The 59,874-nt window shown below is 39.2% G+C and overlaps 8 protein-coding genes across 9 annotated transcripts in view; 5 read left to right on the top strand and 3 right to left on the bottom strand.

Annotated features, from left to right (window-relative positions):
• Positions 1 to 290: 290 nt before the first annotated feature.
• Positions 291 to 10,217, top strand: nadkb (NAD kinase b). Its single transcript, XM_063885414.1, has 12 exons — positions 291 to 513; positions 1,804 to 2,067; positions 2,171 to 2,254; positions 2,787 to 2,916; positions 3,600 to 3,708; positions 4,323 to 4,408; positions 4,517 to 4,619; positions 4,861 to 5,036; positions 8,512 to 8,611; positions 8,721 to 8,878; positions 9,141 to 9,223; positions 9,316 to 10,217. The coding sequence occupies exons 2-12, from the start codon at positions 1,805 to 1,807 to the stop codon at positions 9,473 to 9,475; spliced, it is 1,452 nt and encodes a 483-aa protein (XP_063741484.1). The 5' UTR covers positions 291 to 513; position 1,804; the 3' UTR covers positions 9,476 to 10,217.
• Positions 10,218 to 10,577: 360 nt separating this feature from the next.
• Positions 10,578 to 22,148, bottom strand: sec62 (SEC62 homolog, preprotein translocation factor). The gene is made up of 8 exons (XM_063885415.1): positions 22,063 to 22,148; positions 19,046 to 19,154; positions 18,166 to 18,271; positions 17,441 to 17,672; positions 16,607 to 16,702; positions 14,622 to 14,682; positions 14,425 to 14,544; positions 10,578 to 13,689 (listed from the first exon to the last, which is right to left on the bottom strand). The coding sequence occupies exons 1-8, from the start codon at positions 22,096 to 22,098 to the stop codon at positions 13,148 to 13,150; spliced, it is 1,302 nt and encodes a 433-aa protein (XP_063741485.1). The 5' UTR covers positions 22,099 to 22,148; the 3' UTR covers positions 10,578 to 13,147.
• A 267-nt stretch (positions 22,149 to 22,415) lies between these two features.
• samd7 (sterile alpha motif domain containing 7) lies at positions 22,416 to 30,921 on the bottom strand. The gene is made up of 9 exons (XM_063886448.1): positions 30,622 to 30,921; positions 27,029 to 27,143; positions 26,565 to 26,688; positions 25,692 to 25,816; positions 25,500 to 25,581; positions 24,295 to 24,968; positions 23,761 to 23,876; positions 23,564 to 23,674; positions 22,416 to 23,116 (listed from the first exon to the last, which is right to left on the bottom strand). The coding sequence occupies exons 2-9, from the start codon at positions 27,129 to 27,131 to the stop codon at positions 22,880 to 22,882; spliced, it is 1,572 nt and encodes a 523-aa protein (XP_063742518.1). The 5' UTR covers positions 27,132 to 27,143; positions 30,622 to 30,921; the 3' UTR covers positions 22,416 to 22,879.
• Positions 30,922 to 36,034: 5,113 nt separating this feature from the next.
• On the top strand, positions 36,035 to 37,635 carry LOC134866462 (apolipoprotein D-like). Its single transcript, XM_063886666.1, has 4 exons — positions 36,035 to 36,188; positions 36,391 to 36,512; positions 37,111 to 37,199; positions 37,319 to 37,635. Exons 1-4 carry the CDS (start codon positions 36,069 to 36,071, stop codon positions 37,558 to 37,560), a joined length of 573 nt encoding a protein of 190 aa, XP_063742736.1. The 5' UTR covers positions 36,035 to 36,068; the 3' UTR covers positions 37,561 to 37,635.
• Positions 37,636 to 38,752: 1,117 nt separating this feature from the next.
• LOC134866415 (apolipoprotein D-like) lies at positions 38,753 to 41,000 on the bottom strand. Of its 2 annotated transcripts, none has more exons than XM_063886570.1 (6): positions 40,858 to 41,000; positions 40,173 to 40,314; positions 39,928 to 40,061; positions 39,673 to 39,794; positions 39,338 to 39,423; positions 38,753 to 39,113 (listed from the first exon to the last, which is right to left on the bottom strand). In XM_063886570.1, the coding sequence occupies exons 3-6, from the start codon at positions 40,045 to 40,047 to the stop codon at positions 38,872 to 38,874; spliced, it is 570 nt and encodes a 189-aa protein (XP_063742640.1). In that variant the 5' UTR covers positions 40,048 to 40,061; positions 40,173 to 40,314; positions 40,858 to 41,000; the 3' UTR covers positions 38,753 to 38,871. The 2 variants fall into 2 exon arrangements, with proteins under 2 accessions (XP_063742640.1, XP_063742641.1); XM_063886571.1 differs by having other exon boundaries at positions 40,173 to 40,293.
• A 5,990-nt stretch (positions 41,001 to 46,990) lies between these two features.
• Positions 46,991 to 49,222, top strand: apoda.1 (apolipoprotein Da, duplicate 1). Its single transcript, XM_063885306.1, has 5 exons — positions 46,991 to 47,129; positions 47,379 to 47,517; positions 48,036 to 48,157; positions 48,273 to 48,353; positions 48,625 to 49,222. Exons 2-5 carry the CDS (start codon positions 47,401 to 47,403, stop codon positions 48,881 to 48,883), a joined length of 579 nt encoding a protein of 192 aa, XP_063741376.1. The 5' UTR covers positions 46,991 to 47,129; positions 47,379 to 47,400; the 3' UTR covers positions 48,884 to 49,222.
• Positions 49,223 to 49,757: 535 nt separating this feature from the next.
• LOC134865452 (COP9 signalosome complex subunit 9) lies at positions 49,758 to 54,945 on the top strand. Its single transcript, XM_063884975.1, has 3 exons — positions 49,758 to 49,992; positions 50,844 to 50,916; positions 54,328 to 54,945. The coding sequence occupies exons 1-3, from the start codon at positions 49,894 to 49,896 to the stop codon at positions 54,363 to 54,365; spliced, it is 210 nt and encodes a 69-aa protein (XP_063741045.1). The 5' UTR covers positions 49,758 to 49,893; the 3' UTR covers positions 54,366 to 54,945.
• Positions 54,946 to 58,082: 3,137 nt separating this feature from the next.
• Positions 58,083 to 59,874, top strand: part of and2 (actinodin2) — a 5,969-nt gene continuing 4,177 nt past the window's right edge. Inside the window, 2 exon segments of the mRNA XM_063885928.1 lie at positions 58,083 to 58,105; positions 59,079 to 59,185. Coding sequence (XP_063741998.1) covers positions 58,083 to 58,105; positions 59,079 to 59,185 — 130 coding nt within the window.

The following is a 59,874-nucleotide window of genomic DNA, read 5'->3' as shown; positions in this document are numbered from 1 at the left end:
ACCACGGGTCGGGAATCGAACCCGGGTCGCCGGCGTACGGTGCAGGTGCCCCAGCCAGTTGCTCCACGGCCAGGGCTTGCTGCTTGAAGTTTTAGAGCTATATTCTGGCATACAGCATCTCTTCTCTCTTGAAGATTAATGTATTTTTATGCATGGTCGTTGTTCAATAAAGACATATTTGTCTATCATAGAACAACCCTATATAGACTCTATATAGGGTTGTTCCCCATCATGGGACAGTTCCACCGCACACGTCGCTGTTTCTTTAAGGGAGAGCGGGTTCTGCGCAGAGCACAGCCCGCAGTGATGACTCTCCTGAACCGGTCTAAAGCATCTCTGCACCCCTCAGGTTTTACTCTGTGTTGTAGTATTTTAGCCTTTAAACCTTGATGGCAATGTCTGTCTTTAAAGACGGCAATGTCTGTCTTTAAAGACTTGGTTTGTAGCGTCTAAAAACACTCGGCTCTTGATGAAGTAGAAGCGATATAAGAATGTTTTCTTCTTTCTGAAAAAGTAAGGCTCCGTTTCCTTCACAGGTATAGCTAGTTTGGCTTTTTGCTAGGTAGCGTCTGCTGTCAAGAAATAACGGTTATTTCTGTATCTGTAACTGACAGCCGTTACTGCTCACTTCTGACGGTTAGTGAGTGTTATTTACGGTTGTTGTGAAAAGACGGAAACAAGGTCAAATTGTTTATCATAAATTGGGAAAAAACACGTTTGTATTTTTATTGTACTTACATTGTGCATAATGTTAATCCTGAAATGTAATGCGTACGATTTAAATTCATTTTTCCATGCAAAAATGGCAGAAAGTACTGCAAACATCTCTCTCAAAAAGATGTTAGGCCGTATTATTCAGAAAAATAATAATCTGCAAATAATTCAATACCGACACTAATCATTTGTTGCAGCCCTAGTTAGTAAGGTCGCTGTTTCGATTCATTTTAGTCGATAGTTCAAGTTATGTTCGACTGTTTTCCATACACTGTATAAGCAGATCAATAGTCTGTTTGCTGTAGCACTGCAAACTATCAGCTTTAGTGATTAATACATCGACTTTTCCTGCAGGATAAACATCAACCCTATTGAACCCCAAGGAGACAAACACAACTCATCCAGTATAAACCACCATGAAACAATGTTACCCTATCAATAATGCATCTTAAACTAGGTTATGTATTGGTCTATATAACTAGAGGGAAGCAAATTATTGTAAAGTGAATAGTCAGTTAACCTGCTGATCTATTTTTTAAATGTATATACTGATCATTCAGTATATCAAATGTCAGAAAAAACTGAGAATGCCCAAGGTGATGTCTTCAAAGCGGTTATTTTATCTGTCCAGCAGTCACTGTTCAAAAAATATTCCTCTGACTAACTATATAATACAATATTTGTGTCTGCTCTCCTTAAAGGGATTGTAGTGCGTTATCTACAGTAGATGACGGTCAGCATGCCCCCACTCGCAGAAACGGACAGGAGTACCAGCACGGGAGCAATACAGTTTACTGCTGTGGACGCTCTATTACGCACATCTTTTACTGCTTTACTTTATGTTAGTAGTTTCTTTCATCAACGGGTAATTGAGTGTGTTATCTATGCTCCGTCCAAAGACAGCCGACTCATTTTAGTCGTGGGGGCGACCAGCATCTTTTCTATACACTGTCAATGCAGTACCTTTGACACCCCCACTCTGAAAAAATGGATTTGCGATCAAAAGTCTTTATGTAATAATCTCAGTTTTTTTTTTCTCAAGTTGTCGAAACATCTTATAACAAAGGATTCTGTGTTGCTTCCCTGCAGCATGGAGAACTCAGAGTCCGGTCCATCATCTGTGCCGGACAGAGGCATGGAACGACCCTCAGCATCCCACAATCAGCCCTCCAAGCACCGAGAGCACCCGTCCAAGTCACCAAGGAGACGGCGTAAGGGGACGAGGTCGCAACGACGGGGGGGTGGTCATGAACAGCTGCTGTGGGAGAGCGAGCGACTGAGGTTGCCGGGCCAACTCGAGCACCTGGAGCCCTCTGGTTCGGCGAGCGACACAGCGGAAAGCTCTCCTAAGAGGTTTGCACTGCAGGTTGCCAGCTGGTCGGCCGTGCCTCTGCCACAACTCTGTTGCCCAGGACGTGAGGAGTTGACCTGTCCTTATTTTTTTCCCTCCTCACAGGAGAGCCCACTTTCTACATGGACCGTACCCAGCCACTCATTTCGGACCCAAAGCCTGTATTCTTCCCAACCCAACTTCAGTCATGTAAGCATGAGGGTCGAACTTTGTATAGTGTTTACACAGACCAGCTTGTGTAACTGCGAGAGATAACAGGAAATGAGCTTGCTTTGATTGGATGGCTAATAGAACAGGTGACGGATGCTAGTATTCACCTGTTTTAACAACTGTTTACGTGGACTTGATTTGAAATCAGGCATACGAAATTATTTACACAATTCCTGTGACCAGACATGCAGAGGAGAGAAACAAACGGTAAAGAGCAGAAAAAAAGGAACAATTATATCGTATGATGTTTGGAGTTTGGACCTCACTCCTCCTAAACTGTTAGAACTGTTAATGAATGACTGTCGGCGTAGATTCATCTCTAACTTTACTCAGAAGATGATGTAAGACATAGTGGCATTTGACTTGATTTGAAAATCATCAGGGTCCAGCAAACTACCTTAAAGTAGCAAGACAATGTAACCGTCTACGTTGTTGTCTGTGTCTGTGTCTAACATATTGACACTGATACTGTGTGTTTGTGTACTCATGTGTGTGTGTTTTCTTGTCTCAGGCACATCCAGGACCCGGCCAGCCAGCGGCTCACCTGGAACAAACCTCCTGTCAACGTTCTTGTCATCAGGAAAATCAGAGATGAGAGCCTCGTCGAGCCTTTCAAAGAGCTCTGCAGGTTTCTAGTTGAGGTACTGGATTACCAAATATTTCCTAGTATGTTTTACAAGATTATGTTTTATGACATTAACGTATTATTGCAGAGGCGAACTTTGGGATCTTAAACTGAAGTCAAAACTCATTTTGAGACTGAAACATGAACTGAGACCCTTTCACTTTGAGGCAATTTAAAACCAATTTTTTTAAAATACCACTAAACTCAAACTGTAATTACTGTAAAAACAGCACATATTTGATCTACCAAAGCCTCAACGAATATTGTGATGGTGACAAAAAGGTGAATTAACCTTTCTAAGACATCTGCAGAGTTATCGTAGCTTGTAGCTTATATTGCACACTGGCCTTTTCCCCGATGTCGCAAACTCCAGTATCCCTAGAATACTGTTTCCATGCACACTGAAAAATGTTCCAACTCTAAGACACAGGAAATGAACCAGACATGGCGGCAAAATGTACAGTCTGGTCCGATGAGTTACGCCAGCCTTTAACCAGATGTTTCCAGAACAAGCTGCTCTCTGTGTAACGAGACTGTCAGAGCGAGCTCAAGTATTTTCATTCCATACAAGCGGCGTCACATTAAAGCACACATGTTTGCCCTGTGCTTGACTTCATCACAGAAACTGCTTTTAGGGGGAGGGGGGGGGGGCTGTGTGTGTTTTGGCTGCTGTCACTAACGCGTGTCTGTGTGTTTCAGGAGAAACAGATGATGGTGTACGTGGAGCGCAGAGTAGCAGACGACGCTACGCTGTCAAAGGACGAGGCGTTCGGCTCCATCCGCAATCAGCTCTGCACCTTCAGAGAGGGTGAGGCCCCACAGTAAAGACACAACCATTACATAGTGGGGATTTATATAAATATTATATCTTACATTTTCTATGAATACATAGTCGAAATTTGATTACAATAAAACTATATGTGATTTATAAATAATAGCACTTTTTAAATCATGTACAGTTTGTTATTTAATTGCATTTATTTAGATGTTCAATTATTATTAGTTTAGTATTTTATTTTATTCTTGCCACCTTCATAAATGTGTTTAATCAAAGAAATGAAAGAAGTAAAAAAGATGTAATACATAAATAAATAAATTGATCGATAATTACTGATAATTATAGTAAATCCCCAAAAAACATTTTTAATAAGTAAAGATAATTAGTTTATTTCTACTAAAAACTATAGAAGAGACTCAACTACGGTCTTCAGTTGTCTTGTGTTGTTGCTAGACTCTTAGATGAAATGAAATGGATTATGCATAACTGGCAACACAAATATGGAAGTTGGCTTCTGAAACAAGAACTTTGACATTCAATCTTTCCTTTTTATTTTAAAACACAGATCTTATTTTGTGCAAACTATCATGATGGTGAATTGAAAATGGTTTGTTGATTATATCAGTGTTTTTTCCTGGCTGCAGGTTACGATGATATCTCTGACTGCATCGACCTGATCATCTGTCTGGGTGGAGACGGGACTCTGCTCTACGCCTCCTCTCTCTTCCAGGTAATCGCACTTTCATTCAAGAACACATTATTTCTTCTATAAAGACAGGAAATGACAACTGTATGACGGATCCGATTTTTATGTCTGGACTGATACTCTGTTCTGCAGGGCAGCGTGCCTCCGGTCATGGCCTTTCACCTCGGCTCTCTGGGTTTCCTGACGCCCTTCAAATTCGAGTCATACAAAACTGAAGTGGCCAAAGTGTTTGAAGGTAGAGAAGAGTTTTTTATGAAACATTAATCTAACCTATGTGGATGTAAACGTGCCTTTTCCTGGATGTAAACGCGCCTTTTCCTGAAAGCTCAAACCTAGATGTAAATCCTGCTCATGACACAAATCAGACAATATTAGGTTTAACCTCATTTTCTTTCATCTCTACAGACAGTAAATGGAGTGTATTTGAATGCCATGTGAGTGCTTATGGTTTCAGTATGTCTGTATTTGGACTTCAGGCAATGCAGCCATCACTCTGCGCAGCCGCCTGAAGGTGAAGGTGGTGAAGGACATGCTTCAGAGGACGGGCCAGCAGCCCAACAGCAGAGAGACGCAGCAGCAGCAGGAACACAACGGACTCCTTCCTCATGGACACACCAACAGCGAGGCCGGCAAGGTCACCCTGCAGCTCCAGGTGAGGACTCTGAGGCACAGGTATAAAGTAGAGGGGACCCGGAGCTTACTGAGCTGAAAAGTACACAGGCAGGATGAAGAAGTCTCCTCTTCACTGCAGGGACTCTTCCAGGGCAACCATTTCAGGTCCTCTCAACTGCAGGACTTGATTTAGTTTATTTTCCAGGTGCTAGAAGAGTCCCTGCCCTGGTCCACAAACTATAAGTATGGAGTTTGCAGTGCTTGATAGTCAAACAATAAATACTGTAAGCTTCTACAACTTGTTCCAGCTGAATTCACTCACTGGATGAGACTAGAGTCAATATTAGAACAACACTCTGGCTTTTCTGCTAAAGCTAAGTGACCTTAAAAATAAAGTTGCCAGCTGAAGAGAAAGTGAAATGGTGAGAGAGAGAGAGGGTACAAGGACAAGCTGAGAGAAACAAAGAAATCATTGACATATAATTGCGTAATGTTAATGGTTATCAGATGCAGGGGAAATGCAAACATGGATATGTAAACCAGGGTTGGGCTGCTGTAAGGAAAAAAAAGAACCTGTGATATTAAATACCTGATCGGTATATGGAATGTTATATACGGAATCACCCCAAAGACACTTTCAATTTAACAAACCCAAAGTGCGCTGCGTGACCTCCCCCCCTCCTGTTTGATCTCCTTCATGTAGCCCGCCTCAGCTTGGCAGACCCAAGCAGCTCTACTAGACCGTTTATAGAAAAATACTTTACTTTAGTCACGTTGTCATATTACTTACTAATACTGCAATACAAGTTGGATGTTGAGGTAGTTGTGGTAGACTTGTGCCTCTACTGTCACATGTCTCCACGCTTTAAGGTTCAAAAAGCTCTTTATGTTTCTCATACTGCCTGTGCTGCAGCACCTCATTTCACCCTTCGTCTGAAACCAGAGTCCAGTCTGCTCTGATTGGTTAACTCTGTTGTGATTGGTCAACTGCTTAGAGATGTCCCGCTCCTTAGCCCATCATGTACAATGTGTGTTGCAAAGTGACATCACTATGTCACTGAGGTAAACAAAGGAGTCAATGGAGATGTTTCAGGCAGGGAACTTTGGGAATTGAGTCTTTGCCTACCATTTGTGTGTGTATGTGTGTGTGTGTCCGTGTCCCTTGTTTTCCTGTTTCATCCTGGGTACTTTTGCATGAATCATAAATGTGTAGCGAGCCGTGTTGCCATGGCGACAGTCATAATAAAGCTGCTGGCTGCAGCTGTGTACTGAAGTTCTGTTGAGCCAGTTGCCATGAAGACCAGCGTCCGTCTGACACACACTCACTATCTAAACAACATGCCTCACTGCTGCGAGACACACGCTCACACACTCTGTAACTAAACATTGTATTTCACTGCAGCAGACAGACACACACACACACACACACACACACACAAACACACACACACACACACACACACACACACAGTAACTAAACAACATGCCTCACTGCTGCGAGACAAACGCTCACACACTCTGTAACTAAACATTGTATTTCACTGCAGCAGACAGACACACACACACACACACACACACACACACACACACACACACACACACACACACACACACACACACACACACACACACACACACACACACACACACACACACACAGTAACTAAACAACATGCCTCACTGCTGCGAGACAAACGCTCACACACTCTGTAACTAAACATTGTATTTCACTGCAGCAGACAGACACACACACACACACACACACACACACACACACACACACACACACACACACACACACACACACACACACAGGTGCATACTGTAAACACACACTCGTCAGTGTCGGGTGTTTCTGGTCCCTGGGCGCAGCTTGCTCTCCTGACGTCAGGTCTGCTGCTGCAGGATGTTATCTCGCTGCTCGGCTGTCGTTAGGCGGACGTCACGCTCAACTGCAGAGCTCTGAGCGGAGAGCAGGGAGAACATGCCCCGTCGGCAGCTTGTCGGCACGACAACATGTTTGACCTGCTTTTAGTTTCCTCCTGTAATGCTGGGGTGTAATGCCCTGTTAGTCTGCGTCTGCAGCTGCCTGAGTTACTGTTGTTATTGATTACATCTCATATTTACTTTCTGTTGAAGGAAAAGGATGACATTCAAATTTCAAAGGATGTTTGGCTGAACTCCTGGAAAGCACTTCTAACAACCACAAAATGAGTCGAATGTGGAGTAGAAGCCAACACTCATATACAGCCGCGGAAAAAATTAAGAGACCACTTCAGCATCATCAGTGTTTTATTATTTATAGGTATGTGTTTGAGTGAAAGGTTTTATTGTATTCTATAAACTGCTGACAACATTTCTAGTTGTTGGAATTCAACAGACACCGGAATGGCTGCCATACATGTAGAGATTGATATTTAACAAACATTTGGAGTGGTCTCTGTATATTTTAGTATTGCTATAGAATATCAAAATACACATACACGGTATAAATTCTGCAAAAGCCACTAGGATAACATATATTTATGAGCTACTTTATCTGTAATTGAAATGTTCCTGTAGAAAATGTGAGAATAAGTTGAGACTAAATATTGTTGATAGCTTGTGAAGCCGCTTCAACGAAGGAAACGGGGTACAGTGGATCTCCTGCCGGGAACAAGGAGCGGAGACAGTGGAGGAAATCTACATAATTGTAAATCTGAGTCATCCTCTGAGATTACAGGATGCACGGAGAGAAGAAAAGACGGAGATTTAGACATTATCAAGGACGATAAAAAGAGACTAGGGCTAGAAGACTGCGTCATCGTTTTCTTCTACAGCAGTGCAGATACAGTATTTTATCTTTGTCACTTCCACCAGAGAGCTTGTTTCAAAGTTGTGTGCTTGTTTCTTAAACATTTTGAACATATATTAATGATGTTGTTGTGCACACCGGTGTGTTTTTGTGGAAATGTATGGAGCACTGTACATTAGAAAACCTTCAGTTGAGTCACAGTCCTTTCCTACATTACATCTTCTTCTTTAGAACTTCTCTCTCATCACTTTTGATCCAATTTTAACCATATTTGGTCAAGATCCAAGACCCGACGCTCCTCTGAATACAACGTTTTATGGCATTTCTGCATGAAAAAGTCCTTAATAGTAATTTTAACGAATCAGCGGTTATCTTTTCTGTCAATCAGTTAATTGATGAACACGTTATCATGGTAGTTCTGCTCTGTAAAGGTTCATTTGTTTTTGTAATGATAGACCATTCTTTTATTGGATGCCAAATTCACTTCCTGTATATTCTGTGTATAAGCTGTATTTGTCCATGCAGATGTAAAAAAAAAAGGGGAAAACATTTCTAGCATTTGGCCTATAGATGGCACTACAGTAATGCAACACTTGAAATGAAACCAAGTCTGATTTTGCCTTTACAAATATCTAAATGTAACTTATGATTTGAACAGGGACATATGTCACCATATCTGCCATTAAGAGTCAAATTAAAGGATTGTGCCGCCCTCTTCTAGGTGTTGAATGAGGTGGTGGTGGACCGAGGCCCGTCCTCCTACCTGTCTAATGTGGACTTGTACCTGGATGGTCGACTCATCACCTCGGTGCAGGGAGACGGTGAGAGCAGTCGTGACTTTTTGTCTCGACGTGTAGACATGGTGAATAGATAATGATATGAATGAATAATACAGTACATGTCCCCCCCCCCACTCTCTGTGTCCTCCAGGTGTGATAGTGTCCACGCCTACAGGCAGCACAGCGTATGCAGCCGCAGCAGGAGCCTCCATGATCCACCCCAATGTCCCCGCCATCATGGTCACCCCCATCTGCCCCCACTCGCTCTCCTTCAGGCCCATCGTCGTCCCTGCGGGGGTCGAGCTCATGGTGAGAATCAGAGTCTGAGCTCTTTGTGTAGTGTTTAAGGAAAGGTACAAATAAAACCATCAACCAACAAGTGTCTTGGAAAGGTTTTGGGTCAACATCATTTTTCCAAATTAAAGTAAAGCAACAAAAATAAATAAGTCTTACTCGAAGACTAAACGCCGGGGTCTTATTTAAGCATTTTAAATATTTACTCTGGCACTTTTTAGCCATGCCAGCAACTTGTTATATATTAAAACGGACCTTCTGTGCTTCTCTCCATTAGATCACCTTGTCTCCTGATGCGAGGAACACCGCCTGGGTGTCGTTCGACGGCAGGAAGAGACAGGAGATCCAGCACGGAGACTGGTAAGGCTCATTATCAGTTTCCTGTTTCATCATACAGATTTATTATTCCTCACTTTTGGAATCATTTTCTTCTACCCTTTTTCTCCGAACAGCATCAAGATCACTACGTCCTGTTACCCCGTACCCTCTATCTGCTGCCATGACCTGGTGTACGACTGGTTCGAGAGCCTCGCTCAGTGTTTGCACTGGAACGTACGCAAGAGGCAGGAGCGACTGGCAGACGTCTCCGACTCCTCAGACACAGAAAACTGAAGCAGAGGGTTGATTTAGTTGTTGTCATTTGTTAAACTCTGCGCTCTCCAGCACCACACAGGTCTTTTAGGTGAGAGCAAGTGTGTCTAAATACCAAATCAGTGTTAAACAGTCCTATGAATAGCATGGTTAATGTGTGTATTCAGTATTTTATACATTTGGGAAAGCATCTCATGACATTCCAGTACAAAAACTATCTGCAATTGCATCTGTAGCTTACTGGAAGAAAGCATGTTACTCACCTAGAAATGGGAAAGCAATGCAATCACTGAAAATGTTTGATGATGATTGTTCTGGTCTTTTGGACATGGAGCATTTCATATTGAATGTAATGGTTAGTATCTAAAATCCAGGCTTTACTGGCATAATCTTGGGGGATTATGGGTATAAAACACAGATAGCTGAGAAAAATGACTGCAAATGTTAATGTGTACATACAAGATAAAAGCATAAATGTATTTAAAGTCATATTTATTTGATATTTATACAGATTGGTGCTTAAAAAGACAGTCAGCCTAAGACTACAATCAGTTTATGGCAACTTCTGTTCATCGTAACAGCAGCTGTCAAGCAAGTTTCATTTATATACTGTAAATGTTATGCTCTCTTATATTTTTGGCCCAAGTTGAAATTCTACAAGTTAGATTGCATGTTGTAGAAAAATACTAAATATAACGAGGTGAAGAAACTTCCCCATTATCATTATCTGACACTGTGAAGGGAAATAAAGTTTGAACTCGAACTTGACCGTCTGCTCTTTGTGTAAACCTGTACTTACTAAAACTGCTGTAATTCTTATTAGAACATGAAAATAAAATGTACTAAATGGTTCCAAATGAAACCAGTAGAAGAGGAGAAGGCGACTGATTCCTTTGAGAAGGACGATTTTCCACTCCCAATATCTTGTAACCAGAACATATGTTTTTAGTTATTTTTTTAGGACATACTATACTGTTTTTCTTCAGTATACTTTATGTCTTTTATGACATTTCTAGGACATCAGTTCTTTTTCCAACATCTTACGGGACCTTTTGATTAAATACTTTACTATGACCATTTTCAAACCAACCAAGTTTCCGTATGAAAATAAATGAGACAATACTTGTGTGCTTTCTATATTTTTATTGCAATGATAAGATACAGATATATTTCCAGACATCCAGTTTTATTAAAGTTTACTCCAATATTGCATGAGACAGTCTTCAGAATGAAATAGATCAGAATGAAGACAACTAGGTGATCAAAAGACAGGTTTTTGACCATAGATGAAACATGATGTTTTACAATTTCACTTTTTTATTTCCCCCAGAAATGTGCGATTAGAAGAAGCAGCAGCATAGTGTAATAATACTACAATATACAACAGACCGATACTGTGCAACAGTCAGGAACACTTGGGAGAATCGTTTTTTCTTCCTCTTTTGTGAAATGGTTATGCCAATATTTAGAGTACAGCAACTGGCAACTCAGGACACAGAGATGCACTTTGCCCGTCTTGGGAAGAAAACAAATATAATCAAAAAGAAAAAACATGAGAAAGATGAAGAGCTACAAACCTCAGTGGGATTACAGGAGACAGAAGTACTAAACACAGTCTACGCGAGTTCACTTTCAGGGGAAACAGAAACTGTACAGAGCTGTGTGGAATATATTAACATGTTTGACGACGAGAGATTTTGCCACTGGCTTTTTAAACTCGGGTTAATAACTGACCATGTTAGTGAAACAAATCCACGTGGAACAATCAATGTTACGGTGGAAAATAATAAAAACCATGTATGTAATAAATTCCCACTGTTACTCTAATCCCAGATGTTTCCTTTAAATAATGAGTTTGCTCTTTATGATCGTATAAAAAACTAAAAAGCATTACAAATAAAAATGATACCTCCTCCTAATACAAAACGAAAGGAAAGTTTTATAGTTTATTATGTTTATATTTGATATATCCATAGAATCCATATATAAATGATACCATTTATTATACTTAAATATAATGCTCGCTAAGACTAACGAGAGCATCTTCGTCTTCTAGGCAGAAAGTGATGCGAGAGGTCCGACTGGACCGCGGCTGCCCCTGACTCGGCTTTGACTGGACATTAAACTGCAGTCTGGATTTTCACATGACGGCCTTTGAGAGACAGAAATGGTTTACGATGGGCGTCTAAACGGTTTCATTGAGACCAAAAATCTTTCTTTAGCTACACTCACAACTCTGTGCTGCGCTTTTCATCATTTTATTTGTTCAAAGACGTTTAAGGAGTTTGACACGGCGGTTACAAAATCAACAAATCAACCGAAACGTACCTTCGCCCTCACAATCCACACTGTACGAGCCTGCATCACACCATTAGTCGCGTTTGGCACTAGAGTTTATATCTGGTTCGGTTTGCGATAAACAGTTAGAGAATTAAACCTCTTCTAGCTTTAGCTTTACGACAACTGAAAACAAAGCAGCCAGCTGTGTCCCAGGTGATCACATTAAGATGAGTCCCACAATGTTAAACACGACCTGCTCGCACTGTCATCAACATTTGTCCTTGCTGAAAATGTACCTCAGCTAGCTGTACTACTCTAACAACACTCCATCCAGCCACAACATGGTCGACTTTAGCTTTCTTCGAGTAAACTTCAGGGTTTGGTCCATCTGGCTGGGTGTGGGTTTCAAAGCAGACATGCTGGTCAGTTAGATTTGAAGGGAAAGTTCTCCCCAAAAATCAAAGATAGATATTTTTCCTCTTGCCTGTTTAGCATTGTTATCAATCTAGCTTGTGTTTGTCTTTGTGAGTTGCCCATTGTTGGAGATATCAGCAGTAGGATGGCTCACTTCTCTTGTAAATATTATGGAACTACATGGCACTCGTCTTATAATACTAAAAGTACCAAAAAAGTCGAATTGAGAACCTTAACACCACTTTCCTTTTCTACAAATCATGACTGGGTTTCTCAGGATGATCCACAGACCTTCTCTTTCTACCCAACTATCCCCGCCAACCGTTACCGAGCAGCTCTTGCTAGTGGCAGAGTGAGATGTAAACATTAATGGAGTCCTCCTCATCAAAACAATCTAGATTGCTAATTGTACAACAGGTTAGAGGAAGATGCATGTCTTTGATTCTGGGTGAATTGCTCCTTTAAGCGCTGCCCGAGAAAGCTTTCAGGCCGCTGGCGTTCAACAGGATGCGGAGCGTTCTCCTGTCACATCCCCAAAAGAAAGAAAGAACGAGGGCTTTGTGGCTAACGTGATTGTACTAACAACATGGAGCTCGAAGACAACAGGGGGGGGGGGGGGGGGGGGGGGGCTCGGACACTGACTTTTAAAGAAAGGAGACATAAATAAAAACAATTTGAGAGGAAACGACACCAAAACAAAGTCGACGTGAGAAAAAAAGGACAATCTTCCTCAGGAGAACAAGTTGGTGGCAGTTTTCGTTTTGACATAAATAACATGTGGGTGGGAGGACTCAGATCCACCGTAAGGCTTCTTTTAAATGATTCATCCCCCATTGTCGTAGCCATGATTTCTTTCCCCTGGTGTGTCCTGCCCCGGAACTGTTTAGTGGAAGATCTCAACACGGAGAGATGGAGCCGCTCCTCTGCCTCGGCAGGAGGAAGGGAGGGAGGGGAGGGCAGAGAAAGAGAGAGAGAAAGTGTGATGGGATTGTGAGAAGTTTATGTTTCAGCAGTCTGGGGACTTGTCTCATTCTCCCCCTCTTCTTTCCTCTCTTTCGTTTCCTCCTCCACTTCCTCTTCCTCCTCCTCCTCCTCCTCCTCCGTGTGCTGCTCCAGCTCCTCCCTGGTGATCATCTCAAAGTCGTTTCCGTTGCTGTGCTGCGAGCCCTCGTCCTCCCGCCGGTCGCTGTCTGTGTCTGAATGGCGCTCCGCCCCCGTTCCCTCCCCCTCCGCCTCTTTACTCTCCTCCACCTCCTTGCTCTCCTCCTCTTCCTCTTCCTCCTCCTCCTCATCGCCGTCCTTTTTCTCGCTGTCGGACTTCTCGTCGCTGTCTGATTTCTGAGCCTTGTTGCCGCCTTCCTCCTTCTCGTCCGTCTTGTCGGAGCCCTTCTTGCTGCCTGCGCGCGGTCCCTTGTACTCGTGAGTGTAGAGCGGCCGGAACGAGTCGATGAAGCCGACGTCTGCCGTTAGGTTGGGGAGGAACCAGAAGTGGTGGCGGCCGCCCGTCACCACCCAGATGATCAGGAAGAGGATGCAGCGGGCTGAAGGAAGACGACAACGACACGTGAGATCAACTTTAAACTACAGCTCATTAAAGATATCAAAATATACATAAAAAGTCAAATCTGGAATAGAACCGCCTGTGAGTGAATATCTTTTACCACTTCTCCATTTTAATGTGCATTGTTATTAACTTTACTAATGACCTTTTTTATTTACCTTTCTATCTCATTTTTCTTTGGTTTGTATACATTTCTGTTTATTTGAGTTTTGTTTTCCTATTTTATCTTAATTATATTTTTATTCATTTTCAAATTCCACACATTTATGAATTACCTTTGAATTTCCCCACCTATGTATCCATGAAAATAGGAAATTATACACCGATAATCAATATTTGTTACATTTGTTTAATCAATTATTCAACTAATCATGTATTGATTATTTTTAACTAGAAACTAACTGTGAAATATTCATCAGTAATGAAGTTAAATTGAAGTCCATGACTTTGATAAATGCCATTCATTTTTAATAGCATCCCTATGGCATTCAGGAGCTTCAATCACTCGGTCATGTTGCTTCTATAAATACCTAAACAAGAAAAACTTCAGCAAAATTAAACAAGCTGAACCTTATTCGTGTTTTTTGAGCATGAAAACTCACATCTGCAAATCTCCTAGTATAAGATTAATATTTGTATACAAATATATAAATATATTTGGCATTTAAGTTCATGCATGAGACCAGCATGTTTTTAATAAACTTCCTGTACTCACCGACAGCAAGGAGCAATATGCTGGCCACAAAGCAGCCTGCGGCTACACTCAGATAGTACACTCCAACACGCATCTCTGCCGGCCACAGTGGGAACAGCGTGGCTGCTATCACTGCAATGACTGTGAGAGAACACACATACACACAGATGGTGAGTGCAAGAAAGTAAAAAAAGCTGCAATCATAACCTCAGACTCACCGAGTATCAGTCCCATGGCAAACGTCTTGAAATGAACAGGATCGTAAATCCAAACAAACACCTGAAGAGAAGAGACACATTTTGGGGTTTGAGGTCTTTCAGAATCACAATTCCATCAGGTTGTGCATCGTATGCAAGGGTCTTTATGGTTTACTCTTTTGCATATTACTGAGCCCAAATGATTAGGGAAATTTGCCAAATATTCATGTTTGGTTTTTTTGGTTTTTATTATAAACCTTGTTTATTGATTTTCTTACACAAAGTAAACAGGAATGACAGAGCGGCTGTGTCACATTAGAGTTGTGCAGATCACATAACACATGACAACAACAAGACAAACAGTCGGCTTGGTCACAAAACAAAATACAAACAAACACATACCCTCATTCTCTTGAGGTAAGAATACAAATTAATACAAATGTTTTAACTAAACTTATCTAAATGACTAAAGTACACAAATGTTAAAAATATATATATATATACATATATATATATATATGTATGAACAAATTTATGAACAAAACAGGATTTCCCCCTAATTTTAGCTTGTGCGGCTAATATTCAGGTGCGCCTTGTAGTCTGGAAAATACGGTATATATATATATATCGTCGCTGTCCGATGAAAACCTCGTATGTCCATTTTTGCCGATTTTGAGATTTTACGATGGATACAATGTCCAGGTTCATTTCCGTATACAGTATGCGTCATGTACCTAAGTGACCAATGAAAAGTTGTGAAATCATGTCATCTGATTTTCAAGTATATCCATTTGGTGTCAAAGCTGTCAATCACGCCGCGTATCTCCCGCTCTGTGGAGCCATCTCAGCTGTCTTGTGTCATCTCATTAGCGTCTCTGGAAGCGCATCATCGGGTAGCTGAATAACACTTTGAAGGTAAGGTATTTCGTTTTTTTGTCAACTGTACTCAAGTTTAATCTAGTTGCAATATATTCACAACTGTTATTTACCGGTAGGCCTAAATTATCTAGATTAAGTAATTGTCATCTAATTAAGTAATTGTCATCTAATATTTTTATTGTGAACCTGGCTGACGAACGTAAGATAATAACTAAGCTCTCCACAGTTGCTATTTTATAATTCCACCTGTAGTAGCAGTAGTGAGCCTAATTAGTCGTGCTTGAATCACCTGAAGAAGAAAGGGGAATAAACAGGAACGGGCTAACTGGAGTTTAGTGAAATGGCAGCTTCATTTTTCATTTTCTTTTCTGCAATACAGTGCCAAATAAATTTCATTTTGATGATAGCCTGGTGAGACAATAGCTTTCCTTTACAGTAGGCCTAACTTTATCGCTAGAAAAAGTTTTCCCCTTGTCGCCTGAGACGTAGGTCTAGGAGTGGAGGAGTGACGTTAGACCTACCGTAATTCGTTTTTTTGGCACGGTAGGTCTCGTTACAACCTCTGTCTAGCTTGTTAGCGTACTGATTCATTATCCCATAGTTAGCAGGAGACATAATTATGAAGGGACAATGAATCAGTTCACTGATTTTCATACTGACAAGATAAATAGGCTATGCTCAGTTTATTAAATAGCCTTAGGTTGGACTTAGGCTATTTAATAAACTTAGCGTAGCCTATTCATCTGTCAGTATGAAACGCGACTTGCCCATTCATGATCGGAAGAACGCGTATCGACCACCGTTACTGTAAAATATGCACGTATATCCATTTAAACTAGATTTTGGTAAAATGTGAACTATACCTTCACACTGGCAATATTACGATTATAATTAAAGATGACGTACCAAGTATGACAATGCTACGTTTAACTGCTTTGAAATTAGGGTGTTTTTTTCATTTCCTGAAAAGTAACCGTTTTGGATATACGTGAGTTTCATCGGACAGCGACGATATGTATGCATGTATTTGGGTCTTATTCAGGAATATCCGGGAAGGTAATCCTCTTTGCATAGGCAAAGAAAGGCCGATTCATGTTTGTTTACGTTTATTCTGTGTGCACACTCACCTCGTTTCCATCTAGAAACAGCTGATCCTCATGAGGCTCCAGTTTGAATTTCTTCTTCACGTCTTTTTTCTTCTTGGGAGTTCCTGGACTGTCATCCTGTGAGGGTTATAAACACCAAACTCCGTTAAGTTTACCGTGAATGCAGAGTTTTAGATGTTTATATTTAGCTGGTCAGACCCATAATGCAAAGTCACCCTCCATACACGGAGGTAATGCTGGCTGCTGCAGGGGAACCGTTTGAGCACGCCTGCCACCATGGCATTTGGTTTTCCTTTTCTTAAGAAATAATACATTTCCTTACTAATGCTGAAAGGTTCAGGTCGTATATTTCTACTGTCTGGTTCTACTGACTGACAGAATTAAGAAGTGGCATACAGAATATCTAGGGGAAGGGTGAAGGAAAAGTGTTTTAGGCCCTGGAACTTACACTACGCTACGTTATTATACAACAGCGGATGTATTGACACAAATATGATGCAAGGGAGTGGGGAATCATTATCTCCTTTTCTTCTGTCAAGAACAGTCCAGTGTTCCCTAGGCATAGGGAAACAGTAAATGGATCATTAAAGCCCCTTCCCTTCAGAACATGTCATCCCCTAAGATATTCATAGGTGATTGATTTGTTGGAAGTTTTTCTAAGCAGGACTGTTTACCCGCAGCCCCTGACAGCAAAGTCACGGGCAGCAAAGTCAACATCCACCCGTCAGGATCAGCCGAGTCAAGGCCACTGACTGCTCATTAAACAGACATACAAAAACACCCTGGTTTTAATGGATCCCACTAACAAAGCAGTAAATATTAACTATATTAATACAAAAAATATTGATGACATACGCTCTTCTCCTTCTTGGTTTCAGCAACGTCGGACTCTTTCTTCTTCTCTTTCTCCTTCTTCCCTTTTTTCTCCTCCTCTTTGCTGCTGTCGCCTTTGGTCTTCTCTTTCTCCTTCTCCTTCTCTTTCTCCTTCTCCTTCTCCTTCTCCTTCTCCTTCTCTTTCTTGATCTCCTTCTCTGGTTTTTTCTTCATCACTTTGAGAGCCCGGTGGAAGAACTGCTTCTTCAGGAGCCTACAGAGGAGGGAGGACAATTTCTGGTTACTATGCTCTCTTTATTTACCAGCGCTTGATTTAAATCATATTTAGTTTAAAGGAATTTCCATCCATGTAAACACACTCGGAGCTCATGGAAACCTTTTTAACCCGAAATATTTAGCTTTGTTTGTTTGTTTAGCAAAATTGCCGAAATCCAGTCATTCCAACATTTCGTCATATGTGAATGTTGGCTGGATCCCCTCCTTCTCTGACCGGTAAACTGAATATCTATCCATTTGAAAACATCACGGTGAATTTCTCCCATTTGTCTTCATGGCTGACAGACCAGTAAGCCTTACATCGAATAAGAATCTGTAAATCAATTGATACTGAAATAATCATTGTTTGCAGTCCTACATACTAGTACCCATATATTACAAACCCGGTATAAATCAATTGCCTAGATACTTGGTCATGATAAAAAATATCCTCCATATGATGATACATAGCAGAGTGTTCGGCAGCCAACCTGTTGCAGTAATCCACCACCGACTCCCTGGTGGTGAAGAGCGCCTCCTCTCCCTTCTTAGCCTTAGCCCACTTGGAGTCCAGCAGACAGTCCACTGCCTTGGAGGCTAAAAGAAAAGACACAATGACGGGCGTCAAAAACACAGAGTGGTGCAGGGCCTGAACACATCATGCAGTCCTGGTAAACTCCAAATATGCAACCTGTGGTTGGACAATTATTTTAATGGGACCTTTTTAACACTGGACCTGCAAATTATTTTAAGATCCTTTTAATTTAGAGAGCCGTTTAAATGATTCAATCAGTAAAGTAGCAGCTGAAGAACCATACAATAAAGCTATGTTTAGCTGAGGTAAACTACCAATTCAGCGAGTTCATCGCTACAAGAAAATCTTTCACATTTTCCTTTTTTATATTCTTGTAGATAGTTTGCTCATCCCTTAATCTGACAGGTGATACTTGAATAATGGCAGCAGGCTGTCGAGAGTTACTCACAGCAAAGGTGAGAACCTGTAAGCTCATGTGATGGTTAGTGCAGCAATGAGCACCTCAGCAGTCATAACCTTTTCTGCTAACAACAACGGAGCAAACAGCCTTTCCCAACAAGCCACAGAACAAGTAAACACTGTGTGGGAGGATCAGGTTTATAAATGAGGCTGCAGTGGAAAGATTTGATTAGTCCGACCACTCTTCAGTAAAGTGGCACAGCGTTTTCCCTAAAATACTAAGATGGAAAACCAAAAAGGTTTTTGGTTGTTTTAATGACATTGAATGCAGTTACAGTTCTGTTCAGTGAACCTATCAAATGTCAAAAGCAAACAGGGGGCAGGATGTAGGAGTTGTTTGTTTTGCCTGTCCTCACATCCACGGACTGAGCACTAACCGATGAAGTAGTCCACTCGGTGGCCCATCATGTTGGTGGACTTGGTGGGACAGTTAAATCGGAGGTACTTGGCCACCGCCTTCTCCTCCTTAGTGGGCTCGCTCACCTCCTACAAAACAGGACAAACACACAGATGAATACACAAACATGGTGGGGAAAGTGATTTCAATCAATTGCAGTACATTCTACACTGTTATTGAGTTTTTGGGAACACAACAGTAGAACAAACAGATTCAAAATAACTTATCCCTTTTGGTTTATCAAGATGTCAAAGACTAACTGCTACAGCCTCTTGCAACCAGACAAGTCTATAAATGTACTTGACCTGTGCATACTACATTCACATTTTTGCACCAAAATCCAATGTTTTACTATGTGGTTGTATTGAGGGGTGACCACACATTGTTTAAATAATGTTGCAATCTGACTGGCTGAACAGAAGCCCAGAGCTCTAGAGATAGGTCCACATTGTGTGCTGTTTCATAGCGTAGATGTTTATCAGTAGCAATAACATGAAGTGGCCAAAAGTCATCCACACTCCTGACAACATCTGCACTGTGTGCCCGCCTGCAGCACTGAACCACATGCCAACACAGAGGGAAGGAGAGCATCAGCACAATGAGTCAGTGCTGCTTTCTCCAGTCCAGCTGGCTCTGAGCAGCAACACGAGGAAGACCAGGCCATAAAACAAGCCTTTGTTTAAAGAAGCAGGTATCAGTCGCTAAGCTAAGTTACATGAGAACCCTACACAGAAAGCCCCCTGTCCCCGTCATATACGATCTACCTGGCATAAGCACATGAGGATAAGCTGCTCTGCTCCAACAGCTATAGTATGTGAGGAGGGATTGCTAGTGTTCCACACCAAACAAAGGTCCTTTAAAATGTATAAGTAACCGTTTTGGCTTGATATGTAAATGACTTTAACTCTGAATGCTGCAAGACACAATGGGAAATGACAGCTGAAACGTCAAAAAAGGAGATAACGGTTGTGTAATTTAGCATGGTCATCTTAGAAGGCTTCACTAAAGGCATAAAGGAGATAACCGCAGGCCTATGTGTGTTATGCAACTAGACTAAACATGCGAAGACCTACGCCTAGTTAGCAGGTTTATTGCAAACAACAGCCACCAACTGATGCAACAGCCCTGTATTAAATCCTTTCTACACCAAAGATACAGAGATGCAATGGTTCCAGAGAGGTGTTTATGGCACTGTTGAACTGTTTGGTTCTTGTATTCAGAATACCCTCTTTGGTGTAATTGAGCATTAAAAAACTCTCAAATCAAAACAATCTAACCTTCATGGAAGTAACACTTAAAGAGCACTTATTGCCTAGAGATGTACATTGAAACAATAATGTTGGCTTCATGTCAAACCTTGAATACCGTGATGCAAAAAACAATTATATGGCTTTAAAAAAAGGACACTACTTCTTTTGGTTTCAGCAGGTATGCTCATAAATGAGATAACAGCATGTGTGAGATATGCAACTGAACCTCGAACAGACAAGAAAACGACACAGTTGCCATTAGGTACAACTGCTAAGGGAACTCAGTCTAACACCTGCAGTCATACCGACAATCAGGTAAACCGTTCATTCCATTTGTGGTTCAGTCGAATTCAAACACAAACTTAATGAAGGTAGGATGTAAAGCATTAGTTCAGCTAGATGCACTTAATATATCAGACAACTGAATATTTATCCAAGTAACATTCTCAGTTAAAATCTATTTCAAACACAACTGAATGGTATTGTTGTCTAATAGAGTGGTGACGTTATTAATGAACAGGCCTTTTTAATTGTGGTAAATAGAGTGTCATTAATGTCGTTATTCAACGGAGTTTAAATATACTACTATGTTATAATGTCAGCTTAATGCCATAACATTCACACAGTCAATATTTTCTTGACTTATCACTGCTTTCCCCCAATTGCTGGGTCACAAGTTACCATACTAATAATACAGTGTGTTCAATATTAATCCCTACAATCTGTTCTGCAACTATTATACAACCAACATGCAGAGAATGATGCAATACTTTCACAACTGTTTTGACATTAGCACATGCAGAAAGCACCATGTTTACAATGTTTCAAAGTTCTACTTCCTTTGAATCCCTCCATAGTATCACATAGTCCTCTAAATCAGCACAACTCAACTTTTGTTACAATGAATACTGACATGTTTTTTCACACTGACATGACCTTTACAACTTGAACACAGCTCATGATTGAAAACTACAATCATACTTCATCAAAATGACTCCAAGTATATCTATGTTAAAGCATATGCTTCATTGGACACATGAAATGGGAGCTTGTGAGTCTTCCTCGTCTTTAATGTCCAGGATACTTACTGTCAGTTCTTTAAAATAAATATTTGGGATCCTAAAATGAAACTACTAACACCGTGTTTAACATGTATTAGAGTGATGGGACTGAACACGTAGCCACTCTTAATAAGCTGTTGCTTCCACTGAAGACATGCTCCAGTCTTTAAAGTGCTCAAGGAGGCCTACCACTTCTTTCTTACCTGCACATTAACACATTAAGTATCAGTATACCAGTATGATGTACTGCGTTGACTCATTATATTTAAATTCCCGCAGATTGCCTCACGTTATGTAAAGACGTTTAGTTAGAGCTGACGCAGCTAAGCCTGAAAACGTTGAGTTTACTCAGAATAACGATGGTGGACTGTTGAGACACTTTAACAGAAAGTACTACTACACCATAAGCGTGTTTATGTAAGCGTTTGAGTGCTACATGCGATACTGATAATAAATAGCTCCAAAACGTCTCACCAAAATAAAAACACTAACATTTGTTTTCGCTAGCCAGCTAATGCTAGCTACTGTTAGCCGTTATCTGGCTTCATCCGCCAACGGTTAACGGCTCCCAACAAAGATGCTATCGGTGACGAACGTCCCGCAAACGCTCCTAAACAAGCACACGGCTTTAATTTGGAGTCCCTTAACCTCTACAGGAATAATTTGTATCAGTTCAGTGATGTTACCTGGATCCGCTTCTTGTGCCTCCTGCGCTCCGCCATGATCCTCCAACAGCTCCTCCGACGTGCGCGAGCCTGCGCAGGCGCATAGTATCGTGTAGTATCGCGAGATTTAGCGATTAAGGTTTGAAGTAAATTTGTAGTTACTCAACACATCTTGACTCAACTTCTTCTTTTAGAAGGACTTCGTATACATACATTTATGTATATATATTCAAACAATTCAGAGGGAATTATTGCACATTTTACTATATTTATTTATGTCCTTTTGTTTTTGCTTGAAATGTAGATTTATGAAATCCAATTGTTTATTTATTCCTTATCATGACAGATAGGAAGTAATGCAGGTTTTCCACGTAGAAAAACATTTTATTCACAATCAAACAAAAGCAAAAAGGTATCAAACATTCAAACATCTCACTTTGATTATTCTGTTACAAAACCATTCCCATATTATGTCTATGGTCCTTATAACGGCCTACTGGATGAATGACACTTACTGTATAGCAGCTTAAAAAAAATAAGTAAGTTGAAAGCTAAAATCAGACTTTTAGAGGCCTGTTATTAAAAAGGAAATAAGCTCTTAACTCAGAGATCTGTTTCTCTTCAGTGTTAAAAATATATTCACTTTTATATGTAAAATTCAAATATTAAGTTGACACCTGGGCCTAATGGGAAATGTGCATTGAATGGCCATGTTAACCAAATAGTAAAAAAAAAGCATAATTAATTCAGTTAATGTAAACAAATCCATCACTGTACAAGCTCAATGAGAGTCATGCGGACTGGTGAAGTTTGAATCTGTCCACATGTGCTGTCCTGGTCAGGCTGTCTCGCTGCTTGCAGATGGAGGGGAATTGTTTTCTGTCTCGTGAAGGTGATCTGTGGATTTGAGGACTTCGGGCTCTCTTGGACTCGCCAACATCTCCTCACTGTTGCAGTTCACAGGAGAGCCTATCTCTGAGGAGCGGTCTGCAGCCTTCTCTGGAGTGGCCTGCAGGGCGGAGGAGGAGAGCGGCAGGTTCATCATGTACAACATGTTGCCCACACGCCTGGACACCTGAGAAGGAATAAGGGTAGTTTAAATACCTTAGATTTATTAGTGTTTGCAAATGTGTCTCCCAAAACAGGAAGTCGAGGTCAAGAAGTGCTGAAGATGTAAATCAACATCTGTATGAAATCTGTAGCGTCCATTTTTTACAGAAGACATTTTGAAATGTCCCAGTAGGAAAGGCATGTGTGAATAGCAGAATGATTGCTGGCTGCATTCCATTTTATGGAAGCCCAAGGCACTTGATATTTAAAATGCCATTTTCAGTCAAAGAAAATTGCATTTTCCTTTTTTCATTCAAACATCAGGTAATGTTGTTAATATTGAATTTTCTAACATATTTTTACGCAAAAACAATTTGGCAAATGATAAAACACATCATATGTTGTATAGATATTAAGGCCATCGAAAGCATTAATTGATGAGCATAGACACATCCCAGTCTGTGTCTCCTACCTGTGAGCGGATCTTTAGTGCTGGTCCCAGTTTGAGCCCCAGTGTGTCCAGTAGATGCTCCTCTGACAGGAGGGGCAGCGTCTCCCCGTCAATCATGTGGTCCTTAAACGTCTACAGAGAGATGTCACGCAACATTAGCATAACACTGACTAAACAGAAAGAATGAAGAGGGTTACAGATAACAGTAGAAAACCAACCTGAGCATATTCTGAGCATGTGGGTATGCTGTTGATAAAGTTGTAAACATCATTCACGGTCCACTTCCTTATGTCTTCGGAAACTTCATCCCCATTAAGAAAGAGATTGGGTGGACCTGGAAAAAAAACCATAAATCTTAATTGGTGTTACCTCAGTGGTGGACTGTAACAAAGTCTTTTTTTAACTTAACAATTTTGAGTTACTTTACAGTTTATGTTCCTTTATACTTCCAATCTACTCAAATTCAGAGGGAAATATTGTACTTTTTACTGCACTGCATTTATTTGACATATTTAGTTACTAGTTACTTTGCGGACTCAGATAATAATTTTAAAAAACATAGTAATCACCTAACACATTGCTTTTTAGTTTTATAGGTTAAACTGACCGAGAGTAGACAATATACTCAATTTTTGCAAATGCAATTATAATCCAGCAATAAAATATACAATGTTCTGAAATGTACCTTTCTGTATATGAGGACTTTTACTTTATGTTTTTAAATATATTTAGACTTTGATCTAGAAACTAACCAGGTGGAAGGAAACCATTTCCAGGGACTGGGAACATGTAAGGCATGCCAGTAAGCACACCACCGGCGGAGGGATCCATGAACTTCTCCTGGAAAGCCGAACACTGGCTGTTCATGTCTTTATCATTTCCCCCGCTGTTGGTCACATCGGACCCATCCTGACTGTTCACACAGGCTTTACGTAGCCCTGCCTCCCCCTCTTTGTAGTTCTTCCTGCTTCCTGTGGCGAGTTCAGAGTCCATTTTTGCTTGATGGTGCGACTTGCTGGTGGCACACTCCTCTCCCATCTCCCCCTTTGCCTCCACCTCTTTCTCCTCCCCTGACGTGGCCCCCGGGCTCTGCTCTAATCTCTTATCTTCAGTCTGGCACTTCAGGTTGGATACGTGGTTCTCTGCGCTCTTGTGAGATGTTGGCCTCCTACCGACCCTGCGTCCCCGCTCTCTGTGCAGCGTGCCGATGGGTGGGTAAGGGCTGGCCGACATGAGGATGCTGTTGGAGTGCAGTTCATCCAGGCTGGGACGGTGGACGAAAACATCATGGCCGTCTGGCATCCGCTGACGACCTCTGAACGCCATGTGGTTGGAAGAGTACGCCATGGGGTTTTCAATTCCCAAAAGTCCCTTCTGGTGGGCGTTCTCCAGTTCCTTCTGGTGCAGGATGGCATTCATCTCCATTCTGAGTGGCACACACAAATATAAGTCTTTGTGAATTTAAGTAAATTGGTGCTGCATTAAACAACAGCAAAACTACATCAAAACCCCAGTTTACTAAATCTCACAGAACTTGTGCAATATAATCCAAGTCTTACTTATTCCGTCATATTCTCCATTCTTCCCAAACATTTGTTTTGCTAAAACCTTATTCTTTAAACACTTCCAAATAAACAGTATGTACACAAACAAGTAGCTCTGTTTTATTTTTGAAGTTTTGCAGAAGTCAAACCCCATTTAGTTTAATTTAACAAATCTATTTTCGGTATATCAATTGGTTAACAATGAGGCATGCAAGAAAAACAGTGTTTTCTTCAAGAATTCACAGTAAAGCAGGTGAGTAATTGATATGGAAATGGTCAATTTGGAAGCTAATTATCTTTTTTAATTCAAAGTCTGAAGCTATTGTTTCAGTTTTATTGGGCAAAATGTGAAGTAGACTTGTGTGTAGGTGGTGTATTTCCGTGGGATGTTAATGACTTTCTGCACACACTACCTGGCTATATTCTGCTTGTGGATAAACTCCTGTCGCCGGGCAACTGTTTCCATGGGTTCCGAGGGCAAAAAGCCATATCCAGCTGAAATAAACGGAAAAGACACAGAGGCTGTTAACGCTCATTCACATTCCTCCTTCAGGAAAGGCAAAGAAAGGCTGGGCAGGATCTCAGGTGCATCGGGACATGCTCACCTGCTCCAGGGAAACCTCTTCCTGGCATGACATTGGCATGGGGGGCTAGAGATGGACCCATGTGAGGACCCATGTGCATCTGTCTGGCCTCAGAGGATACCATCTCAGAGGGGGGAACCATCTCCCTAATTATATAAAACGCATGGAAAATCAGTCATCTACAGTTAAGTGGTGTAAAGTAACAAAGGAGATCTATTCAAATAATGTACATTTTGAAGTACTTATACTTTATTTGAGTATTTCAATTTAATGCTACTTTATAATTTTACTACAGAACATTTATTCTTAAAATCTCTAGTTATTTTTCAGATTAGGTCAAATTCTTGAGGTAAATAAAGGTACAATTATAATATATATTATAAAAAGTTAAGAAAAGAAAGTCAAACTTTTTCTACAATAGTAATATACTATTTAATGCAACTACATTAAAAAAAAAAATACTGCCATATATTTACATGAATTATATTCCCATATGGGGGCCAGTTTTTGCGCAATGAGTACTCTTAATACTGTAAGTACATGTTGCTGATAATACTTCTGTACTCTTACTCAAGTAAGAAATGGAATGTAGAACTATAACTTGTAATGGAGCATTTTGACATTAACGTACTGGTATACTTTCACTCAAGTACAGGATCTGAATACGTCCTCCATCACTGGTAATCTATACATGACTTAAAGGAAACAGATGATCAGCTGTAATAACTGCTAATGTGGTCTCAATGGAAGCTTTGTCATTGTTCAGAAAAGTGCATCATGTTTCTCTCGAGAAGCCATGTCTTCTTCCCTTATCCACCTTTGACTGACAATTCTCAAGAGGCCCTTAACCACAGAACTACTGTTTCAGTTATAAGAGTGAAGTCAGGTACAGACCTCTCCATGAAGCGAGGTTCAAACTGCGCTGGAACGCCCTGTAACCTCTGTTGCCCCTGGGCAAGGATCTGTGGAGCCATGGCCATCTGGTTCCTCATTATCAACTCCTGCCTCTGCCTCATCTCTGCAAGAGAAGAACAAGCAGCACAGGTCACCGGGAAGTCAGTCTATACTCTCTATATGTGAGACAGGCATCAATTGACTGTGAAAGCTGAAGACTGCAGGTACTACTGAGCAGGAATCAATCCAATAAAATCCAGAGACAAGGTCAGACAAGTTGGTTTAAGCAGTTTGGATCTTAAAAATGCATATTCAGACTTGCAGATGGTGCCGGAAGTACATTATTGGGAATTCTGCGCCAGTTTTTTGTGTAATTGGTTTGATTTGAAATGTATGCTTATGAAATGTTCTTTGACTCTTTAGTATTTCACATTGTTGTTTAGCCTTGGGTTTTCATTTCTCACCTCCAGCTGACATGCCATTGACCAGACGGTACCAGTGCTTCTCATCCAAAGCCCCCTGCTCTCCCAGCGCTGTCATCTTCCTCAGCTGCTCCCGTGGGGTCATGACACACACGACCTTTGAGTAAAAAAAAAAGGGTGGAATATGTGAGAATTACTTTTACAAACTTGTTTTTTTAATGATTCATGACACAACATTTTGAAGTATAATTTCATAGAAAATTTAACTTGGATGGATGCATTCATTGTGTAATGTATCATGATTGCCACAAGGGTGCAGCACAAGTCTACACATTAAATACCCTGCTGATGCTTATAGCACTTTAGTATCATGCTTTATAGAAAAGTATACTTGTATATATAACTAATAAAATACCAGCAAACAACCAAACATAATTTGTCTCTTAAAATCCTCATCACATACATAAAATATAAAAACGATTATTTTTAACCAATCAAACTTGAAATTAACAGCACGTTTTTTGTTGTTGTAAACAATGTAATGAGGACGACTTGAAAAATAAAATACAATTAATAAAATATTTAAAAAACAGCAACTTGAATGAACTGCCAATATAATGTCCATGCACACACAAAAATGTATTCCTTAACCTTTGATCATTCCTCTCACCTTTCACCTCTACCTTAACAGTGAGTATTAATCTTAAACCAACTTTAGCCGTAACCCTCACCTTGAACCTAATCCTAAACTCCAATTAAACACCTACATCCAAATCTTAAATGGAATACCAACTCCTTAACATGTGGAGAAATCTTTGCCGGATCATTGTTGTAAATATAGTTATAACATGACACACACATACACTCCAAATGGCCTGATTGTTTTGGCTGAGTCAGCAGCTTCTGTAAACAAGCACAATTGACTTAGACACCTACAATTAGCCTTCTACACGGCACAAATCCAATTACTAAATATGATACTGTAAATGACAGCACGATAATCCAGTTCTGCTAATCCGGGAGCAGAGTGTGCAATATGCCTCTAGATGAGTGCCCACAAATTCAGCACCACCTCTTCATATTATACAAGTTTACAGCGATCATGATTGCATTTGATTAATACGCTGGTCAGTGTTTGGGACAGGTGCAAACTGTACTTTTTTTCTGCTGTCCCCTCCCCCAGAGAAGATTTACCCGGAGGCCTTGAGCATTATCCACAGTCCCTCAAGTTCCCTCTGAAGCTCATCTAATCTGAGGGCTGTAATCCGCCTATTAGTCCCTCAACAGTCTGCTCGCTACATCTGCTGACCTGCCTGAGACCGCCCTGCTGGGTCCCACCCCCATCCCCACCCTCCCAGGCCTCTGCTACCCCCCGGATCCTATTAGCTAAGTCCTGGCTATACAGCACTTTAAAGGGATGTGTTAGAGGTAATCCGCACTTTTAGAGTTTTACCCTCAGCAAACCTTGCCTGTAAGCATCCTGGACAATACACCTTAAGTGCTAAGCCTATTAGCCTCCATTAGCTCCCAGGATGTCCTAAAAACACCTTGGGGATAAATCTGGGGATGCAATCGGTTTATGTGAAGCTATGTGGTGCGAACATATGCACCCTTCCATCACCTACTTCTCTGTCAATGTCACAACATCTAGCATCAGCAGATGAGAAGAAATGTATTCCAAAATGTATGTCTCTGTAATTCAAAAGTTGGCTCAAAGTCCAGAGAGTCAGGGCATTGTGAAATGTATGACCCTTTTCCCCTTCACTTTACTGGGAATCAATGTTTAGAATTTCATGTGGGATACATCTGTGTATTCCTCAAGTATATTAAGCTTTTAGGAGTTAAGAGTTTCCATACTTGGTTGAATGTAGAAACAAAAATCTTGACCAATAAATATAGCCCTGATCCAACAAAAGATAAAAACAATTCAGAAACTGAACAAGAGGAGTCTGTGTTAGCACCCAAGTGTGCCTCTCTATGTTTTAGCATTACATGCAAGTCACAGAGCTTAGTTGTCAGTTTTCAAAAAAATGTATATGCAACGATTTCCATGATCCCCAAAGACTCTTACGACCATTAGGATGAAAAAATGTTCAAACTGCTGCAGGATAACAAACTATATATTTCACTTTTTCTGAAGTTGGAGCTGTGCCAGAAATGAAATGTGCTATGATCTATTTCAAAAACACAAACAAAGATGTATTTTTTGTAAAATACATCATTTCTGTATTGGACAGAACATCTGTATACTATACTTATGCTTAACTCTATTGCGGATACAACAAACGTTAAAGGAACCCGCTGCGGTGAGCTTACAGTGAGCAGGAAGAATATAAAGCCATCTTTTATATAATAACATGTCAAAATAACATCAAAAAGACAAGCTAAACACAATAACTTTGAGAGCTTTCCTGATTTGTAATGATTCAAAGTGTATAAATTGTGTAAAAATATCCATTTAACATTTTTGTTGGGGATTAGGAAATACACTTACAAAATACTGATTCATGCAGATTTCTGAGAGATTCAATGCACACCTTTAGATCAAGAGCGCATTTAGTGTAAAATGACATTTTTGTTTTAATAAAGATTGGTTGTCTTCAGGAAAATGTCTTGTTAAGCTACAAGACGTTAAAGTGATACTTGTGAGGAGAAAAGTATGGCTACACTTGTGGGAACTTGGAGGAATCGTCAGTTGAGGCCAGTTCAATCACAGCTAACACTTTGATTGAGTTAAAGTCTTGTAAGTGAACTTGAGACTTAACATGTTGTGACAGATGCCTGAAACATTAAAGTATTTATATAACCTTATAGGACCTTTAAAGCAGCGTTCTGTGAGTAAATGCGTCATTACAGGAGAAAAACTCCTGTCTCATATTTCCTCAACAAACCGAGGCCACACCGCAGCTGCCAAATCCGGGGATTTGCTGTTGCCTGGTTAATCTCATTACAAGAATGAATTAAAGGGAAAAATTGCTGACGACTTGGATGCAGCTCCGAGGAGGTCATATCAGACAAGACAGAAGTATTGTCTACTCCTTCCTAATCCCCCTCACACAATGTACACATGCTAAAGCCATGCATGTTCTGCCAGTAACAAAAGCAGATTACATTTGATCAGAGTTGTTAGTGGTGAGAATTACATGTGGTGTCATAAGCTCACATGACAAAGTGTTTAAAAGGATGACTGAAAGAAAATATAAATCAATATATTTCAATAAATAAAATCACCACAGTTGATACAACACTCGTGCTTATTTATAATGTATTGTAGCATCATTTTCTTTTTTTAATAAGCGCTTTTAACAGAAGCTAGCTTATTTATGATGTTAATTATCCAGATTTCAAGGTTGTTTCCCGAAAAATAATTTGCATTTTTATAACATTGTGATGCAAATATCCAGCCTTGCACATTTCGGATTGTTTGTTATTTTTGCTGACTGAGGCGTAAGACACTTACAGTATAATGCAAAGTCAGGAATACTCTAAAGAAATGTCATGCTTTTACAAGAATAACTGCAGAGTAAATTTGATTTCCAACAACTGCAATCGACCTAGACAAATCAGTCACAATGAAAGAAAAAGACAAATGAGCGAAAGGAAATAAATGTAACAGGAAGATTGAAAGGACTTACCTTCAAGTTCACACCAATGAGCTGAGCTTGGATCTGGATTGTCTCAATTCAGGTAAAAAAGGCCCAAAAAGTGAAGGAAATACCAGCTCACAGACTGTCTCTCTCTATTCCCCTTCAAACTAAATGGCCTTCCACAAACCAGCCAACTGCTCTGAGTGTTGCCAGCTAACTGCCTTAACTAAAAAAGACCTCTTAAATACCGATTCATTGCATCTCCATTAGATGGCCTTATCTCTGGCGGTAAGCCCTCCCTGTCCTGACATCACTATGATCTCCCATCCAACTGCCCGCCGCACCTTGCAACTGATGTGTAATTACTGAAGCAGCACTGGTCCTAAGCATGGAGTGCTAAACCTCTTTCAACGTTTACCTCACTAATCCCTTGTTAGCACTTTAGACCATAGTTAAGACACCTAAACGCTTAGCTTCCTTTTCCAGTTGCAAAATGTCCCATGCCCTCCTTAACTGCTCTGCGGCCACATGCAGAGAGCTACATGACGCTGTTTGCAGACTTTTCAAAATCCAGCAGATCAGTCAGTTGTTTTTGTTTTTCTTACATGTCTAGATAGGGTGTCAGTAATATGCTCCCCAGGGAGCCGAGGGGTTGACCGAAACATGCTTGTTGGTAATTTTCTAGAAATCCGACTAAATGTTGGGCGGATGATCCTCTCAGACCTCTTAATCTGACAGTTTGTGCTCACCAACCGCTTACAGCAAGACCCTGCACTTCTCTGATTTAAGTTTTTTTTCTTTAATGCCAAAGGGCTGAAAGGTGTGCACAGTTGGTGGGCTGGGGTCCATATTGTTAAACTGCAGCTATGATGTGAAAGAGCGGGGACAGTATGGTGTTTCTATCTTTTTCTACAATCTGCAAGCAAAGAGCTCCTTGCAGAGTTAAGTGAAACTAGAGGTCACTGAACCCTTATGATGTTAAACTGTATTGCAATGTAACACAAGGTATTTATATTATTTTGTGCACCAAAAACTACATCCCTAAAGTGGCAGTTGTATCAACACCTCTCAATAAAAATGGAAGATTTTACATTCATGAATATAATAAGTATTGCAAGACTGTTGTGTTAGACTGAATTAGTCTTAGACATAATGAATGCTTAAACCTAGAAATAAGTTTGCAATTTTCCCTTCTAGTTCCCCTGTTTTAAAGTCTGTGAATATTTGGAGTGGGTTTTTTATTAAATGTCTGTATTAAGGTCACAACAGGGCGTAATAAATCTCAACATTTTGTTTAACAACATAAAATACGGAAGTAAATAATACCCCACTTACCTCACATACCCAAAAACTGCGGTTGCTAACAAGTGGCTAAATGATGATGCTAAACGTCATCACACCAAACAAGAGTCTGCCTAAATCAGGGATGTCCAAACATTTTTCACCGAAGGCCACATACAGAAAATTATACGAAGGGCTGGGCCCCTCACTAGAGGTGATGTATAGTGCCTCATAAATTAGGTTATAAGTCAGCAAAATCAATCAAACTTAGGAAAATGCTTTAAGAAACAAAACAGCCTACATCCCAGCTCTCTGTAGGGTTTCATTTATCTTGTTGGCAGCTCATTCCTTAAAACAGTAGCCTCAGATTGCTGATAATAAGGGGACATATGAAGGGTCTATTTCAAGCTTGTTATGGAAATAAGTTATTGTGCTTTTTACTCAGATTTGTTAGAAAATGTTTTCAACTTGAATTCACTGGATGCATTTAATTAATATCACATGAATACTGTGTAATATATGTTTACATATATATTTAAGAAGTATAATATTAAACAAGCACAAGTTTCATTTGTGGACTATATACCATTATATTTTTAGAATTTGCTGAGGCCGGTTTAAAATGGCCGGCAGGCCACATTTCGCCCCCGGGCCGTAGTTTGGACACCCCTGGCCTAAATGTAGTGATGGTGACATTTAGTCATGTAACTATGGATTATACCCTATAAGTCTAACGATTATTCCTTAATGTTTGATTCATTAGTTTAAATATCTAGAACATAATGACATGAGCTTGCTAAACCAAGATTGTCAACATGGTTAGCATTTGAGCATTATAGCATTAGCACTGTCACTCATATGTGTACTAAACACCTAATAATAAAGTGATTTTTAAAAATAAATTCAATAATGTGCAGTGTTAATATCTGAAAGCAACTGAAGTCATGTTTCTTCAAATTATTTCCAAATGATGAGTACCGAGCGGCTCATTATCCTGCAGCTACTCCTCCCTAAAACCTGAAGAGGTGCACCTGGTCATCAACAGCTTTGGTACACTCTGTCATTACAATTATGCTAATTTTGTATTGAAAGGGGGATTAATTTGTGCCAGGAAATGACTCACCACACCATTACAGAACATTACATTTTGCATTTAACAAACTCAGGCTTTTACCCTCTGCATGCTGCAGCACGGACACATTACAGGTTCCTTCAGTCATGCTGTTGTTCAGAGCAGGTTGGAGATGGATCGTCCTCATGCTGCAGAGGAATAATTGTGGAGGGATCTTAATATAAACACCAGAGCTGCACTGAGCTGTTACATATCAGTGGCCTGACCTTTAGTTTTAATAAACTGGGTCAGTCTCCTGTGACCTGCTGCTGCTTCTGCTGGATGTGTGTGTGTGTGTGCAGTTTGTTGAAGGGAAGCTGCTTCTAAAGACTAACAAACACGTTCATAATAGAGCTTTGTAGATAGAGCCTTTGCTGTCAGGGCTGCTGGACTTTGAAAACAACCTGCCTGAGAAAATCAGGCCTGCATAATCTGTCAGGTCTTTTCATTCACTTTTAAAATCCCAATTTTTTTGGAATTGCTTTGATGTGTTTCATTTATTTTATATGACAAATGATGTTTCATTCTGAACTTTATGTGTTAAATAGCAGGGTTTTGGATCTATTTTCTGCTCTACATGTACAGTATCTAAATGTGCCCTGTTTCTATGTAAAAAGCCTTTTGTAAAAGTAAAACAAAGTGTACAACTATTATTATGATTATAGTTTCAGTCCATTACTTTTCTAATAATTACTGAACCTCTTGAATCTATTCTCTTTTTATTTGAGTTTGCATTGATATCAAAACAATAAAATAAAACATCAGAATTACACTTAATGTATTTATCCCCGAACATATACATCATTTCATCATCATTTAAACCATGTGCCTTCAATGTAAGATACAAATGTGTAAACCTTTTCTCGTTATTCCAAAGGTAATATGTCGATGTAGGGTCATAAAAAATATCTTATATGAATAATATATAGAGCCATGTGGGTGTCAATCATTTTACTCTGGTGTTACATATACAAATGTTGTAAAAACAGCACCAACCTGTTCCTTTGTGGCTATTTAATCTGTATCATTGGTTGCAGCTGCATCACTTTTTTGTCAACAAGTGCATTAACTTCAATTTAAGTTGATTTTAATACGTTTTACTCAAATCAATAATTAACCTGATTAATGTAAGTAGTAACTGTCTGTTTGAGCAGGATACAAAACAGTAGATTTTTACTGAAAAGAAACTTATGAAGGACTTAGGGAATTAAGATAGCAGAGCATTAGGACACCTAAACCGCTAATTTAAGAATCTCCTAGGTGTAAGCTTTTTATGAGGGATTTCTGTCCGTCTTGTTTGCACCCAGCATTATAGAGTCACAGCGAGGCGAGGGGATCAGAACAGGTTTACCTCCAGGAACAGGACCGGCTATAAATTCACAGAGCACGAACACATGTCCATCTTCTAATTGCAGGAACAATCTGGAGTCCGGATTCCTCTCCATTGAATGACAAATGTCCCAGAAAGCTGTAATCCCTCAGAGGTGGAAGTCTTTTACGCTCAGTGGAAATCTCGTTTAGATCTCGATTACTGTGAGATTTAGGATAAAGAATCCCTGAAATAACTGGCAAAGCCTTTAGATCCTCATTGTATTACATTCAGGAAATACCTACTGTATACAAACGTAAGACTTAAATAAAATAATACCAAAAGTATTACAGTCAAAGTCCCTTTTAAAGAGTTATAATCATATACTCATCATAGTAATGGAATATTGTTACTGATGCTTTAAGATGTAAGCAGCATGTTATGAAGTAGCTGGTAAAGCCAGAGCTAGTATTGGATACAATATAAATAGTTAAATATAAATCTGTAAATAACTTACAGCTTAATTGAAGCTTTAAAATAGAGTAATATAGTAAAAGGTACAATATCTTCCTTCAGAGTGTAATATACAAATTTAGTTTGATTGAAATTCTCAAGTAAAATTAAAACGACTTCAAGTTTTACTATAGCACTTCAGTAAATGTACTTTCAACTGCTTTAATGGGGACACGCTTATCTTTTATTCATATTTGTTACAACTTCTTAATGCTAAGACACCATCTTCATCTGAAAGCAGTGGATCGCAAAGAAATATTAATTTCAAGGGAATAAAGACGATTTATGTTAGACACTTAGAGGAAAACATTTTTGCAGGAGTAGCATCTCACATGTCTGCATCAATAAAGAAGCACAGCTTGCACTGTGACAGTCTCAAGAGGACTGATCAAACACCTGATCAGAGGCTTTACAATGTGCTCTGAGGAAAAATGAAAAGTGAAATGATTTGCAGGGCCTTCTGAACGATATCTGAGTCTGTTAGGCTAAATGTAAATCACTGGAATTGTTGTCACATATGAGTAGTAGGATGTTTTTCTCTGAGCAACATCAATGTCGAAATATAATGTAGTCTGAAACAGGTGAAGATATTTTAATATGAACCAGTGGATCAACCAACATCACCTTCCAAGAACTACTTCAGTTTCTGCTGTTAATGTATTTTGTTATGCACACTGTATCCTTACATTTTCAGTGTGTACATTATTGAGAGTTGTGCCAAATGTTGTTTTATTGGTTTCATTTGGTATAAAGGTGTTTATATTCGTCACTATTTCAATAGCAATAAATGTTTTATAGTGTAGTATACATACATTTAAACTAAATAACCAATTAAAACAAATATTGTTTTAATTGTCTTTTTTTAAGATATTTACATATCTAAAAAACACTATATTGCATAATTGTAGGAATATATATATTTTTAATTCTGAGCTATTTTTGACAGAAGCACTAGTTTTATCTAACGTTTACAATAACATGTCAACCATCTCCTTTATGTCAGAGGCCTTTGCAAACACAACTTTGTGAACAGGTGCAAATTCTCACACAACTTTATAGAAACAACCTCACATGTAAATGTAAAGGAGGGGCTGCAGAAACACTTATCTATAAAAACTCCACCAAAATGCAGAACTTCACTTCTACCAGGAAATACAGGTAAGCAGGAGGCAGCTGTGATGCTCTCCCTTTCTTCACCGGTGTCTCTGTTTAAGTGAATTTATTATAATTATCTGTAGAACCAGTTTTCACTTTTTGTTTTATCCAGGTTGTGGAGAAAAGATGAACGCCATCCAGGTTATTTCCCTCACTCTGCTGTCCGTTCTGGCGGCCAATGCTCAGGTCCTCATGCCAGGAAGATGTCCCAAGGCTGCCGTCCAGGAGAACTTTGACACTGCCAGGGTGAATACAAACTTTATTAAACTCTGTGGGGAAACAAGGGCAGCATTCAGTTTAATTTAACTTTCATTAAATTCCAGGAGTTAGCAAATGAGGCCTTCTGAGAACTTCTGTTAAAAACAAAAACTGCAAATGAATGCCTTAAGGCTCTGCAGCTCTTCATGAACAGTAACGTTGATTTTGTGTTGTTGTGTTTCCTCTGCAGTATCTTGGTAAGTGGTTCGATATCCAGAGATTGCCACACAACTTCCAGAAGGGCGAGTGCTGCACTGCCACCTACAGCCTGCAGAGCCCCGGAGTCGTTGGTGTCCTCAACAGCGAGCTGCTGTGAGTACTCCGCCTGCATAAATCCCCTTTCCCAGGAAGAGTTTGAGCATTAAAATGTACTTTCTGGAGCTACAACTTATCAAAATGCGGGTTTACTTTACTGTAGAGGCTAAACAGCCTTTGTGAAGCCTGTGACAGTAAAAAGTCTAATTCTGGTAGTAAAGTGTTACGTAAAGTTGTATGCTATAGGCTTATACTACACTACATTATGGTTGGAGCTAATGTGCTTTTTACTTTTCCACTAGATATTGATATTGTTTTATATGTAGTTACTTTACAGATTAAGATAGCACAAAATCAACACATACTGAAGTTACAAAAACATGTTGCTCTGGTGTAGATTAAACTACCCAACAGTATATAATGTAGGTCAAATAAGATACAACTGTTGTAAATAAGATTAAATAATAATACTAATATTCGTAAAATAAGTTACTCTCTGAAAGGTAGCAAATACCCCAAAAACTACTTGAAGTTTTATATATTTTACTAAATGTTTCTGTAATTTTTTTTAATACCTTCACTCTAGACTGAGATACAAATCTTTCTGCCAGCACTTTGTGTAAAGGTTTCTAAATGTATGTTTTCTTTCTTTTAGTTCCGATGGTACCATTAGCAGCATCAGTGGTTCTGCTACCGCCAAAGACCCCTCTGAGCCCGCCAAGCTGCAGGTCTCCTTCTTCGAGAGTAAGGACATCTTATTCATTACGAACCTGGAAATATAACTATTCCAACACTCAAAGTTACTGTCGTGTGTTCTCTTTATCAATTTTAAATGTGACTTTACTGTCTCTTTACACCTGCAGACGCCCCCCCTGCTCCTTACTGGGTGCTGTCCACCGACTATGAGAACTACTCTCTGGTGTACAGCTGCACCGACCTCGGGGTGCTGCACGTGGACTTCGCCTGGATCCTGAGCAGGCAGCCCACCCTGTCCGAGGAGACCCTTGGGGAGGTGCACAACATCCTGTCCTCCATCGGAGTGAGCGTGAACAAGCTGCTGACCACCGACCAGTCTGAAGCAACCTGCAGCGCCATGAGCCAGTAACTGAGTCAGAGCAGAGGACGTGTGAAGGCCTGCAGGCGGACATGTGGAGCTTGTGGTTAACTTCTCCCTGTTTGTCTCAAGCAATAAACGTATTGAAACAGCAGTGCAGGTTGTTGGTGTCTTTTCTGTGTGACTCTGTTGAGGTCTGATGTTTACATCTTCAGTATTGGGAGGTTTTTGGGTTAAAGATGACTAGTTCCCCTTACAAAATGTATTAAGTAATCATTTCAAATTTGAGAACATTTTGGTGACATTTACAACTTTTTTTTAAAACTGGGCAAAAAGCAGAGAAGTCATGAAAACAAAACGTCATTTATTCCTGTTCTTCATTTCGAAGCAGTCAAACATTTATCCAATTGTTTCTAACACAGTACAGTAGTAGTATAGAATTAATTGGTTGTTAGGAATACATTTATCCAAAACATTAGCACTTAAGTGAAGTCATTTAATAACCAGCAAACAATAAATGACAATATGCTGAAATACATCTGTAAATTGTAAAATATGTCTTCAAATATAATTGCTAACAAAGAAGAAACATAAACAAACAATAAAATATCTATATTATAGTAAGGTATAAATCATGTCTTAAATATTTGAAAACTGCTTGTAAATTCTAAATAGGGGTATTATTCATCTGAATCTGTAAAGCAGCTATAGTAAGTAGAATCAAAAAGTATAAAATGGAAAAACTCTAGTGAAGTGCTAGAAGGTCAAAATTGTGCAGCACTGGGAGGTCTGGAAAGTCAGTTAGTGTAGCACACCTTAGATACTATGAAATGCTAAAGTTCTTTTTCTGTGGTTAATAAAGTAAAAAAATATGTGTTGCAATGAGCTGCCATCATGGGACCATTGTTTAATTTTACTACCATAACACTAATACACCAGCCGCTCACATCAATAAACACCAATCACACAATCTGTACCTTCACTGGTCTTTTGCTGCTGCTGGCACACAAATGATATGTTATACTTCATATGGTATACAATTTGCTCGTTTGTCTTCTCTTATTGATGGCTTATTTTTGCTCTGTAAAAGGTGTGCAATTTCAAATGCAATTCTCCATTTGGGACATAATTGCAATATCATTTGGCTTGCATATTGACAGTTTTACAAGTGCTTGAACAAGCCTAGGTCTAAAAAGGAAAAATAAACACACAGCACAACATGCATTCCTTTCTACGTGTTTATTGCATTGACTTTGCATAATATCGACAGAACGGAGCACAGTACACACTGCATACAGAGGTGTGTCATGCCATGAATCCATGTCCACATTCCTGTAGAGGCAGAAACAGAAGCGCCTCCTTTTACTGGCTCATGGCGCTGCAGTAAGCCTCGTCCTGGTTGGTCGGGACCATCTTGCTCACGTCAACGCCGATGGACGACAAGATGCTGTGCAGCTCCTCCACGGTCTCCTCAGGGATGGTGGGCTCTCTGCTCAAGATCCAGGAAAACTCCATGAGGAAGATGCCGAAGTCTCTGCAGCCGTAGACCAGAGAGTGGCCCTCGTAGTCGGTGGACAACACCCAGTAGGGACCTGGGGGAGATCCTGCAGGAGAGACAAGTATTAGAGTTAAAGCTGCTTAAATATTCAGTACACAAGTATGTATAGATGTAGCACTAAAAAGCTAATGCAATTTCAGGATTCTTGCCGTTTTCAGTTTGTATATTCATGGTTCATTGCCCTTATTGTAGGTGAATAAAGTCTCAGCTAAATGAAATTAGTAATTAGCAACTGAATAAACCTGAAAATATTAGTTGTGAATTATTTACCATTGAAGGAGACCTCCAGCTTGGCGGGCTCAGCGGGGTCCTTCACCTTGGCAGAGCCGACGATAGAGTTAGTAGATCCATCAGCACTGACAAAAGACGGGGTAAAACATTCAATTAAATCTTAGGTGTATTTCTGTGGAGTTCTATTGCATTTTATATCCTCCCATTCCCTAAATGCTTTTATTTCATACATTTGAAACAGCATAAAGATCCATTTGTGATCCTGTGTGTTCCACGGATAAGGGTTTTGAAACTTTGCTTCATTTATAAAAAAGTAAATTGTTCATCCAAACTTTTGGATTAAAATCTAAGACCTTAAGGCAGCATGTACTCACAGCAGCTCACTGTTGAGGACCCCGATGACTCCGGGGCTCTTGGCGCTGTATGTGGCAGTGCCGCACTCGCCTTTCTGGAAGAACGTTGGCAGCTTCATGATCTCATACCACTTACCTATGTACTGCAGAGGGAACAAAGGATTTCAAATTAAGACAACTGGCTTTTTAAACATTTAGTTGTTGCAAAACAGGCAAGAATATCCTGCTGTACATAACATTTATTGCTAGCAAAGAGAAGATGAGTTTAGTATTCACCATGGAAGAGTTAAAGTTAGCCTGAACTGCAGGTTTGGGACATCTGCCAAACCTCAACACCTCAGCGCTCACTGCCAGAACAGACAGCAGAGTCAGGGAAATCACCTGCATGGCCTTCATCTTATCAAAACGACCTGCAGAAAACACAGCAGCACTGTTAAAATACTTAGCTTCTTTGAGGGTTAACTACAGAGGGAAATAGCTGGAGGTATGAAGAGGACGAGTCACGGCTGCAGGGTGCTCACCTGTGAGTATTCAGGGTTACTTCCTGTGTGCAGGCGTTGAGTTTAGAGGGTCTTTTATAGATGTACAGCTTCACTATTGATCACATTCTTCAGCCCCTGTCTGTGTTTACAGCTAAAAGAGCTGGAGTGAGAGAGTTGGCACCTGTTCAAATAAAGAGACAGCTCAAACAGGCCTCACAGCTTGTGATGTTTGTAGAAGTAAATCTATCATTTTCCTCTTTATCTACCCTTCTAAGAAAAAACACTTTTCTTTAGTAAAATGTTTTTTTAAAAAGGAAGAAAATTAGACAAGAGCAAAAACTTAAATGTGTCCCAGTGGTCCAGTTCACAGTTTAATTTGTTGCAGATATAAAAAGCTGAGTAAGAATTTGCATGTCTTAAATATTCTCCTTATCCTAGAGATGATATGTATGCCATCCATGATCGTAAAGGAAGAGAGACAGCAGCTTAATCACCCTCAATTTGAATCTTGATTGAAAGAAAAAGTTTGCCATTTTGGGACATGTGCTTATTCCTTGCAGATATTAAGTTAGATAAGTCAAAGTCTCATATGTTTTTAAGAAAAAGCAGTAGCTGCTGTACTAATAAAACCAAGGTTAATATCTGTTAGTGATGGAAAACACATTCAACAAAAGCTCTCTGGCTGTTTTTAAGAAACAGAAAACACTTTTCGCTCCACTCTTACCAGTCTTTTGATTTCCAAACACATGTGCCGTCTCAGGTGATCCTTTATTGCATCTTCCCGCTTTGACAGACTTCAGGTTCTCTCAGCGTTTACTAAAGCAGGCACAGGTGTAAAGGAAGATGAATTGGGCACAGGTGCATCTGTTTTTCTTGACGCTCCCACAGCAGCTCTCTCCACCTCTGATTCATTTTTAATCCCTGCCCTGCTTTTTAAAAAAAGAGCTCTAAGGGCCTTGGAAACCACTTTGCACTGGAAATGGGTTTAGGGAAGCTGAGGCAGTCTGGGTTGGTTTATCAACAGCAGAGATGGAGAAAACAAAATCAGACAAAGAGCTGCAGGACATAAATGCTCATTAAAAACTTTCAAAAACAACAGCTTCAGTTGAATTTTAATCAGTTATATATTCATGTCAATGCAAAATCTAGCTCTGTAATGTTTTGCCTTGAAATGCATCAGGGAATATATCTGTTGTCTCTTGATGTTGTGAGTCTGTTTTTTTCAGAAATGATGTTTAAAGTGTATTTAAAGTTCAGTCCAAGAGAGTTAGAGGCAGATATGTCCCTTGAATGGAGGCCAGTGTTTTAGTTTCTCACAGATGGAAAAATGAATGCTACTTTTCTGTTTTCTGCAACACTTATGATTTCGTACTTTTTGTTTTCCTGGAGCTTTCTGGAGCTGCACCACCATGCAAATGTCTTTCCATTTTGCATCATGCAGGTAATATACAGTATATTTGGCCATAAACATAATGATCAATAATAAGGTAAGATATGGCCACAAAAGTTATTACGATTCATCCTGAGAGAGGGCAACGTCTGATCCAAATGTTATTGCAATCACTCAAATAATTGTTGGGATATTTCTGTCTCAACACAAATGTAAACCTTATGGTTAAAGGCTCAAGAGGCTAACAAAATATATTAACAGTTCAGGTGCATTCCTTTGTATTTAAAGAAAACCTATATCTTCTTTGAAATACCAATTCTGTACATAAATCACATACCAGTAATTGAAAAGTCAAACAAAGTAATTTAGTGGATCTTGTTGTATCTTTCTTACAGTTTCAAGTCAAAACAAATCGGATTTCCCCGGAGAAACGACCTCTGACCCTCCGTGTGACACCTTCTCAGGCATGTTGGACCAAAGCCATGAAAGTAAAGGAGATGGTATCTTTGTTAAAGGATAACCACACACTGTATCAGCCTAAACAAACAGTCACCTAACTAATAAGTTAATGTATAAGAGGTTATTGCCTCTTCTTGGCCTTATTCCAGACTAAATCATTTTGGTTGTTTCTTTGGATTTGTTTTCTAGTAGCAAAACTTCATAAGCAGCTGTAACATACCTGGTCTCTCTTTTGGATGTTGTGCTGACAGTCTAAAAAACTGGTATACTTCTAAAAACGTTCATGCTTAACGCCCTCTACAATGGACAGATATTCAAAAGCTGTTTTATGGGTTTTGATGGTATCTGAACACTTCAGTCACCTCATTGGGTGCTAGTGCATCTTCTTGGGAAAAGATACAGTAATACTGAACAAATTCAGGCAGAAGCTGTCAAATAAATGTATGTTAAAAGTCACAGATGGTGCAGCGACCTCATCAGCTCCCAGGAAATTTCACTTACATATTTTTAACCTATAACCTTGTGTGTGTTCACAGGTGCCAGGAGTCCCAACATGACCCCATGTGCACTGACAGGTGATGTTTACTGTAGCTGTAACCCTGTGAGTCAAGTATGTTGATGTTTATGTAGCATGTTTCTATCCCAAGAAAATGTAATAATTCTTCACTCTGTTTTGGATAGGACATAGGTTTGAGATAATTGGTTCATGTAAGTGACGTTTAAACACTTTCAAGGTTTCAAGGTTTTATTGGTCATATGCACAGCATATACAACGTATATGTTGGCAATGAAAATCTTATGTCCCAGTGTCCTCCAACAACTCAACATACATGGTGCAAATAAGATAAATAAAATAGTGCAAAAAGAGAGAAGAATATTTACAATAACAACAATAAAGATTTGAGGATGTGAAATATATACATATGTGGAATACATTGAGAGTATTTAAATACTTTACACTGTGGAATGAGGAGGTATGGACAGATGCATATATTACGTATAACAGATGTATATGGCAGATATGTATAATATATAGATATGTGTACTATAAACAGATATGTATGGCAGATGTGTATAATATATATATACTGTATATATATATATATATATATATATATATATATGTATGTACTATAAACAGATGTGAGTAGACATTCACATACAATTGTCTCTGAGTCTGGTGGTCTTGGTCCGGATGCTGCGGTACCGTCTGCCAGACGGCAGCAGACAGAACAGATTGTTGCTGGGGTGATGGGGGTCCTTTATTATCCTACCGGCCTTCTTCCTACACCGCTGGGTGTAGAGGTCCTCCATGGATGGCAGCTCCGTCCTGGTGATGTGCTGAGCAGTTTTCACCACCCTCTGTAGAGTCTTACGGTTGAGGGCGGTGCAACTGCCATACCAGGCGGTGATGCAGCCAGTCAGGATACTCTCGATGGTGCACCTATAGAAGTTGCAGAGTATCCTGGAGTCCATGTTGAACTTCCGCAGCCTGCGGAGGAAGAAGAGCCGCTGTCGAACTGTCTTGGATATGACCCTGGTGTGATGTGTCCATGTCAGGTCCTCACTGATGTTTACCCCGAGGAACCTTAGAACTTAGGTTCTTAGATTATAAAAGACTTCAAATTCCATCACAGATTCATTTTTATTATTGCTAATGGTAGAAGAAGTACTATATTATATTGTACTTAAGGCAAAGTACTAATACTACAGAATTAAAATACATTGTTACAAAACCTGCTCTCAAAATATTACTTAAGTTGAACACTTTGGCAACAAAATACACTTAAAGATCCGAAATAAAAAGTTACCATTACGCAAAATCTATGTATGAAAACAAACATTATGTTTTTTGATACTTATTCTAATTAAATGTATGTGGAAGCTTGTAGATGTAGAGCAAATGCATATACTTAAAACTTATAATTCACCTGCTGTATAGCTTGTGAATCTATGATAATACATCATAAATTATACATTGATTTATTTTCTTTATCTGCAGAAGCTCAAACTAAATGAGAAATACATTTAGTCTAGAACAATACCTTTGAAATTAAGTAGCATAATGATAAAGTAAAGGAAGTCGAAATTGTACTAAAGTTAGCAAGAAAATGTACATCTTACCACGGCTCATTGAGATACTTTTGTCACAGTAGGTTAATGAGGACCAGCATTAAGGGCTCAGTTTTATCCAGGTTATCTATTAAAAGCTGAACTTAATGAATCATATATTTAGTGACGCCTGTGTGGGACATGTCTGAATGTCTAAAAGGTCCCTAATGATTCACTGTATCCATGCACAAACAGACAAAATATTATTTTTAAAACCTTTTTAATGAACATCATGGCCTTTAAAATGCTGTCAGTGTGGTAAAAGTCTCAATAGGGGATATTTGCACCATGGAAACACTGAGGTGGGAAACCGTGTTACAGGAACAGGTGTGTGGGGGTTTAACACAGGACACATTTTGGCAAGTCGTAATAGGAAAATCACAGGTGTATTAAATGATATTATTGATGGCTGCTCTGCACTGGGTAAAGGTATTTAAGTCATCTTTACAGCAGACATTATGACTTGTCATTCGAGCAGAAGCCCAGGTGCTACTAATAACACTAACGATGGCTCTGGGCTATTCAAGTGTTGCATGGAGTTACAATTAGCAAGCACGCTAAGTACCAAGGAGGCTAAAACAGAGGTGAAATCACCGCACATCATTGGGTTACAACAGAAAGAAATTGTTTTGAGCTGCTTTAAGGAAAAACACAGCCTTGTTTAAGACCACTGAATTGGCCCCACATGTGATAGAATATGGAAACAAAAAGTATGAATTGAAAAGAAATGTGATTCATGTTTTGCTCGGATACTCCAATGGATTCCTTAATATTCCTCAGCCTTTTGATATCTCTGTTTCCCTCTATGATCCAGCAGTTCAGCAGTGTGGTAGTTGACTTCCTTGATCATCTTGTGACCAGTAAGGCTCTGTGCTTCCATCCAGAGAAAAACTTCAACGGGGCTTTGATGTATCCGGCTGCAGCTATAACAAGACGTTCCTCCCTGAGCTGGAAAATGAGCCTTTTGATCTTTCTCCTCTTTAATTTAACCTTGTTTGTAGCCGCTGGGCTTTGTCTCTGAGCAGACAGCATTTAATAACATTTGCGTTTAATTGACAGAGTTTGGTTTTATCTGTTTTGAGTGTTAAACAGCTGCGGTTTACTGCACCAGGATGTTTCAGATGTTTTAATGAATTTTAATTTACTAAAATGGAATTGAATATGTTCTGCTTATATATAGTGTGTGCATGTTGCTGCATTTGGACCATGACAACATTTTTCTTCAGATTTTCATAAATAGCATTGCCAATTTTTTTAATGATGGATGAATGAATACAGCTTTTTGAATATATTGATTAGGTTGGCATACATTCAAAATGTACTGATCCTGTGCCAACTTACTTACTTTAAGCACATGAGCATATAATCCATTATTTTAGAAAAAAATTGAAGAAAAATAGGGGGCAACCACTGTAACAATAAGAGTCCCCTGTAGCCTTTTGTGTATATGAATATGTGTTATACTGTATAATCATTACCACATTAAGAAAAATGTGCTTATCTGCTCGTGTGGTTAAACCTGTACACTTTGCCAGAATGAGAAATGACTTGGTAATGGTTGAAAGATCCACTGTTAGTTTCACAATGATACAATCCCAAAACATTTATATTTGATTTGGTTATAAATTACTTATTTTTGTGCTTCACACATAACTGTTTATACTGTGACACAGTTCAGCTCAATGGGTAAAAATAAATCCAATCCGCAACACAAACATGCCACCAACAAATCATGTTAACTGTGTGAAAATCAAGCTCCTGAACTGTTAGCTCGTGCACTTATTGGCCTTGGCCTGACTCCTAATGACTTACAGGGTGAGAGTCATCAGTCAGTTTGACAAAGTAACCAACAGAGCAACAGCGCACTGAGGAGAAATGTGTGGGTGTAGGAATCATGAGTGTTCATGTTGAATATCTACTCTTACAGGGACCTATGCCATGTAACGTGTGTTTTTATGAAACAAGAAGTCAAGTCTACTTATATGTATATTATAATCAAAATAATTTCAGATATATAAATTAGATTTTATCCTATTTTAGTCATTTTGTTCTTCAGAAACGCCTCTATCACACACAGTTTCATACACACTTTGTACAACCCCTGTTATCCGCTGAACAATGAACAGCTCTTCTGTTTTGTGGAGATAAAATGTTCCCCACTCAATTTAATCCGGCAGGTCCAAGATCAGACCAGCGACCCCTCTGGTCACAAGCCCACTACTCTTACCTTTAGATCACTACTGCTTTACCTGATGATTGTGCTAGTTAATTTCCATAAAGTAATGTCTGCACCAGACTGCATTGTTAAGAATTATCCACTTAATAGCTGCCAAGACATGTCACACTGATCCATAAATATCAATGGATGCACTAGATACAAAATTAGAGGAACACCAAAGCATTTTACAATGTGTCCTGTGGGAAACGTTAAGATTTAAACTGAATTTCATGGGACTACATCAACTACTCGTTGAAGATTTTCACTTCGAAACACATGGTGGCACTACTCAGAGGGCCACTGAAGTCATTATGATTGTCTTAGTAGCAGGGATATAAAATGTAATTGTGAAACTGTAAATAACTGTAACCCCTTAAGTTGAAGAAAGAGAGACCTGAACTACTATCCCTAGGGCCATGCGAGTTGATAAAATAGTGAAGTCCTGACTCATCTAATCAGTGAGCTACTGCGAAGTGAACATGACAAAAAATTATAGAAAAAATGGAAATTATTTTCGTCAACATTTTAGAAAATGGTGTCAATTTGCAGCTTGAGAGTCACTTGAAAAACTTGATTGAAAAAGAAAAATCCACATTCCTGCCTTGGGGGACATCCAGATTGTTTTATAACATTTCCACTGGTGTGTCCCCCATGACTCCACTTTGCTAATAGTTGACTTCATGTCTGAAATAAAGCTCTTCACAAAGACATCTATTGATGAGAGAGTGCAAAACCTCGCAGAGAGCAACGTCTCTTATTCAAATACCAGGACTTGTCCAACAGAGAGAACATATATCTGAGCCACCAGGCCACAGAGGTAAGAAAATATCATAGAAATAGAAATAGATAACGTAGTGTTTGCATTTACTTTTTGAATACAAATTTATTGAGGATATTTAATGAGCCCGTTTCCAAAAATTGCTTTGCTTGAAACTGTTGGGCATCTGATGTATAAGCTTGAATCTTTATCTTGCTTTTTATGCCAGTTCCCTTTATATTTTTGGCTTTATTAACATATAATGGACGTTTGTTTGAATTTGTATGTTTTGGTGATAAACCACTGCAGGCAACAAAGGTCCGGCTCCACCATGAAGTTATCTCTTGTTCTGGGTTGTGCCTTCATCCTCCCACTCATCAGGGCTCAGGTGCCCCATTGGGGACCTTGTCCAGATCCGGCTGTTCAACCAGCCTTCATCCTTAAACAGGTACAAAATGCTTTGTATGGAAAATAAAAAATATTTTGGCAGACTGATGCCCCGTGGTCCATGGTGATGTGGGATCGTGAACAGCTGTGCTTTTTCTCTTGTGCTATTTCAGACAACTATTTTACAACATTAAACCAATGCTATGTGATTTTGTTTTTTTTATACATCTTATTTAATTTGCTTTCTATGGAAAGTAGTCAATAGAATTATACTTTAGCATGGATGGCAAGGTATTTATTATCATCTTAATATAATTGTAATGATTATCTAAGAGTCTGGTAAAGCATATAACAATTCTAATCAGTAAATTAACATATATATTGTTATGTGATGTAGTGAAGGAGAAGTGTGTAGCTTAGAAAGAAAATACAAAGTCAAAAGTACATTGAATACTTAGATTCAACCACGGATACTTTTTTACATTTTACCCAATCCTCTAAAGCATGCAGATTTATTCATACTTTCCAGTCAAAGCACTCTGATTGCCTTTGAACTCGTGTGTCTCTTTGCCCTCACAGTTCATGGGGAGATGGTTTGAAATTGCCAAACTGCCGGCCCAGTTTGAGAAGGGTCGGTGCATCGAAACCAATTTCACTTTGAAGACAGACAACTCCATTCGAGTGGTCAGCTCTGAAATACTGTGAGTCCTATCTGCAATTTTCTTTGTGCAAATGTGGAGATTCAAGAGGTAATATTTGCACGATGTGTGTATTTCCCTAATCTAACTTGAAACTTGACTGTGCGGAATAATACAGAAAAGCAGAGCAGAGGAAAATCGAAGGGACTGGAGTCATAGAGGATATCAAGAATCCGGCTAAACTTGGAATAAGTTATTCTACGGTGAGAGAGACATTTTACACATTTTTGAGGATAAATTGTACTTTATTGCATTGACTCTCAATTTAGGGGTAAACCTAGTATACTGGATTTTGTGCAATAATTATAATAATGCTAGGGCAATAACTATATTTCTATTTGTTGCGTTTTTAGGGAGTCACTGGATGATATTAATGTACTTTCTAAAATGTATATGCATCCCACTTTTTACTTTGATTTTAGATCAGAGGCATTGAAAGTGATCTGATTTACTTTTGTATTTCTTACCATCACAGTCCTGCCCTACTCCCCATACTGGATCCTGTCCACTGACTATGTGAACTTCGCCCTGGTGTACTCCTGTACCGACATCCTGAGGCTCTTCCACGTCGACTTCGCCTGGATCCTGGGCCGAACACGAAGCCTGCCAAAATCAACCGTCCAGAAAGCCATGGACACCTTCGCCAAGAACAACATCGACGTGAGTAGGATGATTCCCAGCAAACAGCAGGGATGTGACAAAAAACCCTCTGAGCAGCCATGGATATGAAGCACAAGATGGCGCTGTTGTTGACAAGAGAGAAGCTAATTCATCAACTGCTTCAGAAAATATTTGACTAATATTTGGATAATTATGGCGAAGGGTGTAGTTGATGGTAGCCTCAACGCAGTAATGACAATAAAAACATAATAGGATCAAACATCAAAGTGAGATTCACAATTTAACCCATTTTAAGCTGTGTTTTTCCTAATGAACAATGTCTGCTGTTTATTTTCATGAAAATAGAATAATCATATTGAAATCAAATGATGATTAAATCAAATGTTTATTCCACAAACTCGGAGCATGACGTATCCAATTAAAGTCAATAAAACTCAGTGAAATTTCCTCCATGTGATCGTTCTTGATTCTGTGCATGATGCTTTTCATGAAATCATACATCACACTATAGGTTGAGTATTTCTGAAGAGCCTGGGAAATCAGCTTGAATGGCACATAGGAATACATACTCTTTGCTTTTGATCCTGGGAAGAATAATTTCATAAAAGCTTGTTTCAAGGTAATTTTAAGGTCAGCAACCTCACACGTACAGATAAATGGTGTTTTACTTCCCTAAAATGTTTAAACTCCAGTCTACTATTTCATGTACTAAATGTAAACCTTAATCGCAGTAATTCTTAATTATATTGTAACAGATGTTGTATTATTTAATCTCTCGATGATTTCCCTTTAAATGGTCCCTTTAAGTATGTATAGATGTCAAATGAATGGTAATGTTTAGTATGTCACATATACAACAAGTTGTACGTTGTATGTGGCACTGACCTGCATGATACATCGTAGTAATTTAATGTGTAAAACACAATTTGTTTAAATAATAAACACATTGAAATCACTGTTTCTCCATTAAAAGCTTACCTAAAAACTTGCTGCGGAACCTTTGGGTCTTCTCTGGACTTCACATCGGACTTATTTTCACCCGGCACCCAACTACCTTGGCTGAGAACCTTCTTTAGCTGATAATTTGATCAATTATTACATTGTGGTTTTCTTCATCGATGCCACTGAAAGATCAATCTAACTCGACCGTCGTCATGAAGCCAGCAGTGGATGAGATGTTTCCTGAAGGCGCGGGGCCGTACGTTGATCTGGACGAGGTTTGTTAGCTTACTAGCTAGCTAAAGCATTAGCTTAGTTAGCTGTATAAAAACCATTTAGCGTCAGTTAGCTGTAAACAAATGCTTTATTCCTCTGTTCCGTGTTTAATGCTTAATGTCGCCATAGTTAAGCGGTCATGTAGCATTAAGTGCTATACATGTAATAATCTAAATCTAAAAATAATCTGAGTAATTTCACCGATGCTATTGTTAATAACAACGCTAGTTTGTCGCCATGGTAACGTTGACAGACGTTAGTGTACTTTCTGTATCGCAAAATGTTACCAACCCCAGACCTACGGAAGACCAGACACAGAGGTGGACGAAGGACTATTATCTTAAGTACGAGTAAGATCTAGCACAGTGTAGGAATACCCTGTTACAAGCAAAAGTCCTGCGTTCTGCAATAAGAGGACTATTCATTAAATTAAGTCGTATGAAAGAAAATAAATATAGAGGTGTTTTGATTATCTATACATTTGATTCGTTCATCATGCACAAAAGTGGCATAAAATATTGTTTTCAGCCTTTCAATTATAAAGATTTCTTGTTTTCTACGTGTATATCATTTTAAAGTGAATGCCTTTGGGTAGAACATGTATTTTCCATATATAAGGCTGCAACAAACATGCTGATCATTTTCTAGAATAATTCATTAAACCCTTTTATAATATACCATATTCTGATTCAGATCTATTTTCTGCTTTTGTTCTGTTTCTGACTGCATTTTTATTTCTATCTTAGTGTCCTTGTTTTGTTCATAACTAGGTATAGAGTAACTTGAGTCCCATTCCTTGCCCAATCAATCATAAGGATTTTTCTGTCTGAGCTGCATGTTTGTTCTCTTGCAGGCTGGGGGAAGCACAGGACTGCTGATGGACTTGGCTGCCAATGAAAAGGCAGTTCACCCTGACTTCTTCAATGGTAAACAATCTCTTTACAGCACTCTTTACAAACCCATCACACTTTCAAACTGTTGAGGAAATACTGATTCATTTTCGCTTTGCACTGAGCTTATCTATGGTACCTGCAGATATTGTATCTATCACTAGCTGCACTTTTACAGTAATCTTTTAAAAAGACTGTAACACTTTTTAGTAGGAGTAGGTCTTGACAAATTAAATAATCATGGCTGACTTTTTGATTACACAAAATATAGACAAATATGTACAATTCTGTATAAAGCTTACTACAAATACAATCACAATCCATCAAGATTTGAAATAATGATATGTTTTTAATTCTAAATAAAATAAAATAAATATTCTGCCACATCACTACTGCTAAATCATGGGTAGTCATACACAGGGCAACATTTGTGGTAGTCCCTACAGATACACTCTCCACTAAAATACTGCAGACTGGTCGCGTGTCTAGCGTTTCAACAATGCCTCATGTGCCTGGAGGTTAGAAAGTTTATAACCCCAGTTATTGCCTTCATCTGGGAGGAGTTTGGGACATGTTGTGCGGTTGGTGCCACTGGTTATTTTATAGCACTACTGAGTGTTCTGAATACTGGAACTACTGTTATGAGTTGTCCTTTTTCTGCAACGTTACTACTTCCAAACTTTGGACTTCACACTGCTCTGCAGATTTTGTACCAAAGAGACATTTTTGTTTGGGTGGAAAATGAGGTTTACATCTTGAAGGTGTCTATTTGGAGGGACTATGCTGGAGGGGGTTGTGTTGCAAATACTGAAACCCTAATACAAACAAAAAAAAGCAGAAACTTCTTAGTTTTAAAAAGTTCAGCTGGATTTCAAAAGGCTGTGTAGGTTTTTAATGCAAATTTACATAATTTGGATAGTTTGGATTTGAATCAAAAACACAGTTGCTGCATCTCTGACTTTGTACTGATTTTCTGAACTTTATATTTATTACCGGATGTTTCCAGCAACCTTTATTTATGAACACTTTCAATTTGTGCACCCAAAAACCTGAGTGGTAACCTTGAAATATTTTAACAAAGTGGAAATGGTATAATGGGACTAAACGGAAGAATTGACCCTGCCTCCTGTTTATCTCAATTGACCAACTCGTAAAAATTGCATATAAAAGAATCAATAATTCCTATTTTCTTTTGCTGATTTTCTTAAAACCCAGTTTAAGATTTTACGGATGGAAACGTAGCTAGAGCCTAACAAAACCCTCTGGCTGTAATGTTCCTACAAATACATGTATCGATTCAAATTATTTTTCTGCTCAGGTTATCTAATCTGAAGTAAACTGAGGAGGAGACGGTCTTCTGCAAATAGGAAGTAGTCAGTCAAGGCAGATTGAATCTATTAGTACATGATGTTATTTCATCCCTGGGCGTCAGTGAGCTGCTGGTTCCACAGCAGGACGTCCCTTTACTGGCCTCAAAACATTCCTTGTAGCCCCCGCCCCCCTTTTACAAACTGTGTTTTATAATGTAGTGTGATCTCTTGTCCCGAGGCGCAGCTACATCAAACGGCCACGACTTCTCGCCATATGCACGACACAGATTCCACGCAGATTTCTCAGCAGGAGCTCTGTGGATGTGCTTTGTATGAGGCTCATTTAGGGTGGCAGGCTTTGTTCCCTGGTGATAGATATGTGTACCACTAAACTTCTACATGCGCATTCAGGCAGCTCCCAATCCCCTGGCCTTCATTTATACAGGGATTATACAACTCTCCACTTTAATTCATTTAAACAATCAGTGACAAAAGCGACAGTTTGGGGTAATTTGTATTATTTCAAACGGAAATATTCAAGCTGCAGCAATTCTGTAGAAAAATAATGTCTAGTTCTTGTGTTTTAAAAGGGTTTTTAATAAAGATTTGACTCCCTAGGCTAACAGGAAACTGCAGTATGATCAAAAACATTCATTAATATTTTTGGAATTATTTGTGTAGTTGCGGGTGTGAGGCATGTGTACAACACAGCAACTACTTGCAAATTTTTCAGGCGTGAACAAACCAATTTGATGGTTTATTGTATAGTTTAAATTGTGTAATATGATATATTACCTCTTTTCATCAGTCCTGTTTAGTTCATCAGTAAATTTGGGTTGACATTGTACAGAAAAATGCTACAATGCATACTTGGATATTTTAGACAATACGTTTCTTTCAACTTTGTTGCAACGGTTTGGGAAAGGCTTCTTCCTGTTTCAACTCGACAGTGAACTGGCGCACATTTGGGCATCCGCATATTTTTTGACATAAAGCGTACATGACTTTGACAAGAAAACTGTTGTCGTCGGAGTGACAACATGACAGGAGTATGTTTTCACATGTCCCTTCAGTGAGTAATGTGTTTTTCTTTTTTTGTGAAGTCTTTCATTTGAGCCAAATGTGTTTCTGTCTGATTTCTATGTTCTGAGTGTCTGATAACACCTTTTAAAACCGCAATCTGTGCACGCGGAGGACCTGTGGAAAACGAAGTCAGCGCAAATTCAGTCTGCACAAAATGTTCTGAATGCAGGCTGACTATAGCCTGTCCTATACACAACAATAGAACACTATTTAAAGTTTACATGAAAGTGCTGGAGGATCATTCAAAGTCTGTTTTTCTTTTGACTGAACCTGACATTTCATGAGACTTTATTTATAGCACATTCCTTTTTTTCCCACATTAGTTTTTTCTGTTGAGAGTTGATGGATCGATTAGTCTTTTGGCAGTGAAAACTAACCAGCATTTGTTTTGATAATCACACATGTGTTTGGCAAGATTTTTTTTTATTATCTTAGTGTTTTCTGACAGATTAGTGACAATTAGTGCCATGATCATCAGGTGGACCTTTAGCTTGTATTTTACCAGGAAAATCCCATGGCTGCATTTTAAGAATGATGTCATCAATGATTAATCCATACATTCTTTTTTTTGTTGTTGTATTGTATTTATTTTTGTGCCTGAGATGGTGAAAGAAACGGGCAATCATTTTCCAAATCCTAAAAAATATACGTTGTTACATTTCCTGTAGATCCATGATTCATTGCACGTCTAGAAAATAATATAATAACAGCCATATCTAAAAATGCAATTCAAACAACGACAGTAATACTCTAAACAGTAGTGAATTTAACTAAGCTGGATCGTAGTGAATGTTACCTACAGGAACAGAGGATGTGGCACATATTCCTGTGCATGTTCATACACTTCTGCTGCAGACCTCTGACCTCACAAACAGTCAGACCCGCAGGAAGGCCGCTCTCCAAGTGCATTCCCAGATCCTTTTACTTTTTATCACCCTGCACCCCGTCAACCCTCCTTGTTGTAACTACAATGCTGCTTAATGAGAAAAATGGCTGGCTTGAAATACAGTGTCGTGTCACTTCAGTTTAATAATTGCGTTTTTTTTCTCTACAGATTTTGAGGATCTGTTTGATGATGATGACATCCAGTGAGAGAGAGAAGCGCGTCTTCGGAGTAATGATGGATTATATTCACAGCACTCCACACCTTTCTTTTCGGGTGGAAAGCAAACCAACCATTTACCTTCTAATGACATACTATTTCCTTTCATAGTTCTCCTAGTTCCAGGCTTTAAAAAAAAAAACATCCTTAAAAGTTGGCTCCAGATGTTGTGAAATTCTTAAGATCCCAAGGATTCCTGCAGATATGTTAAACAGGTATGTTAAAATTATGAGCTTGTATCGTGCTCATGTCTTCCACTGCTTCTCAACTGGATTGCAGGTTTCAGTGTGCTGGAGAACACCTGTTATGAGCGTAATTACACATGTGATGGGCAGCGGCTCGATGTGCTGTCGCCTGTAAGCATGCTGCAGATGGCATGTGATGAATGATGGTCTGCTAAAAATGGCTTAAATTATTTGTATGAGAATGTGTGATAGTCGGCTGTGTGTTTTGTTTTCATATCTGCAGTGTGTCCTGTTACAGCAAGAGTTTGCACATATGTGTACTTTAGTTATAAATCCACACCTTTTTTGTGTTTGAAAATCAATAAATAGCATTTGTTTATGGGAAGCTGTAAGTGTGTCTTTTTTCACAGAGCACATTTCCCATGTATTCAAAAAACTGTATAAACGACATTCGTTTCCCCAACACGTTATTACTCCCAACGTACGGACACTACCCAAGGACCCCTTTGTGTCGCTTTTAAACTCACTTGGTAACCATTTAGCGTCATTTTTCAATGTGCAGAGTAGTTCCTCCAAAAACACATGTGGTTAATGTTACGTAGCTGACTAAAGTTTAGTAAATTGCATTAATACTTGGTTGGATCTCGGCAACAAAATCAAGTATGTTACTTTTGTGACGTAACTGAATTTAACAAACAAGCTGGTTTTACCCAGAGCATGAACATCAGACTCCTGGATGAAAGTCCTGTTTTCCATCCATACACCCTAAAATCCCCCAAATCAAGGCTTTCTCGATTGTGATGCTACGTCACCTCTTTTCCTCCTTTACTCCATCATAATTGCAGCAAAACAAGCCCTTCATGTCAAAAACTGAAGCTAGAGGGAGTCAGTTATAGGAATTGTAAATTGTCTCATTATCTTAGATCCTTACATTTTTACATGTAATGCAGTTTATCCTTGTGGAGGAAATTAAATCCCAAGGATAAACCACGTCTCTGAGCGAGTGTGAACTGCAATGCTGCAGACAGTACACTGAATAAACTGAACTTAGGTAAGCTAACTTTTGGAGAAGAGCTTTATAGCAAAAAAAAAAACCAATGCTCACTTTCAATATGCAGCAGCTTTCCACCTATATATTACCACAATCAAAAGAAGACTGCTTTAAAGGAAATATAAATGGCCACTCTAGTTTTTGCAAGCACAAAGTATTTTTTCACACTCAGTTTGTCAGTAAGATATAATGCTTCATTTTTTCTGAAAACTAAGTATAGACTCAACAAGATACGCCCTCAATTTCAGCACCAATGAGAAGAAAGGTCTTTTATATTTATAACAGCATTTTGGGATTTTATTATTATTCAGCACATTTCTGGGACTGATAAGAGGCTTCTGAAGAGCACAAAATGCGAACTACAGGTTTTTTTAAACTTACCGTACAGAATCAGCCAAACAGGGAACTGTGCTGTCAGCATAGAAATTTTACTGATTTACAAAACAATGCTATTCATTTTGCACAGAAACTCGGTTGTGCATTTAGCAGAACACACAAAGTGCTATTTGAATGACGACATGTAAAATGAAACAGGAACATGCTCGAGCAACAGAGACAATTAAAAGCGTCTGTAACGGAAAGAAATACTCAACTTTGTAAAGAAATGTTTTAGAGAGTCTCGATGCGACAGAAATAATATTCCCTGCAGAATGAAATGCCAATTGTAAAGCAGTTTATCAATAAACCCCTTGGTTTCTTGGTTTGTAGGACAATGTATAGATTTAACAGGATTAGGTTATGATTTATATAATTTATATAACATTAACAAGAATAAGTGTCTAAAGCCATTCTAGCAGCTCTTCGAGGCTTCACAGGTACATCAGGGCTTATGCATAACATGCTCAAGACAATGCTAACAAGGAACAGTCGCTATGCTCAATGCTAACAAGTAGTAAGTGTAAGGTTTATCTTTCTTCCCATCTTAGTTTATAGTGTTAACAATATTTACTACTTAGCTCTACCCACAAGGTAAAGCTGAAAATTGAGCAACAAGGAGGGGATCCCGCCCGGGGTGTAATTCCATGTAGAACCGCCACTGGACAAAACAACGTTTTATTATTAATAATCTCTTGCTGGTTTATTTGTAATTTGAACCTCAACTTAATTGCTTACATTAAAGCATTCGACAGGCATCGTCATTTTTAAAGGGTCTGTGTTTTAATGGGCTTTTCTTTCACAAGTAGCTTGAGACGCTTTATAAGTTTTAGCACAAATGTTTAGTTAAGTTACATTTTCCATGCACATAAGAGACAGACGTCCATCCTCCTATGATGGCTGTTCTGCTTTAAGCTGAAGAAGACAACCATTTGTCTTTTTTGGTTGACAGCCCCATTATTACGAAATGTGTAAATTGCAGGGATCTTAACCAAGGCTGAGGCGTCATCAGTCATGCGAGAGAGACACAGTCCTGTGGGACAAACTGTACGACAGTGGAAAACAAGGAATTAGAAAATAAATGGAAGATAATGACTGTGTGGAATAATTTATTGTAGTTTGTTTTCCCACTGAATGGAAAAAACAAGTGAAAACATGTGCATCTTGAGCTGATACCTATTCATAAATAAACGCTATACTGTACAGAACTTTAGTGAACCCAAACCATGGCACTTACTGTATAGCCCAGGGGGTTATTATCAGGAGGAATGGTCAAAAACATATGTCTTCATATTGAGTGGAGGAGGGGGGTCTGAAGGGAGGGGCTGGGATCTATTTGTTTTTTTTCAAAATCAAACATAATCTTGCTCTTGGTTCCCCAAAGTTGCCTACCCCATCTTTAAAGTATGTTAAAAGTTATGGCTGAAAAAATAGGCAAGGAAATGCATGAATACTGGAAGCTATGTGTTACCTGCTTCCTGTCCAATTGATTAAATGAAATGCATCTCATATTCCCTTTGGTGCAAGGTATTAAGCAATACCTATTTTACCTTATTTTTTGAAAATATTCCCCCACTCTGGATAAATGGTTGAAACATGATTTCTGTCTAAGGTAGTTTAATTAATGCAATTTTGAACAAGCTAACCCATTGAAAGGTAATAATGTTGAAAAACCTCCAGTTTAACAAACAACCAGTCATTCAAAATGCATTTTGAATGACTGGTGGTGGTGAACTCAACTTGAGTTATCTCACGGCTGTACGTCTGGAAAATGTAGATTTCTTTAAGTAGCCTTTAAAATAGCCGTTGGTGTTGTTTTACTGTTTTCCAGCTAATGTTTCTGGTTTCCATGGCTCCTGTGTACTGTATATACATTTATATATTCCACTGACATAGCCTGGAGGCTGTACAGGCTACGTGGCAGAGTGCAAGCAACAGGAGCCTGTAACAAACAAACAGGATGGTGTTGGCATGCTGGTCCTAATGTCTCTGCACCTCCACAGCAGCAGCAGCAGCAGCAGCAGCAGCAGCAGCAGCAGCTTCATTAGTTTCCTCGTCTAATGACTCCAGATTCCTTCATGTTGTCAAATAAAAACATGCATGGGAAAAAAACACATTGGTGAGAGAGGTAAAACATTGAAATATTTCATGTTAAGGTCTAAAAGGATTGCCAATAAATGAGTACAAAAAACAACACGTATAGTAATAGTGCAATGTTTCCCTCTTCAACAGGTGCTAACTCCTTGTATTACTCCTCATGCTGTAGTTCCACCATGAAACAGCTGAGTAACTTCATTCAAAGAAGGAGAAAATCACTGCAGACTTCTAAAACCTCATCAAGTTTGGAAACGTAATCAAAAAAGGCTAGTGCAACGTCGGCACCACTGAAAAGAAAAAGTCACGTACGTGCCATCCTGGACAATATTACTCAAACATTTATCACTGTACTGATGCAACACAGGAGTTATTTCAGAAATATCTCTTTTTGTTCTTTGAAGTCAATTTCTCCACTGGGACTATTCTTAAGGAGAGGAAGCACTGGCAAAAAGAGTTTATCTGACTAAGTAGAGAAGCCTATTTTTATTTACTGCAAGTTATTTACTGCTAGAATCTTTTTATAAATCCTTTTCTTTTTGTGTATCTTCAGAACTACCTCTTGGGCTACTGTTTCCCCTGAAAGTTTAATCAGCACCACCTGCAGCACTTTATAAATCTGCTGTCCTGTAACAGAGGCCTCAAGCTGTGTGGATTCAGCATCTTACACTTTTTGGGTTTGTACCCACTGAGCCGTTTATGTAGATTTAAAAATCTCTGTGGCTTAGATACAATGTCACCTTGCATGTTGACCCCAAATTCCAAAGCTGTGAGGAGAGAAACTTGACGCTAAATGGCACCTTGTTAATGTTCCTCCACTGAGAGCAGTCGTGCTGCTCACCTCTCCTAATTACAGGACCCCTATTGGTCGGACGGATGGCACGCAGGAGCCAATCCTGGAGCGCCTACCAGCATGCAGGGGCAGTTTGACATGCCTTTTTGTTTTTAATGATCAAGGGGGCTCCTTTAAAATGTTTGCATGTCTGCCTGTCCCATAGGTTAGAGAGCTCAGATAACCAGCAAGCCCCCCCTCAAGAGGCTCGATCCAGAGAGCCACTGGATCCCGAGGTGATCACAGGAGGCCTGAACTTCAGCACCTTTGCAGGTAAGGACTCTTGTGCATGATGCTTGAGTTTATATATTTGCAGTTATTGGAGCCACTGCAACTGCCTGCTTCATCATCTGTGGATCCAAAGTTTTCCTATTTTTGAGAAGTTGTAGAACATGTTCTCACTTTTTGAGATCAGCAGCTGTCATCTAACAGACAAAAGAACATCTCAGGCTTTCTCCCTGTTTGATTGTTCATTTCGGTCGCATTATATGGTATTCAGATATTCATAACTTACGTCTTATTTTTCTCAGTAATTCCTGAAAGAAAGCTCTATAACAGCATGTCCCCAATCCTCTCCATTGTCTAGGTATCAGCCAGTTACATAAAAGCTTTGTCATTCTTCCAAGTGCATTGTCTTCTCATTTCCATATCTAACACAGCTCTCCACAAAAATACAACATGCTAGATTCAATCCAAGTCTGGTTGAATTGTAATATCACTGTATAATGCCAGAAGTTCATACTTTATTAAGTAGCCTCAAATGCAATTCTGTTTCAACATTATCAGTGATTATTGTTTCTGTCTTTTCCCCTCAGGAAGCATATAAAACTGAAAATGGCACGTGTTGGACGACCATCACTGTTCCTGATCCACACCGGATTCCTGTTAGCTATCGTTTTACTTCCAGGTGAGACTTTATGTACATATTTTAAATGATATAAAATGCTTCTTTGATCTTTTTC

This window comes from Eleginops maclovinus, chromosome 6 (genome assembly GCF_036324505.1).
Source record: "Eleginops maclovinus isolate JMC-PN-2008 ecotype Puerto Natales chromosome 6, JC_Emac_rtc_rv5, whole genome shotgun sequence".
Lineage (NCBI taxonomy): Eukaryota > Metazoa > Chordata > Actinopteri > Perciformes > Eleginopidae > Eleginops > Eleginops maclovinus.
The sequence above is the reverse complement of the archived record's forward strand: the minus strand, read 5'-3'. Positions and strand labels throughout refer to the sequence as shown.

What these genes read in the sequence shown, in the direction of transcription:
- LOC134866462 (XM_063886666.1), top strand. Translation starts at nt 36,069, where the DNA reads ATGAACGCCATCCAGGTTATTTCCCTCACTCTGCTGTCCGTTCTGGCG. An exon ending in AGAACTTTGACACTGCCAGG is followed by an intron (nt 36,189 to 36,390) that starts GTGAATACAAAC and finishes TTTCCTCTGCAG; the next exon opens with TATCTTGGTAAGTGGTTCGA. An exon ending in GCAGGTCTCCTTCTTCGAGA is followed by an intron (nt 37,200 to 37,318) that starts GTAAGGACATCT and finishes TTACACCTGCAG; the next exon opens with ACGCCCCCCCTGCTCCTTAC.
- apoda.1 (XM_063885306.1), top strand. Translation starts at nt 47,401, where the DNA reads ATGAAGTTATCTCTTGTTCTGGGTTGTGCCTTCATCCTCCCACTCATC. An exon ending in CAGCCTTCATCCTTAAACAG is followed by an intron (nt 47,518 to 48,035) that starts GTACAAAATGCT and finishes TTGCCCTCACAG; the next exon opens with TTCATGGGGAGATGGTTTGA. An exon ending in AAACTTGGAATAAGTTATTC is followed by an intron (nt 48,354 to 48,624) that starts TACGGTGAGAGA and finishes ATTTCTTACCAT; the next exon opens with CACAGTCCTGCCCTACTCCC.
- sec62 (XM_063885415.1), bottom strand. Translation starts at nt 22,098, where the DNA reads ATGGCGGAGCGCAGGAGGCACAAGAAGCGGATCCAG. An exon ending in AAACCAAGAAGGAGAAGAGC is followed by an intron (nt 16,703 to 17,440) that starts GTATGTCATCAA and finishes TAACCCTCACAG; the next exon opens with GATGACAGTCCAGGAACTCC. An exon ending in TGTTTCTAGATGGAAACGAG is followed by an intron (nt 14,683 to 16,606) that starts GTGAGTGTGCAC and finishes TCTTCTCTTCAG; the next exon opens with GTGTTTGTTTGGATTTACGA.
- LOC134866415 (XM_063886570.1), bottom strand. Translation starts at nt 40,047, where the DNA reads ATGAAGGCCATGCAGGTGATTTCCCTGACTCTGCTGTCTGTTCTGGCA. An exon ending in CTAACTTTAACTCTTCCATG is followed by an intron (nt 39,795 to 39,927) that starts GTGAATACTAAA and finishes TTCCCTCTGCAG; the next exon opens with TACATAGGTAAGTGGTATGA. An exon ending in GCTGGAGGTCTCCTTCAATG is followed by an intron (nt 39,114 to 39,337) that starts GTAAATAATTCA and finishes TCTCTCCTGCAG; the next exon opens with GATCTCCCCCAGGTCCCTAC.
- nadkb (XM_063885414.1), top strand. Translation starts at nt 1,805, where the DNA reads ATGGAGAACTCAGAGTCCGGTCCATCATCTGTGCCGGACAGAGGCATG. An exon ending in TCTGCAGGTTTCTAGTTGAG is followed by an intron (nt 2,917 to 3,599) that starts GTACTGGATTAC and finishes TGTGTGTTTCAG; the next exon opens with GAGAAACAGATGATGGTGTA. An exon ending in CTGCGGGGGTCGAGCTCATG is followed by an intron (nt 8,879 to 9,140) that starts GTGAGAATCAGA and finishes TCTCTCCATTAG; the next exon opens with ATCACCTTGTCTCCTGATGC.
- samd7 (XM_063886448.1), bottom strand. Translation starts at nt 27,131, where the DNA reads ATGACCCCACGGGAGCAGCTGAGGAAGATGACAGCGCTGGGAGAGCAG. An exon ending in GAACCTCGCTTCATGGAGAG is followed by an intron (nt 25,817 to 26,564) that starts GTCTGTACCTGA and finishes TTATATAATTAG; the next exon opens with GGAGATGGTTCCCCCCTCTG. An exon ending in AAATGGTTTCCTTCCACCTG is followed by an intron (nt 23,877 to 24,294) that starts GTTAGTTTCTAG and finishes TTTTTTTTCCAG; the next exon opens with GTCCACCCAATCTCTTTCTT.
- LOC134865452 (XM_063884975.1), top strand. Translation starts at nt 49,894, where the DNA reads ATGCCACTGAAAGATCAATCTAACTCGACCGTCGTCATGAAGCCAGCA. An exon ending in CGTACGTTGATCTGGACGAG is followed by an intron (nt 49,993 to 50,843) that starts GTTTGTTAGCTT and finishes GTTCTCTTGCAG; the next exon opens with GCTGGGGGAAGCACAGGACT. An exon ending in TCACCCTGACTTCTTCAATG is followed by an intron (nt 50,917 to 54,327) that starts GTAAACAATCTC and finishes TTTTCTCTACAG; the next exon opens with ATTTTGAGGATCTGTTTGAT.